Source organism: Lactuca virosa, chromosome 9, assembly GCF_052849685.1.
Source record: "Lactuca virosa cultivar CGN04683 chromosome 9, Lactuca_virosa_CGN04683_v6, whole genome shotgun sequence".
Taxonomy (NCBI): Eukaryota; Viridiplantae; Streptophyta; class Magnoliopsida; order Asterales; family Asteraceae; genus Lactuca; species Lactuca virosa.
Window position 1 is genome coordinate 300764798 of NC_136434.1, and position 72089 is coordinate 300836886.

Here is a 72089-nt window from a genome sequence, read left to right on the forward strand (position 1 = left end):
GATGTTGACAGTTCGGGAAGCTGTCAACCAGCAGCTGGAGTTTATTCTGCGGGACTTCAGCAGTGACAGGTGAGTTCTCCTCACTATATCAACAGGGTCTACGGCACAAAGGCTGGCCCTTTATGATTGTATCCTGGTTATAGGATGTTGCTATGCTATGTGATCTGTTAGATCCGTATGATTATCTGTATACATGTTAGTGACCTGGTTAGGTCGGTATCCTGGTTATAGGATGTTGCTATGCTATGTGATCTGTTAGATCCGTATGATTATCTGTATACATGTTAGTGACTTGGTTAGGTCGGTATCCTGGTTATAGGATGTTGCTATGCTATGTTATATGTTAGATCCGTATGATTATCTGTATACATCTTAGTGACCTGGTTAGGTCGGTATCCTGGTTATAGGATGTTGCTATGCTTTGTGATCTGTTAGATCCGTATGATTATCTGTACATATGTTGGTGACCTGGTTAGGTTAGTATCCTGGGCATAGGATGATGTTATGCTATTTGATTTTGTTAGATTGGTTGACTGTTATATATGCTAGCGTATGATATGTATGTGCACATGTTTGTTTGATTGGGTGTTTGGGTTGAGGCAGTCCTGCTTTGTGCTGAAGGCCAACATACCTAGGGCGGACCGGATAGACTACAGACCCAGGAGGGTATGATAGTCAGACCGAAGGCCCGTCGAGTGGTCCGGATAGGCTGAAGGCCCTACGAGGCGGTCCAGACGTGCCGAAGGCTCGGAGAGCGGTCCAGATAGACTGAAGGCCTGCGAGGCGGTCCAGTCAGGCTGAAGGCTCATTATGCATGTTGCTCTGTTCTGTATTGGTTATATGATATGGTTATGTTTGTATGGCGTTGGTATTTTGGGGAAACTCACTAAGCTTCGGGCTTACAGTTGTTGATTTTGTTTCAGGCACTTCTGATGATTGCGGGAGGCGAAGGCGTGATCGTGCACCTCCTCATATTTTCATGATTGATTATGGGGATACTCTGATGTATGAACCATTTTGAAAACAAACTGTAATAACTAAATGGTTTTAAAATGTATTAAAAAGTTTAAATTTGGCTTGAATTTTATGGGTGTTATAATATATATATATATATATATATATATATATATATATATATATATATATATATAGGGTTAGGTTCATGTGAGACAATAGTATTTTGTGAGACAAGGGGACCAAATCTTGACCACTCATCTTGAATAATCTAAGGCTGAAATAAAATCAGATTACACAATAAGGAAGCACAAGAAGACGGTGGCATTTTTGCAATTAAATGGAACTTCATGATTAGAATAAGGGTGCGGAGGGCAGTAAGGGGATTTTACTGTCTATTTCATTCAGGTCGTAAAAACTTTTTATATCCTCTTCAATCTTCTTCATTCTGATCTGCAAAACCCTAAGTAACCTCGATACGAACACCAAAATTCGTCTGATTCAATCTCGATCATCAACATCTTCTACTTCGTTCTGATTCGGAGTTTCAACATTGTTATTTTGATTCTAAAATCGGATCAAGTTCTCGAGCATCAACATTCCTGAATCAAATGAAATCGAAGCTTAGTTTTACAACAAATGGATCATTCCACAGAATCGGATTCATATTTTGCATCAAGAATTAATCAAGGTGACGTATAATACTCTAATTTCTTCTTGATTTTATATTTGTGGATGATTTTGAGTTAAAATATTCTAATTGTCGATTTTATAATATGTATGTGATTATGAGTTGATGTATTCATCTATGAGATTTCTTCTCATTCTGATTCTACTTTGCACCGATCTTCCAAAACCCCCAATAAAACCCTAAAAATCAATTTTGATTCACTGTCATTTTGATTTTAAACGTTTTTATTCATATTCTGATCTAGAATCATGTTTCTGCCAATCCTTCAACTGCTACTTCTTCTCATGATTCTTAGTTGAGGAAGGATTCTTCTCATCAGGTAATAAAAGATTCCATTGACTCATTTTTGGCTGTTAACAATTTCAATGTTAATAACTATACAATCCAAGCTATGTTATTATGCATAAATGAAGTTATTCACAAAATCTGTAGAGATATTCTTGGAATTCGAATTATAATTTGATTCAAGATCTTAGTTTGTTTGGTTTATCTTATTAGTTTCATACTTCTAGTGTCAGTTAGGTGTTTGGTAAATTTAGTGATCGCCCGCTAGGTGTTCGACATAATGCACTCTGTATTGATTTCATATTTTCTGCAAGAAAATTGTTATTGAAAATGATAGAATGTTATGCAAACATAACTTGCTTCCTAAATTGATTTTATATCTTATTTTGTTTGAGTAATTGGATTATCTAGTAAATATTTAGTGAAATGTTGTTTGATAATTTGATATTCTAAGTATTCTAGTTTGATAAGTAATATGGTACTTCTTAATTTGACTCAGATGTTACTTTGTTTGATAAGTTAGATGATCCAGTAAAAATATTAGTAAAATAGTCTTTGGTAACTTAATATTCTAGGTATTATGATTTGTAAAGTTAGGTGTTACTTCATAAATTTGATTTAAGATGTTATTTTATTGATTAACCAGATGTTACTGCTTACTTTGATAAGTCAAAACTAAAATACATTTTGAGAATTTGTTATTCTATCCTGACATAATTGAATTCATCTCTTTATGTTTTAGTTTGATAATATTAGATTCAGATTTAGATTCTACATAATGTAGATTCTAAATCATCTCTTGTAATAGGCTTTAGGAAGTTGTTAAACAATTTATTCTAATTTCGGAATTACTTTTCTGGAATTTATATTGTAGCTATGGTTAGTGTTTAATGCAGATTCACTATAGCTTGGGCTAGAAATGAACTTCTTTATTTTAGTTTCGGTTAAATACTTTTGAAATTATTTACTGTAGCTAGGATTAGTTTTTGATACACATTGAAAGCTAATGAAATTTATTTTGATGTGTTCTTAATGCGATTCTGATGTGTTCTTAATGCGACAGATGGAAATTTATTCTGGAACAGTAAGTGGAAATGTGAAATATTGACTTGGGTAAAGAAGGTTTCTGCAGAATAAGAAGCATACAAAATAGTTATGCTTTGACCAATCAGATTCCAATTCCATAAGAAAGTAACTGACGAATCAAAGGAATAGGGAAAGGTTGATAAGGATGGTCATTAAAAATGATGAGGGAATGGAACGATGCAAGAAACATACTGGAAGGACATGAATAATTTTTTGGAATATTTGAAAGTCTTTGATTATGAATGACATGGTAGTGTTTTGTTCGTTTGAATATTGGTTATCGTTTTTTAGTTTTGAACAATAGCTATGGTTGTTTCAATGGCCAGTGAATGTTTCACAGAATAATAGTCATGGTTAAAAAATAGTTATGCTTTGACCAATCTAAAATATCATACTTTTTATGATCAAATGTTCATTTTTTGTTATAGTTCATGTACAATATTATAATAGAGTAATGTTATAGGTTTTCTGCACATTTATAATATTCTATAGAATAATGTTAAATGTTGATTTTATAGATTTATATGTAATGACCTTTTTACAATAATATTTTAGAATTTATAGATATATGTAATGTTAATAAAACTTACTTACTGTGTATATGAGGAATATTCTAATAGAATAAGTTTATAGGTTGTATGTTCATATATAATAATTTTATTTGAATAATGTTCTATGTTTTAGAATATTAGAATATTACATATATTATATTTTTATGAACACTGAAATATTAGAATATTTCACTAGAGATAAGTGGTCTCATGGTCTTACGGTCTCAAAAAAATTGACATTTCGAACATTCTATTAGAATAGTGTTAAATTTTGTTGGTTTTTATAGATTTATATGTAATGACCTTTTTACAAAAAAAAATGATATTATAATTTATAGATATATGTAATGTTAATAAGACTTATTTACTATGTATATAGAATATTCTGATAGAATAATTTTATAGGTTGTATGTTCATGTATAATAATTCTTTTGGAATAATGTTCATGTATAATAATTCTTTTGGAGTTTGGAAAATGTGATCAAGCAAAACATCTTAACTTGGAGCAAAAAGGGAAGAAATGGAATGACGACTGTTGAATTGATAAAATATTTAGAAGTGTTTAATGGTTAATAAATATAGATTTTCCTTTTTTTGAATTGCAGCTATGTTTTCTATATTTTGAACAACATGAACAGTTGAATCTTTGGTAAACAGTAGTTATGGTCTGAAGGTTTAAATATTGGTGAATGTTTAATAAAATGATATTATGGTTCAAGAACAGTTATGCTATAAATAATAATACATGAAATTTGTAGTTAATGTCGTATAATGTTAGTAATATCTTTCACATACTAGATAAGCTTAAAATTAAAGTTTGTATGTACAATATTATAATAAAATAATATTCTATGTTTGTCATTATAAAAAGGAGATGTATGTTATTTTAATAGAATAATGTTATGTGTTATTTGCTATCAAAAATTATAGGCTAACTGCAAACATGTATAAAATTAGAATATTCTAAAAGAATAAAATATGTTGTATGTACATATAGAATATTTTTACGAAATAATGTTATAGTTTGATCGGTAACTTGTATAGAACTATAATATTACAATTAGAATATTCTAATTTGTAAAAGCTGATTTGTTTTAAGTTGATTACTATGAATATTATGTTAGGGTAATATTATATGTTTTATGTTATAATACACAGATGTATAATAGTCTAGTATTCTAATATTATATGTTGTTTGTTCTTATAAGTGTATAACTAGAATATTCTAATAGAATAATGTTCTATGTTTTCAATTAAATAAGTTGATATATTAAGTGAAAATAATGTGTATATGTAAAATATTCTAGTAGAATAATGTTATATGTTATCTATTTTCAAAACTTATATTTAGAATATTCTAACAAAATAATGTTGTAGGATATTATAAGTTACATGTAGAGTATTCTGATAGAATAATACCTAATTAAAATTTGGGTTTTCTAATACTTATTGATATGTTATTATTCTAGTTATTCTAAATGTTCCATATTTAATATTAGTTTGTTAAGATGTAATATTTCGAAATTGTGTGCAATATTCTGATATTAAAGTCTATTATTATAATATTTTGTAATGTGTAATATGTAATTATGCTATGTAAGGATTCTAATATTATAAATTTCTACTTGATAACTTGATATTATACACATATGATTTGACGAGTCATTTGTTGCTTTTTTATATTAGATGTTATTCTGTTAGAAACTACTTGCTTTAATTCTTTCACTAAAGTAATGTGTAATATTGTGATAGCACTTGACATACTGTAAGGTAATGTGAAATATTATGAAAATATGTGTCATGTTATCATTTTAGATATTCTGGTTTTATTGGAAACAACTTGCTTCTAACGTTTTTGTTATATAATATGTAATATATGATTTTAGATAGTCTGTTTTTTGTTGAAAACAACTTGGTTTGAATATCTTTTGTGAAATATTGTGAGAGTACTTGATTAACAGTTAAGTAATGTGAAATATTTTGAAATTATTTTTCATATTCTTAAAGTATGTGTCATATTTTTAAATTACGTTCATATTCTGATATTAGAATACGTAATATTCTAAAATTAAAAATTAAAGTTACAAGGATATTGTTAGTTTAATGATTAATGTGTTGTTTATTATGGTATAATTTTCATATTATAGTTGAATTCTAAATATATTACATTAATTTTGTTTATTCAAATGAATCGAATAAAATAACAGTATCAAAAGCCAACATAGTGGATGAAACTAAAACAAAGAATCCCAATGATTAGATAAACACTGATAATTTGAAAACCATAAAACTCGATCATTGGGTTGTCATGTTAGATAAAGGGATGAATATGAATAATCTCAAAAGGGTCTTACAAAGTTATAGTCAAATAACAATGCACCAAAAGCCATAAAAAATATTACATGTTTGTGACATATAAAATCTATTACATATTTATTAATTTTGACACGTGTAGTTGAAAACTTATAGCTTGAAATATTCAAGTTCCTTTCAAGTTGAGCTTCATCAGTTACAACTATCTGCAACCATAAATGAAATAATTGTTAGAATCAAGTATGGATACAATCAAAGATCTGAAAATGAAGTCTATGAGTGATTATACATCATAATAATGTATTATGTAATGTAATTAATCATACAAGACACAATGTAAACACTGACAAAAAATACTCTGAATTTAATAATCTTTCTTAGTACATCCCCTTACTGCACATTAATAAGAATAATAAACATTGCTAAAAGAGACATCCAACCTTTTGTGTTTGATGGAAAAAAAAATTTAAAAAAACTATAATAATGATCATATTCTAAAAACATCTGATGTATATCATGCACCTGAATTTACATATGGTAAATTTAAGAGCATATAGTCTTTTCTTTAGCACAATCCTTTTCTGCAACTTAACAAGAGCATATTCAAACCAAACTATGCTAAAAAGACATCTCCAGTATTTTTATGTTTGACAAAAAAAAACATGTTATAACAAAACTATGGTAAATATAATAAAAGTAGTTAACATTACATTGTTTTATACCAATTGTGACTCATATTTTAAGAAGTATACTCCAATTCTTAAAGAAGACATTAGTCGTGGGAAAGAGGAATGATACATCAAACTCTTTGTTCATTCAGGATTTTCATCAAACACATAGAATGCATGTATAGTTTAAGAGAATTTGCTAGAGAACAGTAACTGTTTTGTATATACATTATTAGATTGAAAATTTAAGATCTAGGAGTAAAAATCAAAGCTTGAAGGGGCTGAAAATCGATCTCGGTCTGATGACGATGATGATGAATAGTTGAAAGCGCTTACCAGGAAGCTAAATCGAAGCTTGAAAATGCTGAAAGCGATATGAATCTTATGATCAATTGCTAACATCGGTTTATGTAACTTGATGAAAGCGTATTTTGGTGAAAAATCAATTTCAATCTAGTTCTGAAGTTGAAAATCATCAAATGAATGGGATAAGATCTGATTCCGATGAAACCTCCAATTGCTGAAAACGATCTCAATCGAAGATATCAACTGATGATCAGTCGCTCGTGAAAGCTTGAAATCGATGTGAACTACTGATCAATTGTTGAAATCTCTTTCAATAAGCCTGTAAAATCACAAATCATCGCAGCGTGAGTGACAATTAACGTACAAAACTCAAGTTTTTTGCTTCTCATTCAATCAAAATATTGTTGCGGTTGAGAAAACCATATGAGGAAATCAACGGATGAAAGAGCGAATCTGATTTTGTTACGTTGATTAAGGAAAGATCATGTAAATCAGGGGATTTCATTATATGATTAAAAGCTGACTAATCTACCCTTGAGTGTTTAATTAAGCGCTTTAATCAGGGTTTTTTTTGAACCACAAGATCAAATTTGATCAATGACTAAGATTTGGTCCCTATGTCTCACAAAATATAGGTGGTCTCAAATGAACTTCTACCTATATATATATATATATATATATATATATATATATATATATATATATATATATATATATATATATATATATATATATATATTAAAAACTAAAAACAATAAAGAAAATATATAAAATAGAGCCGACCAATCACATGAGGAAAGAGAGGGCGGTGTACCCTCCCCTCACACTTTCCCTGCACTGCCTAAACTGCACCCCCGGTGTAGTGTAGTAGGGTGTGGTTCCGGCTCCCCTCACCCTTTCCCGCACCACACCTTGGAGCCTAAGAACTAATTTGAGTGGTACATGCTAGGGAGGGACTTAAGCATTAGAGTCATCGTTCTAACACTAATCAAAATATAATTTTGAAATCCAATCGTGATTTCATAATTGTTCGATCCAAAACTCAAACGTGAGTAAAATGGGGATGTGTTTTTCCTTGTGAGATTAAATTTATGGATTCAATGCTTCTCTTTACCACACATCTAATTTCACCTTTGAATTTCTCTAATGTATCACTTCACTAAAACCTCCTAATATGATTATCATGTCTCAACTTTCTATTTTCACATCTTCGCCGCAAAAGTTGCTAAAATTCAAGTGTTACCCATATGGTGAACTTTTTATTCAATTTTCTCAACATATCTTAATTCTTACGTAGGGAAATTTCCATATTGAATTGTCGTCCTCGTTTTCATATTAACACCTGGTTTTACATTTAAACAACATTTAAATCTCTTAGTTGTAATTTTCACACCTTGAATACTTTTCCCTCCAAAATTTCAATATATAGATACCATTTTACCATTGGATTATTCATTGTTGAATTGAAATTTAGCTCGTCTACCTTTGTAGCTAAAGACATTGATATGTTGATATTTAGCAACAGAATTCAGTTTGTTGATAAAAAGATTGTCAATATTTCGGTTTTCCTAGTAGTGATGGTTAGATATAACTACTGTTCACAAAAAATCAAAAATAAACTCCTTATTAAATAATAATATAGGGGACCTTACTTAATTTCTTTCCATTGGTAATATTGTTAACACAACATGAATAACGAAGAGAAAATGGCATTTACAACGGCTTAAACTCTATCCCTTGAATAACAAGGCCAACAAACTGTGTAACTTTAGATCCACGACATTCAAGACGCATTTTAATAACTTCTGTGTCTTTGGTTGAAACTTCACACAATGTAAGGTCCATCCAACCATCCTTCCTCATTTTCGGATAACCTTTTATTTTGCGGGAGTGTGATGGCAAGTCGTACTTTTCATCAGCTATGGATCGGATAATAGGGCTTGGAGGAGCATGGACTAAATAGAAAGATTGAACATAATTAATTGATCCCGTACTCCGAAATGTTATGTAATCCTCAAGCAAAGAATATTGTTCTGGTAGTCTGTATATGAGATGACAAGAATAACTTGTCTCAAGGGTCAACGATTCCGATTTGATTTGAAAATCAATGGTCAACTTGTGATTGTCAAGAGACTCAGCTACCACTTCGAATCTGTAGAATAGTAAAAAATATATGAATGTTTATAAATTCTAGAATAGCATGATGAAGCATACCACACATGGGATTGTATGTAGTATGCGTAAACATTTTCACATTCTCTTTGTAACTTTCTAATACAACAAAATGGTAATTTCGGTTGTTTGAGACAACCATGCATGCTTTATTATATGGTAAAACATAATGTATACTAACTATACCCGACTTTAAAATGAATAGCAAACTTCTTTCGTGAACATTTTGGAGTCCTGTAAATAAGAAATTGATATGGCATGCACATTATTCAATTTAATACCCCTTTTAATTAATAAGGATCATCATCAATTTGTACAACTTGCACCATTACCTGGTATGATCAAGTATTATTAAACTAAACAAAGTTGTTGAGAAAAAGAGTGAAAACCTTGATTCTGGTTGAGACTTCCATATCCAGTCGCGCTCTATCAGAATGGATCTAGCAGATATCATTAGACGTTTCTTCATATTTTTGCTAATAGAAATCCACTGATCAATGTAAACAATTATCAAAATTCTAGTTAGATAATAAAGGGACAAAACTTTTGTAAATTATATTAATCATTAAGATATACTTCATGAATGTGATGATATGTATCTTTAAAGATCAACTATTACAACATTTCAAGCATGAAAAACGAAAACTAGGTATCGGAGTGAAAGAAAGTGGAGAGACGGAAGCAAGGCTGAGCAGATGAAATTCAGTACTTGTCCTTTCCTTCGGTGGTTACCTTTTTCTCGATATCGTTGATTTGTAATAAGAATGGCTTTTTTAGTTACAAAGGGAACGTGGACAGTGGGTAATATTTTTGATGCAGATGGAACAAATGCTAATGCATGACTTGACAATGTCAGTACTAGTAGGAATGGAAATGTAATGACATCAGCAACAAATCCGCCGATGTGATCCGACAGCTCGGAATTGGACGAAATTCACATACGACATGTAAAATTAGCTGATTAAGAAAACTCATCCCTTTTCCATGACGTGCGGTGTTTTTTTGGCAATTCAGGATAGTTTAAGAACTCAAAATTGCATTTTTCTGTTTTTTTTTCTCGTAAACTTTATTTTTTCATATTAGATTTAGATAATTAATTAGGAACCTTATCCTAATTAATTCTGATTTCCTAGGGTTGAAGGAAGGAAGATTATCTTCTCCTCATAAGAATTTTGTTTCCTTTGTACAATTTTGCGATTATCAATTCAGAATCCGTTTGGAGTTATCTTTGTTCTTTGTGTGTCCTCGTTGCTTGTAATTGGTCATAATCCGATTGTATAGGAATCATTTGGTATTAGAGCAATTGTCGCGATGGTGGACGTGATCCATGGAATGACAGAGCTGATATGCATGATCCACATGACATAGAGATCGAATTCTTGCAACGACGAATACAAGAACTCGGGTTGTTGCATTAAGACTCGTCGGATGAAGAGACTGAATCAAAACCAAGCGTCCGGGGTAACAACTACAAGGAGGTTAATCATTTTAGCGGGCCAAGACGAGATCGCTGTGAGAGAGGATATCATGGTGATTCGTTGAGGAATACTGTGTGAAGGTTGAGATTCTTTAAGTTCACGAGCATGCTAAACTGACAAATTCAGTGAATGGTTAAGCACCATTGAGCAGGTGTTTAATCTACGAGACATATCGGAACACTTTAAGGTGAAAGTGGCAGCCATCAGAATGAGGAAACATGCCACTCTTTCTTTGGTCAGATCATGTGAAGAAACAATGGAAGCTATCGTGTTTGTCATTTGACCAAAACTTATGGAAGCAACGTCGGGTTGTAAACCCTCTTCCCGTCCCTACCGCTCTGTGGGAAGATGTGATATTCAAAAATGGATATTTTGTGCCCTCCTCCAAGTGTCAAGTGGCTCGTATATACTTTGTAGAGATTGTCAAGTTGCATGGCATTCCTAAGACACTTACTTCTAATCAAGATGTAAAGTCTATGAGCCACTTTTGGTGTACCTTGTAGACATCAAAGTTGCAGTTCAAGTTCTCACCATTTACAAACTGATGATCAAACCGAAGTTGTGAATCATAGTTTGAGAAATTTATAAGGAAACTTAATTTGCGACGGTCCTACACAGTGTGATCTCACTCTTCCACAGAGAGAATTTGCTTATAATCGATCAATTAAACGAACTACGAGCAAGATCCCATTTAAGATAATGTATCTCTAACTATTGTTGATCATTTTAGTGTTGAAGGTGGTGACGAGGAGTCGAGTCAAATTAAAAAGCTTCACTAGCACGTTTGCATGCAGATTGAGAAGCATAACAAACAATATGTTGATTGTGCTAATAAACATCACAAGTAGGTTGTTTATCGAGAAAGTGATGTGTGGATATATTTGAGGCAAGAGAAATTGTCGAACATACACTTTAGTAAGCTCCACCCTAGGACTGATGGTCCTTTTCGTATTTTTGAAGAAAATCAAAGCCAATGCTTACAAGATCAAGTTGTCAGGCCATTACAACGTGTCAGCTACGTTCAATGTTGCAAATTGTCACCTTTCATGGGGATTTTGATGATGAAGTAGACTCGAGGACGAGTCCTTTTCAAGAGGTGGTGGATGATGCATGTGGTACAAGTGATAATGCATGGCTTGATGATGCCAAACACTAGTAGGAATGGAAGAGTGATTACATCATCAACAAATATGCCGAAGTGATTTGACAGCTCGGAATTGGACGAAATTCACACACATATAATATGAGCCGATTAAAAAAAACTTATGTCTTTGGCATGATGTGTGGTGTTTTTCAACCATTTGTATCCGTTTAGAACCTCAAAATTGTGTTTTCCTATTCTTTTATGTTTGAAAACTTCTTTTTTTGAGATTTGATTTAGATAATTGATTTCAAAAACTTATTTTTTTTTAATTTCGAATCTTATCCTAATCAATTCTTATCTCCTATGGTTAAGGAAGGAAGCTTCTCTTCTCCTCCTTATAAGTATTTCGATTCTTTTATTTGTTAGACAATTTTTGGATTATTAATCAGGAATCTGTTTGAAGTTATCCTTTGGTTCTTGTTGCTTGTAAATAGCCATTCAGTCCAATCATCTAGGCATCAATTTTTTGTAATGTAATAAACATGTATGTGTTGTGCCTTGGTTTAAAAAAAGCGTGACTGTGGAGCAATGCGTAACTAGAAAACATCATCTACATAAATTTGTAAAAGCGGATGTCTTAATCAAAACTATAGCCAAGAAAACTAGCTTATCATTTTAAATTGGTCATTAGCTACGTGAATTTGTAAAAACAATCTAGCTTCTTATTGGACCGTAACATTTTTTATAATCCATTGATGGCTAAAGAAGTGGTGTTGTAGGCTAAAAAATCCAAGTGTAAATTTCTCATCTTAAAAACAAACCTTGAGAAAGCTTCAATACTCTTTTTTTCCGAAAGATAGAAAGCTTCAATAATCTTAATGAGGGATATCTTGAGAAAGCCTTTCTTCGGGAAGGTCCTTGATGCTTGTTAATGGTTCTCTAAAGCTGGAGCTTAAGGTGGAAAAAGGGGTGATGCTTGTTAATGGTTCTCTAAAGCAGTCTTAGGCAGCCTAAGGATTTACTTTTTCTTCGTTCTTCAAAACATCCATCAATGTTATTAAAGACTTGGCAAGTATTCAGTTAGAGATCTTTCGGGAAGGGTCGACTTGCAATTAAATGGCTTCGGTCTAATGACAAAAATGCTCGTCGATAAAGAAAAAAAACCTGGTATTGATAGTCTTCATGCTAAAAATCTCATGTTTTAAGGGAAATGGTGGTGGAGAATTTGTACGAAGAATGATGCAATATAGAAAGATGTTATTGCCGCTATTCATGGTTTATGATTTGGTATGAACTCAAACATGTCGTTAAAGGTAGAATGTGGGGTTATATCTTGAGTTTAACGAAAACTATAAAGGATTTTAATATATTGTTTTTTGATTTATTTTCTAGATTAGTGGGTAAAGGAGATAGCATTAGACTTTTGGACTAAAATATGGCATGTGTGTTGGATTCTCACTTCCCTAGACTTTTTGCTTTGCATGTGAATCATAGTTCTTCGGTAAGCTAGACGCCATGCAAAAATGATAGGGGTGTCATAAATAGAAATGGAGAATGCCTTGAGTGATCAAGAGATGGAAGATTTAACGTCGCTCTCTAATCTATGTAATACGTTTTTTACTTTCGAAAGTTAGGCTTTGAATACTTCTGGCGTTTTTTTCAATTTTATCTCTTAAATATTACAAATAACGGTTTCTTGTTAAAGCAAAGAGGGAGAGAGTTTAGATGGAATAAGCCAATTATGGGAAAAGTCAACAACTATTTATAGAGAGTGGCTAGAGCGTTCCCTACAAGGGTCGATCTTGAAAAAATGTGTGGTTTTATTTCTTTTATTGGTTGCCCATGAAATGTCCATGACGAGACCAAAGTCCATCACTTCATACGTTGCCCTATTATTAAAGATTTTTGGATTTCTTTATTCAGATGGTTTGGTTTGGTTAGGTGTGTTGTTTCCTCCGATGATTTATATTGAGGATTTGTTCTCCGTCTCTCGTCACATAGGTTTCACCAAACATCCAAAAAGCACTTAAAGAGGTTGTGATATTTTCTTTAAATGGTCGAATCGAATTCTAGGAACATGAGAGTTCATTCCAACGACATCTCTTTACTCCGCTCTTGGTAGATGAGGTTCAAGTGACGTTATTGTTGATTAATAGACTAAAGAATAGAAACTTAGGTGGATTAATTTGTGTTGTAACCCCTCTAGCTAATATGTAACTCTTTGTTTCTCTAGTTTCTCGTTAGTTTGTTTCTTAATTTAATTATGATCGTTAAAGAAACAATATTTCAAGCACTTATAGAATAGAAAGATACCTTTTCACCCTCGTGGATAAGAAAGCCTTTGCGAAGAAGAAAGTATAAATCCTTCTTAGTTGTCCACTGTAAATTATCTTTTGACAACTTGATTAAATCCATATAATCTAGTGTCATCTTTTGTTCCAACTCGGTGTCCAAACCAGATCTTCGCCTCATATGTTTGCCCTTTCGATCTCCATGTATACTTGTGTTAAATTCAATTAAATCACATTATAAGGAAAATAGTTCCTATTAATTACACATATAAAGCCTTATATTGATGTAAATTTCATTATCTTGATTTGTGTATTTACATTATCTGATGACCTTTATTTCACTCCAAAATGTATAGGTATTCAGGGTCAGTAGCGGATCTAGCCCCTTTAAGTGGGGTGCATGGACCCCACTTGGAGGTGGGCCCCACAATTTTTACTACTAAATAGTCTTCCAAAAATCCAAGTTTTACAAAAAAAACCCTCTTTGGCACCCACTTTTACATTAAATACCCTCATTGACATTTTTTTTTACTTCAAAAACCCAAAAATACATTACATTTTCAGAATTTTATAATTTTTTGTATTTTTTGGACCCCGGTTAGATTTGGTTCTGGATCCGCCACTGTTCAGGGTATAATTTTGAAAAAAAGCTAAAACTTGAAACTATAATAAACTTGGGTAATAACAGATAAAACCTAATGCATTTTGTCAACAACTTACATGCTCCACGGGTCGAAATTCAATGCCTTCTAAATGACGCCAACGACTTGTAATAGCAAATTGTAAGAACTCAATTTTGAATTCATGTTCCTCTCTGTAACTAGTAAACCGATATAATTCAGCCATTAGCCACCCATCTTTTCTCAATTGCACAGCGTGTGACTTTGAATAATGTGTCTCCTCTTCCAATTTGTATAAGAAGGGTACATATATCCCATGCTTGTTAATTTCATGTTTGAAGACAAGGTTTATGGTGTAAGCTACATGTGGTGACAAGAATCGAGTCCTCACTTCTACTTTGAAATCAGAGGAAAATGAAATGAAAATATTTGAGAACCTGCAGATATCGCAATCACATGTATTTAAATAATTAAAGAGGGAATGGAATGGAGCATTATGGTAGTGTTTCGTATGCAGTAGTTAAAGAAGGAATAGAATAGAGCACTATGGTAGAATGAAAAAAAATCTTGTTTGTAATGTTTGCTACAAAGGTGTGGAATAAAGCATTCCTTAAGCAATGTGATTGCTTCTCCTGACTGATTTTCATTCCATGAGGGAGGGCTGTTTTCCATGGAATGGAATGAGACGATGAGTTATTCAAACATGTTGTTTGTTATTAATAAAAAGAAACCTAAATAAAATAAAACTGACAGATACAGAAAAATAATGTTATTTTATATAAAAAAAACATTAATTTAATAGAGATAAATAATCAAATAAACTACAAATAAGCATATTTCATTTCGCTCAAAATACAAATTGATGTTTCGCAAAAAGTTAAAAGAGAATTATCTATGAATCAAAAAAATTTATAAAATAAAATAACTCGATACCATGAAATCTTTAACTACAATTATAACTAAAAATACTTTTTTTTTTAAATACTTAATTGAAGTTTTAAAAACTTTATAAAGATCAATATAAAATTGTAGATTATATGAATAAGCATAATTTATAACTATAGTATATATCATCCCATTTCGAAAAAAAAAAAAAAAAAAAAAAAAAAACACCCCTCCTCAATGGAATGAAAACCAAGCCGGGAGAAAGAATCTCATTCCATGAGAAATGCACCATTCATTCCTTAGTGGATTTTACATATGATGTGTTCATAGATGATTCATGATAAAACATGAAAAGTTAATTTTTAAAAAATGACAATATATTTTCATTTTTTGTCTAATATAACATCATACATTTATTTTTGTTTTTCCATTTATGCATTACTTTTGTACAATACCATTTATGTTAATTTATTTAAATACGGACCATTCAATCATTCATGCAAACTATTTTTTTAGAACTCGAAGGTAGATGCTATATTACAAAAAAAAAAAAAGTTAATTTTTAGAAGATAGTTAATTTCATAACTCAATGAAAGCTTCATTATGACATTATCACCACCAAATGTTAATTTACAAAAAATAGCAATGTACTTTCATTTTGGTATCTAATATTGCATCATACTTTTATTTTTATTTCCATTTATGCTTTACTTTTATGCAAAGAGAAATTATGCAAAGAGAAATTAAGACCTCTATGTGACTAATTATTTTCACATAGGGACCATTTATGTAGACATATTTAAATAAGGACCATTCACGCAAGTAGGTTAGTACTTTCTCTTTTTAACGTTAGAAATATGTATTTCACAGTAGAGATTAGTGCCAATAGTTGGATAAGTGACTGTTGTTTATAATTACTTTAAGGATTTCAACTTATGTTTGTTCTAACACAATACTATAATGACCATTGGGATAGGTAACTTTACTTTTATCATTTTTTATTTTCATCTGTCATCTATTAATCTTATCATTGAAGTCATGACTCTTTTCATTAACATACTGTAGATAAGTCATGAATGCTTTGAGAACCAATGGTTTTTATTGCTAAGATGTCCAATACATAACAAAAATAGGAAAAACTATGACTGTTGTTTTAATTGCGGCTAGGTAACATCTATTTGCATTTACATCATTTGTAAAGCAATTTGTGTTTCCACAATCTTTTGTTTTCCATTAGAGCACATAGGATAATGATTTAAATGCAGGTTACTATATTTAAGACATTTGTTTCCAATTATCAACCGCATCAAGACTACATGAATGCCTTATTGGGTTAGGATAGATAAGCTACAACTGTTAGTGATGATGGAAACAAATATATCAAGTACCTAGGACTTAGAAATGAATCAAAACATATAGCACAATAGAAGCTCCAACTACCAAAGTAAGATGGTATTTCACACATTTGAATGGAAGTATGTTGCTATAAAATATCACCACAAGTATTTGTAAAATTATGATTAATGGCCATGTTTTTGTTTTTATCTAGGTAATTTTAATTTGTTAACCGTGTGGAACACGGGTTATAACCTAGTAATATAATAAAACAGAAGAATGATATTAATACGAACATTAATTATTAATTATATAATAACAAACTAATAATGATAATAATAATAGTTATTATTAATTTAAAACAGAGTAAAAAAATAAGGGATTTAACATATGATGTGTTCATAGATGATGCATGAAACTCTTAAAGATCTTACTAAATCCAAATATCCAATCAGCATATACATACTCATTCACTAAGAGAAGTCACTAACCTTGAATAATCATCACTGCGACAAATAAACCTCCCTCCATGTATACATTCTGCTGCAGATATCATTTCATGAAATTGTTTGTTTTTATTTATTGTAACCCACTGCCAAATAAACATATTCAGTTTAGTATGAAAGTAAAATTTCGTTTAATGAAATCCAAACGTTAACTGCATAAAAGGTACACAACTTAAACAAATAGGCATCAACCTAACCAGCCTTTAGTTTTCTACTTTTAGTAATCAATTATATATATGTAGTAGTAAAATACCTGTAAATTTAGTGATGACTCGGATATATGACTTTCTTTGACAAAGGTTATTGAAAAAAAAAAAAAAAAAACCTTAAATGAATGATGGAGTATATCTTCTTTCATGGTCGAGCTAGTTTGAGAAAAGAAAACTTTGATTTGACACCCATTAGCATGCAATTTATTAAGAGAGAGAGAGAGAGAGAGAGAGAGAGAGAGACTTTACAACACATTAATATGTTTGTTTAAACTCGTATTTTATATTACAAGCATCCTAAATGTTATTTGTCATCATATGAAACTGTGACAAAGCTTCCAATAAACTATGTTTTGCTTGGAAAGAACACATCACATGATACAAACTAGGAAAAGGCCCGTGCGTTGCACCGGTCATTCTTTTAAAGAATAAAATAAAGTGTAGAAGAATATAATAGACGAAAATTACAAAGAATAAAGAAAATTGATTGAATTTGGCAACTTTTTAGAAAATATGTGACGAAAGTCTGAATGTTAAAAAGTTCGGTTTGATAATAGAAGAAAAAAAAATATCAAAATAGAATAATGTTGAAAAATAGGACTGTAAATGGACTAAAGAAACAGAGCACTTTTGAGAAAAAAAAAACATCTAAGAAAAGTCACAACTGAATCTTTTTAGAAAAAAAAAATGATAGAAGAATACGGTAGACAAAAACGATAAAGAATAAAGAAAAAGGGTTGTAAAGAAACAAAAGTGAAAGTTTAGTGGCAAAAATATAAAGAATTGAAAATAAAGTGGCAAAATTATAAAGAGGAAAAGTTTGTTGAAACTTTAGTGAGAAAACTATAAAGAAGTGAAGAAAAAGGGTTGTAAATAAGTAAAAGTGAAAGTTTAGTGGCAAAAATATAAAGAATTAAAAATAAAGTGGCAAAATTGTAAAGAGGAAAAGTTTGTTGAAACTTTAGTGGCAAAATTATAAAGAAGTAATAGTAAAGTGGTAAAATTATAAATGGGAGAAGTTTCTGTTGAAACTTCCCATGTCCTTTAATATATATATATATATATATATATATATATATATATATATATACATATATATAGTTAATTACCCTTTTGCCCTCATCAACAAGGATCCCTTTGGAAAGAAGTGATATGAGTTCCTTTTGGGATGTGTAGGATAGTGGAGGTACAGCACGCTCTGACATCTCGATTAGAGGGACGTTGCTATTGATATTCTGCAGAAATATTTTGTTTTAGGATTTGTATTCTCTGAAAAACAGAATATGAGATGCTTAATTACCTGTTGTTCATGTGCAATCTGAAGTTCTTCCACAATCTCTTCCATTGTTGGTCGTTCTTTACGCTCTCTACTTGTACATTGATTGGCGATGGTTGAAAAGGTTATCAAAGAATCCCATTCTATTTCTTCCTTTATATGTTGAAAGATAATACCATCTAATTTCTTTTCATCACAACATTTTTTCCACCAACTTACTAAACTTGTATGTTTATCATTACGATACTCGGTACATAAACTTCCGCACATTACTTCAAAGAGCACCACTCCAAAGGAATACACGTCAGACTCTTTTGATAGAAAGCCCATTTCCCAATACAACGGATCACAATATCCAACTGTGCCAACGGGATTGGAGACAACAACAGTGTGTGGTTGGTTTGATACGCCAATCTTTGACAACCTAAAATCAGAAACTTTAGGAGTCCACTTGTCATCCAAAAGGATGTTGGAGCTTTTAATATCACGATGGAGAACTCTTCCTTGAGGTTTCTTTGGATCATGAAGGTACCTTAGCGCACGTGCAGCCTGAAGGCATATATCAAGGCGTTGAGTCCATGTAAGACTAACATCACTTATATAGCGATCAAGGCTTCCACGAGAGGCATATTCGTACACAAGGACTCTCTCATCGCCCTGAATGCAAAAGTGCATGAGAGAAACTAGATTTGCATGTTTTAATTCGGAAAGCATTGTGATCTCCTTCCAAAACTCAGTGTTCCCTTGACCCAGTCTACGGTCTAAGCGCTTGAAAGCTACCATGGTTGGTGTTGAAAGTGAGAGTTCTCCTTTGTACACCGGACCGAACCCACCACGTCCGATTAGTCTGTCGTGACTAAAGTTTCCAGTGGCAGATATTATGTCTTCCATTCGAATTTTGAGGTGATCAAAATGTTCCATGACCGATGGAAAAAGTTGTATGCAATAGCTTGAACGTACCTTAAAAAAAAACTACACCTACTTAAATAAGAATCACATCAAGTTTTGACAAATGACCTTCCCTTTTGTGGTCTTGTCTTTTTTTACCCCAATTAAATAATGGATAATGTGTCATTTCTTTTTGTTTAGGTGCACCAAGAGATCAACAAATGACATACCAAGCTTAACCTAACATTTTTCAAACGCATGTTGTTGGTTTTACAGTTTTAGAGAGTAATATTACAGGCTACCTGAGATTGAAGTATGTGAGATCCGGTCAACTCTATTTTGGAGTGTTTTATTACCAAGTGATCACCAATAAGCTATCTTGATGTCAGGCTCGTCCTAAGGAATTTGATGCCCGGGACGAAAAGATATGCCCATTTTTATACCATAGATGATAGAACTACAACAAACAGATATAAGACAGTTACTTTCTATTAGCAAGCTCATTCATACAAACAAAAACTTATTAGCTCCTAGAATGTAACATTTATTTATAGATCCTTGTTAGAAATTAACAATGTCCTGTTGTCATTTCTTTTGTTTTCTATTTTGAGCTCCAAATATTTCAAACTGTAATGTTAATAAACAATACTTAAGCATAGAATGATGAAATCTGGAATATGCTTTTGTTTCTTTTTTGTTTGCTAATCATACCAATTAGAGCTGCAAAAATCGACCCAACCCGCCAACCCAACCCAAAATTAGCGGGTTGGGTTGAGATTTTCAACCCATTTAACTTAAATGGGTCAACCCGTCTAACCCATTTAATTAAATAGGTTGGGTTGGGTAAAATTATCAACCCATCAACCCATTTAACTTTAATATATATATTTAATTTGATATTATTTGAATATTATCATGTATTAATCAAAGTATTAATTTGTAAATTATAATGTTGCATTATTATTATCTATGTTTAATAAAATTCAATCCTAATTTCCATCATTTTTTTAGCGCCGATAATACTGGTTACTCTCCAAAATCACTGTGAAACTAAACATTTTTAATGTTATTTGAACAATTTATTTGTATTTATGAATTAGGATTGTGCTTTTGTCACTCATAACTATGACGTTTTATTTATGTTTTATAATTTAAGTGGTATACAGTAATATTTAATTATATAATTTATTTAATTGATTTTAAATGGGTTAACCCAAGTTTAACCCATTTATTTAATAGGTTGGGTCAAGAACTACATAAACAAGTCAACCCGGTGACAACCCATTTATCTAAAAGGTTGGGTTGGGTTGGAAATATCAACCCATTTAAATAAACAGGTTGGGTTGGGTTGAAATTTTCAATCCAATTATTAAATGGGTTGAACCAGAACCCAACCTAGGTCAACCCATTGCCACCTACCGATAACACTTAGCACCTTCTTCTTCAAGATGACGTCAATAATATGAAACATGTAAAATTTGGTAAGTGTTAAAAAGTAACATAAAGTAAAGCAAAAAAATCCCAACTCTTTTAAAAAATATGTCGAATAATCCTGAAGTCTTTAACAATTTTGCTATGAAATCACCCTCTCAAATAAGATCAACAAGAATTCACTGAATAGTGAATACAAAGATTAAAACAAAGAAAAGCAGTGTAATAACACTCTGGGAAATATTACTCAATACTCAATGATTTTGGTGCATACAAAATGAAACTTTGATGATTGCTAGAAATTTGAGAGTCTAGTTCTCTCCCAAGGTACAAGAGTAGATTTCAGAAAAAGATGATATCCCCCCCCCCCCCCCAATTTTTTCCCAGCATATAGGCTAACCTCTAATTATAAAACGTAAATTACCCAAAATGCCCTTCCACCACCAAAGATTCCCCAGCTATATTTAGCTCAATTTAATTAACTGTTTTTTCCATTTCTACCCCTAACAAACATACTAACCTGAAGTTGATGAGTAGCAATAGAACTAATCATCTAAACAAAGCAAAATAATTTGTCAGTAAACTAAAAGTCAAAAACAGAAAAACATTTTGTTTATGCGAACTATGAAATACAATGAAACAACAAACACAAAGGAACAAAATATATGAAATAAAAGCAACAAAGAGGAAAGAGAGAAGAAGAAACCTTGTGGTTGTGGTCGGAGACGACTGGAACCAGAGCAACGACGAGATATTATGAGAGGTATAAAACGAGATATTGTGAGAGGTATAAAGTATTTGAGAGAGCAGCAGGAGGCATCAGCGATGAGTCAGATCAGAGAAGAAGAGAATGAAAGTCAAAGTCATACGCATACAAGTCGGTCTGCTAGGATCTGAGGGAGATGGAGTGAGAGCGTTGACTGGTGAGGTCATGTTACCAAAAGATGAATTCGGTCTCCTCATCTTCTCAAAAACTGGAATCACGCGGCTTTGCGCCTTTGCCTTCAATTTCTTTTAGATTTTCATTTTCTCTTTTACCCAATTTTTTTACTTTATTTCATTTGATAAAGGTTTGGTCAAAAGTGACAAAAGTCGATACCTATTAGATTTTGTAGCCCTCCGATGACTTGGGCCGGCCCTTCACGGCTGATATTATATCAATACATTATACGTCTGTATAATATATAATATCCAATTCTTTTTAATATTTTATTGTCTATTTATATTTATTATTTCAGTTAGTGTCGCTTTAATGATGTTTTTATAATAATATATATAATATATAATACTGTTTTACTATATGTTTTGTAATACTATTTAAAATACAGTTGATAGAAAATCTAAAGAGTTTTTGAAAAAAATTATATAAATATGATATTTTGTTGTAATATATAATTACTATTTATGCTTATTATCATTGTTTTGGTATTATTATAGTTTTGTATCATTGTAACCAGTATTATTTGTAAAAAAAAAAATCTAACAAACATACTTTAAATTAAAATCAACCTTTTCTCCATCCAAAAAATCGTCAAAGAAGACTACTTCTTTATATTTATGTTTTATCTTGGAGTACAAGGACTCTAGAACTTAAATTGCGAATACAGTGCTTTCAACTTAACCTCAACTTTGACAGGTTGGAGAAACCAAATGGTTTGTTTTGGTTCGTTTACAAGACAACTACTCTTAAACACTATGAAAAAGAAAATCAATAAAATCATGAAGATTAGAGATGGCATATAAGTTGCAAATGTTATTAGGTGAGTTTTGAAGGATAGATACAGTCAACTAAACAGCAGCAGCAACGAGGGGAACTTGAGATGAAGACCAATGATGATTATCATACGATTTTCAGGGTTTCAAGAATCAAGATTATCTTAATCTTCTTCCACCAGATGTATCTCCATGTTACGAAACTCCCGCCATTGATAAGAGATTTGTTCATTGCATACCACATGTGTATGAGATAGATCCTTTACAGATGGTGGCAGCTGATCAGGAGGAAGTCCTGTACAACCTGTCATGTAAATCACTCGTAGACCACCTAGCTTTCCTATTTCATGCAACTTGCTCAACCTTAAACAATCTGAAATGTCAAGAATGCTTAGCTTCTGAAGTCCCGAGATCGATTCTGGCAACTTTTCCAGTTTCATACAAGAACCAAGACTCAGTGTTTCCAAATTCGTCAAGTTGCCAAATTCTTTTGGAAATCCACTCATCTGGATGCAGTTTGTGATGCTCAGCTTCTTGAGGCGCACACTTGAATCTCAACGTCTTTTTATCAACCAATTGCACACTTGTACACAATTGTGAGGAAAATGACTCTCCTGCAATTGGTTGATAAAAAGACGTTGAGATTCAAACTCTCACACTTCCTCATCTTCCATTTTAAAATAATTACAATTTATGAAAGAATAAAAACCTGTGGAAATGGACAATATGCGGGCTTGCATAGCTTCTTGGATTTTTACAAGTGATGCAGGCAAATCTTCTCCTCGTGCATCAATAAACAATCTACTCCTTTGTGCTAAAGGTAGTTTGTTATTCAAGTGAATAGCAAGTTCCTTCATCAAATCATGTTGTGTCACGAATTGCTGGTCACAAAAGGTAACCGTTGCTCCTAAATCATTCCCAAAACTAAATAAATCCAGGATACATTAGTCTACAACAATGAAATTCAAAAGATTTCGGATTAACAAGTGTAGGGTGACTCACATACCCTGTGGTCACAAGATTAAGATTGACAAGATCTCTGTGGTTAAGTTCAAAAATCTTGGCGAGGGTGTCCACCCCATCATCATCATGGTTGTACAAATGCACCCACATGTTCAATAGGGATCCTCTGATCTTCTGGGAATAGCCCCAAATCCAAGAAACATTCTTTGAATTCGCCATCCAAGGCCTCAAAGCTTCTTTCTAGACCTATAACTACATCCTTGTTTAAATCTAGAACCGGACCATCTTGAGATAACTGTCTTGGCATGGATTCCCATACTGACTCGTCCTTCCCATTTAAGGCTCTGCCAACGACAGAAAGGGTAAGTGGATGTTTCTTACAACATGTTACCATCTACATGGAAGGAATACATGCACTAACAAGTTAGTCCCAAAACCAAGTAGCAAAAGAAAAAAAACAAGAGAAGAAAACTTACCTGATTCACTAGCTTATCATCAATAATTCGACTGGGTCTCAATTCGCATTCATTAAATGCTGAGTGGCAAAAGAGAGTTTTAGCATCTTTCTCGTTTAAAGGGTCCAATTGGAATACATCATAGTTCGGAAAGGCAGTCCTAGATGTGACCAGAATCTTGCATCCTCTTTTTGTAGATGGAAAGTTTTCAATGAAAGAATCAGACCACACATCATCTAATACTAGAAGCATAGGACCTGATATGTTCTCATCCAAAAACCTCTCCAGTTTGTTTTTTGCATCTTCATTGCTTTCAAACACAACTTGCAGGCCGGAGGAATTTGGATTAAAGAGATCATTCACGATTACCATCAAATTGGGTGTTTCTGAAACTGTCACAAAGAAAATATTCTCCCCAAATTTTTCTGTTGAATGTAAGAGACGATATTTAAAAACCCTAAAAGATGATTCACGAATGTGATGGATCACCTTCAATTCCAGGATCGTGGCACAGCATTTTCACCAAAGTAGTCTTTCCACATCCGCCAGCAGCGAACGATAATCATAATCCATTGAGCTACCATCACCACCACCGTTGATACATGCAACAACCTCCGCCTTCAGCTTCTCCAACTGCTCATCAAATGCTACAATTCCACTCGGAAGTTCCGGAACACACCAACCATACTTTTCTCTTTCAATGTTTTCACATCTCGATTGGTCTGTTCTGAATGAAGACGACAGAGAGCCACTGGGATTACGGACCCCACCTGTTCTCAGTCAGGTATCTTTCATTAAATCCGAAGGTAAACTGTCCATTTTCAGCTTTACATCGTTGACATCTAAAAGCGCCGCCCTAATGTCCCGACTCTGGAATGCTTGAACTTCGAATTCAAAGAATCGTAGCAAGTTACCGTTGACATCTTTTAACTTCTGTCGGTAGGCTGATTTCTTGATGATATTCCATTTTATTTTGGAACATTTTTTAACAAGTTTTATCGCTCTTTTCTTTTCATCTCTTAACATCTTCCACTCTGCCTCTGGACGATCTAGTTTCTGATTCATAATAATTGTATCCTGAATGATCGGTGCAATTCTCTCTAAGGTGAGAACGAGTAGCTTCAGTTCTGGCTTGAAATTGGCCGTGGTTTGTGCTACAGATATTACCAGATTAGCTAGTGTGGAGATGGATTGGGAAATATTAGGATCTTTCAAAAAAGCCATTTCTTGTGGCTTAATCTGAAATCGGCATAAAAATGGACAGGAAGAGGAGATGGATGGATTTTATGATACGAAGATGTTGGAAACAAAACAGAGCTTGAGCTTGACAGGGGATCCGCGTCGACGCGCCTTCTAAGCTGCTAACACTCCTGGCCTAGCCTAGTACCTTGCCAGCTTTTTTACTGCCACCTCGTCTTTTTCCGTTTAGTATTTAGTCTTAACATTTAGTTTTACTGCCACCTCATCTTTTTCCGTTTAGCATTTAGTCTTAGCATTTAGTAGGGAGTGGTAACACTCCTAGCACTTTATTTTTTTTCTTTTTTATAATTTAATTAAATTATTTTATTTTAATACACAAATATTTTTTATGTACAAATATTAATCAAATTTTATTTTTTTAAACCACCAACAATTAATATAATATAAATCAATTATATGAAAATAAGTATAATATTTAGATGCAGGTCTTTTTGGTAATTTCAGAAAATTGGTTTGTGAGAGGAACTAAGATAGGGGTGTGATGTGTAAGTCTGGGATTATTGGAGGCCATTTCTGTCAAATTCAGATTTTTGTGTCTTGTCCTTCCCTACATTTCGTCGAACACATGGACTACATTACTCATCTCACCCTTTTTCTAACATTTGAAACTGTGAAAGCAAGAGCCAAGTGAATCACAAAAAAAAAAAAGGAAAGAACCAATCAGCTCTTCCCTTTATCTATCTCTCCTCTCGCTTGCTTCTTGGCGACTTCTTCTTAGCGAGGCATTTAGCGTAATCAAAGGGATGGAGTAACGAACTAGTAGCGAGGGCAGTGGCGAGGCTTAGCGCCTCCCACTCCCTTTAGTCTAAGTATGAACAGATAGTGACAATGTGATAAAAAGAAAAAAAAATCACCTAGAGGTAATAATGCCATCTTCTGCCTACCAAAGTGGCAAAGTTTTAGGGTATTTCCGTAAAACTACAAGTGATATTTCCCTTTGTGTCGAAAAAAAAAAGAACAAAATTACAAAAATGGTCCCTGTGGTTTGCCAAAAGTAACAAAGTCAGTCCTTATTAATTTTCTTTTGATGCAAATGGCCCCTGTGGTTTGCAAAACTTGCACAGATGGCCCTTTTTACTAACGCAGTTAGGGACTAGATTCGTAACTTTGGGTAAACCATAGGGACTATTTTTGTAATTCTGTCTTAAACTGTTTTCACATCTCGATTGTTCTGTTCTGAATAAAGACGACAGAGAACCACTGGGATTACGGACCCCGCCTGTTCTCAGTCGGGTATCTTTCGTTAAATCCGAAGGTAAACTGTCCATTTTCAGCTTTACATTGTTTACCTCTAAAAGCGTCTCCCTAATGTTCCGACTCTGCAAAGCTTGAACTTCGAATTCAAAGAATCGTAGCAAGTTACCGTTGACATCTTTTAACTTTTGTCGGTAGGCTGATTTCTTGATGATATTCCACTTTACTTTGGAACATTTCTTAACAAGTTTTATCGCTCTTTGCATTTCATCTCTTAACATCTTCCACTCTGCCTCTAGTCGATCTAGTTTCTGATTCATATTAATTGTATCCTGAATGATCGGTGCAATTCTCTCTAAGGTGAGAACGAGTAGCTTCAGTTCTGGCTTGAAATTGGTCGTGGTTTGTGCTACAGATATTGTAACGCCAGTAGATCCGGGCTAGTCAATTTAGAGATAATAGGGGTCGAAAACGACTTTTCAACAAAAGATTATTTAGAATAAATAATCTTAACCAAGTTTTGGAATACGTCTCAAGGTTTCCGTACATATAAAGAACGCCGAAATCCGAGTTATAACGAAGAAGTTATGACTCGTCGAAGTTTTGCGGCAGAACCGGCACGGCACCGGGAGACGTAAATAGTGAATTTACGATAGAGCGACTTTTAGCCTTAGCGATCTAAACGAAAGTCGTAGAAAACGTTAAACCGAGAACATACAAAAAAAAGTACGCCCAAATCTGACTTCGTATGAGGAAGTTATGAATTTTCTAAGATTTGACATAGCAGTGCACGATCCGAAACTCGAATTTTAGATCGAGCGGTTTTTGGCCTACGCGACCTAAAGGAGAATTGAAGATCTCATTAATAGGAACTCAACGGTAAAAAGACAGACGAAAACGGAGTCCGTATGTAGAAGTTATGAATTTTACGCGGACATTTAACAGTATAATCTACTCGTACTGTTAAATTTAAGATCGGTCGAGAATTAGCCGACGGAGTCAAAATGAAAGTTGTAGATCTTATTTTTACCTACGCGTGGATGTAAAGAACGTAAAAACGGAGGTCGTATGTGAAAGTTACAGATTTTAGAAGTCGGAAGTGTGCTGTGCGAAAATGGGTGATGTGGCACAATCTTGGCCATTGCTTTCTCCCCAAGTCTTGCCACTAGATGGTGACATGTGGCACCAAGTTCAGCCATTTTTCACCCTATAAATAGAACCTCTCACACCCTCATTTTCTTCACACCTTTCCCATTCTTTCTTCTCTTTACTCTCTCTCTCTAGAACCTCTCTCTAGCCCCAAAACCCCCCGAAAAGCCTAGGGAACCTCCCTAGCACGAGGCGGAAGCCCCGGAGTGCTCGACGGCTCCGAGAAGAAGAGCTTTTCGGCTCGGGAACGCTGCTCTAAGCAAAGCCCGGTTTTCTATAAAACCCGCTGTAAGTGAGCTACGCCTACGCTATTTTTAATATATCGTTTATTTAATTATAGTAACGTTATTAGGAACTTATAATAAGTACTTGGGCTATTATTATGGGTTATATAAGTATTGTTTAACGCTTATATAATAGTAATAATAGCTAGACTATTAATTAGTCTCGGCGAATAATAGACTAAACTCTAGTGGTAATAATACTAGGTTTCGTCGAAGGAAATTATTTTTAAGAAGCGAAACGTTGTCTGAGTTCGGATTCACCACCTTTTCAAGTGAGTGCATAGTTACTTTCATCTTACACATAGATATAAAGTATTTTAAATAAATTACGTGTTATGTGTGCATATTATCTGTATACTTGCTATCTATGCTGGATGAACGATTTTATACATGTTTTAAATGATTTAAACTGTATATATATATATATATATATATATATATATATATATATATATATATATATATATATATATATCTACGAGAATATGTTGGGTAAAACATGGGTAGATGTAATAGATAGAATATGAGTTGGATGATGAGTTGAGAGGTGTTATAGACCACGAGGTAAGTGTGAGAGGTGGACGATGTGAGAACCCTTTCCCAAATGATGGCCCCGTCATCTAGCAGAGTATGGATGACAACCACAGACTATTCTAGACAGTCCAGTGGAACACTGGCAGGCTCGCAACCTGTAGGTGTTGTGAACGATGTGTTCACCGGTGTACTCTAAAAACCCATTGACATGTATTGCAAGTGGACTCTCGAAAACGATACTGTCAATAAACGAGATAACCCTAGCAGCTGTGCTCGAAGGACAATACTGGTAGCTGCGCCTCACATAGAATGTCACAATTCTGGCAGCTGCGCCTAAGTGATAGAACTAGCAGCTGTGCTTGACAGATGTGTCATTGACAACGATGGACTTCGTGCCAATTCCTTAGAATGATCCTTAGGAATGAATGAACGAGGAATAATTGATTCTTAGGGTAGATCCTTAAGAGTAAAGAAGATAATGGGGATGGGTAATTGGGTTGATTGTTTGATGTTTAAACATAATAATTATATTATTGTGGGTTGAAAACCCTATGTACTCACCAGGTTTCCCAACCTGACCCACTCAGTTTATTTGTATCACAGGTATCGATATGACGTTACATTACACTGAGAGATTTAAAAGAGATGTAGATCACTAGTGTAAATGAATGTAAGTTCTGTTTATGCTTATGTTTCTGTATTAACGATGACATCCCAAATGTTTTAAAATGAATAAAAATACATTTCTTCGGAAATTATTTGATAACGTATTTATCATGTGTTTCTGGGAACAAATTCCACAAGATTTTTATTAAAAGAAGTACTCTGATTTTTATAAAGCATAAACAAAATCGGTCTTTTTGGCCGTGAAAATGGGGATGTCACAGATATTACCAGATTAGCTAGTGTGGAGATGGATTGGGAAATATTAGGATCTTTCAAAAAAGCCATTTCTTGTGGCTTAATCTGAAATCGACATAAAAATGGACAGGAAGAGGAGATGGATGGATTTATGATACGAAGATGTTGGAAACAAAACAGAGCTTGAGCTTGACAGGGATCCGAGTCAACGCGACTTCTAAGTATGAGAACAGATGGTGACATAGTGTGATAAAAAGAAAAAAAGAAAAAAAAGGAAAAAAAATCACCTAGAGGTAATAATGCCATCCTCTGCCTACCAAAGTGGCAAAGTTTTAGGGTATTTCCGTAAAACTACAAGTGATATTTGCCTTTGTGTCGAAAATAAAATCTAGAGAAACGGAATGAAAGGATGGCCTTGCATCATTTTCGAGTTTAAGCCTCATAAGCTCATGCGTGCCTAGATCTGAAGTCACAACTTCATGATATACTCAAATCCGAGTGATTAATTTGAACGATTGATATTAACTTTGGTAATTGATAATGATCAGAGTGAATGACCAGAGTAATTGATTTTAATCAAAGTGGTTGATATTGAGTAGAGTAATTAACATGAGTAGATAATAATATAAGTGACTAACTCGATTGATCAGAGTAAAGTGATTAATTAATCAATAATTTGAGTAATTCGAGAAATTTATTAAAAAAATTGACCTGAGTAAATTGAGTGGTTGATTTGAGTAATCTGAGTAGTTGTGGATATTTGAGTAAATTAATCACATTGTGGGTATCGTAGAGATTAATGAGATTGAAATTAATTTGAGTGATTTGTGAACGAATGGTCATATTCGAAATATAACTTATAATAAGGTTGACTTGCGAAGTGTCTAGTTTATATTTAATGATGATAATTGCTATGAGTATTTACACTTGTGACTTCAGGATGAGTCATAAGTCAAGTGTCGAATGATTATTAAGGAAGACTAAGAGAAATGTTGGTTTGAGTTATGATAATGAGTTTAGATAAATATAAGATACGAGACGAGTAATAGAGAAACATTTTGAATATTAGTATTGAACAATTATTATTGATATGAGTTATTAATCACCGATCTGAGTAATAGGGGAGATTGATTTTAATATTTGGGAATAATAATAATAATAATAATAATAATAATAATAAGTATCGATTTGTAATTGTCGGGGCCTTTTTCCCTACCAATTATAGTCGATTGCCAGTGCAAAGTTATATGTAAGAAATATAAATTAAAGACACATGAAGTGTCTAGATATAAGAGAAACTATGTAAGTTGTTTAAACTTACAAAGGATATGCGACATAAGAGTTATATAATAATTTTGATGAGAATTTGTAAAGGAGTAAAAGGATGAGATGAATAAAATATGATCCTTGAATGAGTATGAGATAAAATGAGAAAACTTGAGATCATATGAGAACAAGAGTGAGATTATATGAGATAAGAGTAAAGCGAGAGAATAAAATGAGATATATATTGTGAGAAGAGTTAGCTTACCCTAGATTAGTAGCACGAGATTTCAAGAGATTCTGAGGATGAAATCTTTTGAAGGGGGAAGTACAGTAACACCCGATTTTTCATAACAGGTGTTACTTCATGAGATATAGATATTATGAGTTGAGTAAATAAGATAAAGCATTGAGCTACTTTATTTTTAGAAATGATATTCAACAAAATATAACTAAATAATGTTATAGAGCTCGTTGAGAGGATTCCGTGGATATAAAGTTCATCAAAAACGGAGTTCGTATGAGAAAGTTATGATCGTTTGAAGATTTGATGTAAGTACGCTGCTATATTGAGAAAGTCAACGAAAGTCAAGTTAACGGTCAAACCTATGACTCTCACGTTGTGAGGAATGTTGTCTCACGACGTGAGCAACATGAATCGACCAAAACACGTGGCGAAAGAGCAGGACACGTGGCAGAAACCGGTCTAAACACTTCTCACGGCGTGAGAAGTAAATGTTCACGACGTGAGCAAGCTGAGACTATAAAAACGAGTCCTTTGTGTTATTTTGGAGGATTTTGGTTCGCGGGAGGGGAGATGTTGCTCGGGAGCCGTTCCCGGGAGTCTATATCGGAGATGTTATACCGTCATATGGGGGATACGGGCCGAGATACGAGATCTGTTGTGGTATATTTTACCCCGTTAATTAGTATTTGTGATATATGATTATTATTAGATATATTAGACCCGTGTAAGGGTTACGGGTATTTGTGATATGGAGCTATTATGAACTCGTTGGTGAGACTAGTGAGAAAATCTCATGATTAGATATTGAGTTTGGTTGATAAGGGTTATAAACCCTATTACCCGAAAAATACCCGATATGAGAGATTTAGCCACGGGCTTATGAGTTTAGCCTATTATAATACTATTATGATATTTGGTTATTATTGTTATAAGAGGTCATAGGGTATAATTATTAGTGAGTCTGGACAGGTTTTGAGGAACTTGTTATTTGATAAATAGGTGTTACCATGTGACGAGCTGATAGATAGTGAAAAAGCAAAGCTGAGACTGGAATAAGTCTATCGACTATCCAGGTGAGTAACACTACTCTAACATCCAATGTTGTGATAATTGTGATGATTATTATATAATTGATTATTAATTAGAATATTAATTGTTGATTGAGAGAAATGAGAAAAATGATGAGAAATAGATTATAGATGAGAGATTGGATTATATTAATAGATCAATATACGATCGATAGATATATTATGATCGGAAGATATAACATATTTGATTTATTGGTCATTGAGTATGAGATTTAATATGAGTGAGATACTGATTATTGATTGGACATGTATTTGAAAAGATTACTACTGAATAAATGAATCCTTTGATGAAATGATTACATGTGTGACAATTATGTGGAATATACATGATTTATATGAATTATGATTTATTTGATTATGTTTTAGTAGTCAGTGGCGGAGCTTCAATATTTCATTTGGGGGGGGGGGGGAAATACAATTTGTATAAACATTGGTGAATAGGGGGGGCATAGTCAAAATTTTATATTTTTGGGCTAAATATGTATATAGTTAAAGCATAGGGACTATTTGTGCCAAAAAAATCAAGGGGGGGGGGGCACAACCCCCTAGCCCTATGAAAGATCCGCCCCTATTAGTAGTTGTTATTCACTAAGCCGTGAGACTTACGTTTTTGTGATAATCTGTTTTGCAGGTAGATTTATTGTAACGCCCGACTCGATACTGTGTGTGCTGCCAGCATGATCCTTGTGATAACTTCTTGTATGCCAGAGTGCCACTGTACACCAAAATTATTTGTAAAACTTTTAAATGATTTTTGATAAATTTGGGTGTACCTTGGTAGAAAAATATGGGCGTTACAAAAACCTCACACAACTTATAGTTCTATCTGGATAGTATGAACATATCAGAAAAAAATCTGATTGGTGCCAGGCTTTATCCTATTCGTTGCCTGATTTGGAGGCTTTGAGCTTGTCTACTTGTCAACTTTCAGGCCCTTTAGATGACTCCTTGGGAAGCTACAATCACTTTCTGTAATTCGTTTTGCTCAGAACAATCTTAGCACTCCAATTCCAGATTTCTTTGGGAATTTCAGAAATCTAACAGTTCTGCATCTTGGTGCTTGTAATTTGCGTGGAACATTTCCCTAAAAGGTATTGGAATTGCAGAATTTACAGAGTCTAGATCTATCAAGCAATATGAATCTTCATGGTTCTTTATTATATTTTCTTGTGAACGGATCCCTTCAAAGTTTAGTGAGAGAGAGTGTGTGGTTGGGTTCTTGATGGTCCTCGGTAACTGGAGAGAGAGAGAGAGAGAGAGAGAGAGAGAGAGAGAGAGAGAGAGAGAGAGAGAGAGAGAGAGAGAGAGAGAGAGAGAGAATTTTTTTTTTAATGACGAAAATGTCTTTTCACTTAACAGACAAATCTTGAGTTGACGAAGTTAGCAGATTTTGTGAAACCATTTGACCATTTATAAAGTTTTGTCTAATAATAATTTGCGGGCTTTTGTGTAAATATCTTTAAAATAGCGCGAAAACCCATACTACGGATATCCATATACTCTAGCAGCTTCTACAACACTGTTCGCAGTACCGTTCTACGCGACTCGATTACTCGGAAGCTTTTTCTCCATCAATGGCTGTAGTGAAGGGATTGTACGGATCGATAGATGAGTTCTTGAAGCACTGTTCACAGTCAGGTGACTCTGCCTACAGTGCATTCAGATCACTTCTAGAGCGCCTCGAGGATCCGAAGACCCGAAACGAAGCCAGGATCTTCTTTGCACATCTCAAGAAAAAGCTCGAAAGCGATGGAGCATCCGATCAGTGTCTGGATACTTACCATTTCCAAATACAAGACGTATATCTCGGACAAAATGAAGGTCCTCTCTGTCTACTACATATGTACCCAATCGAAGTTGTGGATGTTTGTCACCGTCTATGTTTTTTCCCTTTCCCCTTTTTTGACTAAAATCTGCAATTGAGGCTTGCAAAGAGCAGCGATGGTTATTTGCGTAGCTTTACTCGCTTTTTTTTTCTTCCTTTTTTGCCATATTTGTTGAAATTTGTGTTTATACATCATTTTTCTCAGAAGAATGTATGTCTGGGCGAAATGTTGCTTTGCCTTCTTACTTTTTTCTGCCTGATTTAGGTTATCAAAAGAGAAACAAGCTGACTATGATGGTGATCCCCAGCATCTTTATGCCAGAGGACTGGTCCTTTACTTTCTACGAAGGGCTGAATAGATATCCTGACACTATCTTCAAAGACAAAATAGTTGCTGAACTTGGTTGTGGAAATGGATGGATATCCATAGCAATTGCCGAGAGATGGTTACCATCGAAGGTAATGAGCCCATCCATACTAATGAAATGCTGATTGAAATATGGTAATGAAAATTTCTAAAAAAATGTCCTACAGGTTTATGGCCTTGATATAAATCCAAGAGCAGTGAAGATTTCGTGGATAAACTTGTATTTAAATGCTTTCGATGAGAATGGAGAGCCGATTTATGACCACGAGAAGAAAACTTTGCTTGACAGAGTGGAGTTTTATGAATCTGATCTGCTATCTTACTGCAGAGATAATCACATAGAGCTTGAGCGAATTGTTGGATGTATACCACAGGTCTGGTTATGAAATCAGCTACTCTTGTTTTTCATCTTGCGCATACAGTTAGGGATCAATACAAGATTATGTTTTCAATTCTCTTCATTGTCTTGTAGATTCTCAATCCAAATCCCGATGCAATGTCCAAGCTTATCACAGAAAACGCAAGTGAAGAGTTTCTATATTCATTAAGTAACTACTGTGCACTACAGGGTTTTGTTGAGGATCAATTTGGGTTAGGTCTAATTGCTAGGGCAGTTGAAGAAGGAATTGAAGTGATGAAACCAATGGGAATCATGATTTTCAATATTGGAGGTCGACCAGGGCAGGCTGTTTGTAAAAGGTTATTTCAAAGGCGTGGTCTCATTGTGGCACAGCTATGGCAGACTAAAATTCTTCAGGCTTCTGACACTGACATTTCGGCTTTAGTTGAAATTGAGAAGAATAATCCACATCGTTTTGAGTTTTTCATGGGACTTGTTGGGGATCAACCAATTTGTGCTAGAACTGCATGGGCTTTTGGGAAGGCTGGTGGACGTATTTCTCATGCTTTGTCAGTTTACAGCTGTCAGCTTCGACAACCGAATCAGGTCCTCTTTAATTTATAGAAGCTAAATGCAAGAAATAAAAGCACAAAGAACACTACTCCTTAAAATTGATTGAATACTAAACCAACTAAACTGACAGGTTAAAAAAATATTCGAGTTTCTGAAAAATGGGTTTCAAGATATCAGCAATTCCTTGGATTTATCATTTGAAGACGATTCTGTTGCTGATGAGAAGATACCTTTCCTAGCATATCTTGCTAGTGTTTTGAAAGACGATTCACACTTCCCATATGAGCCTCCATCTGGAAGTAAAAGGTTCCGGAATCTTATTGCAGGCTTCATGAAAACATACCACCATGTACCAATCACCGCTGATGTAAGAAGTCTTCCTTCCCTTTTTAAAAAGAGTAAAATAAAATGCTATTTTCCTTTTTTACATCTTTTTGTGAGAAATAACTTGCATTCCTGACTTGTTTATTGTTAACCTTGTTGCAAGAATGTTGTTGTGTTTCCTTCACGAGCTACAGCAATTGAGAATGCTCTGCAATTGTTTACCCCACGTCTTGCCATTGTTGATGATCATCTTAGCAGACACCTACCCAGGCAATGGTTAACCTCACTTCAGATGGAGGTATAAATATAGTAATAACTTTTAAACATTTACTTCAATATATAATAACAATTTGGGATTAAAAATTTCATCCTGATTTAAATTTCAGCATAACGAGAATGATAATTCGTCTGCAAGTGCAATTACAGTTATAGAAGCACCACGCCAATCAGATTTAATGATAGAGCTGATAAAGAAGTTAAGGCCACAAGTTGTGGTTACTGGGATGGCTGACTTTGAGGCTGTTACTAGTTCTGCTTTTGAGCATATTTTAATGACTACAATGGAAATTGGAGCTCGTCTTTTTATAGATATATCTGATCAGTTTGAGCTTTCCAGTCTCCCCAGTTCTAATGGGGTCCTCAAATATCTTGCTAGAACTCCATTGCCTTCTCATGCAGCTATTATCTGTGGATTATTGAAAAATCAGGTAATTTGCAGTCTCTGTTTTTGGCTTATTCTGTTGTAATGTACATGTACTGAAATTCTTTTTCCAGGTTTATAAAGATCTTGAAGTAGCTTTTGTGATATCAGAAGAGCCAACCATTTGTAAGGCATTGTCTAAGAGTGTGGAACTACTACAGGGAAATACTGCACTAATTAGCCAATACTATTATGGTTGTCTTTTCAATGAACTTCTTTCATTCCAGCTTCCTGATCGACATCCACCTGCAGAGGTTACTTCTTTCACTTAATTATGTCTTGTATGTAAAGCTAAAAGCTCTTTTAGACATTTCTACATATATCTAGATTTGACTCCTATTATGATTTTTTATTTTTTTAGAGAGAATCCAATGATGCAGAATCCAGTGAAATGATCGGCTTTTCAACCTCAGCAATCTCGGTTCTTACCAACTCGGAATTCTCAATAACAGACACCGAAAAGTCTCCCTTGATCCACATGGACGTGGACCAAATCTTTCTCCCCACTCCAACTCCCGTAAAATCCGCCATTTTCGAAAGCTTCGCAAGACAAAACGTAACAGAATCCGAATGCGACACAACACCCAGCCTCAAAAATTTCATCAAAACCACATACGGTTTTTCCACCAATCACAATTCAGAATTCATATACGCAGACTGCCCACAAGCCATTTTCACCAAATTAGTCCTTACATGCATTCAAGAAAACGCCACTCTCTGTTTGCCAACGGGATCAAACGGGAATTACATTTCTGTTGCCAAATTCCTAAACGCAAAAATCATGCCAGTTGTCACCAAACTCGAAAACCATTTCAAAATGACCCAAGATCTACTCAGTGGTGTATTGGAAAACGTGAGTAAACCATGGGTTTATATTGCGGGGCCCACGGTAAACCCGACCGGTTTGATCTACAGCAATGATGAAATCGGAAATTTGCTGACTGTTTGTGCGAAATACGGGGCCCGGGTTATAATTGATACTTCGTTTTCTGGGGTGGAGTTTGAACAGAATTATGGGTTGAAAGAGTGGGATTTGGATGGGAGTTTGGTGAAATTGATTTCGGGAAAACCGAGTTTTAATGTGTGTTTGCTTGGAGGGTTGTTTTTTAAGATGGTTAGTGGAGGGATTACGTTTGGGTTTTTGGTTGTAGATCGGAGGTTTTGGGGTGATGGGATTTATAAATTTTCAGGGTTGAGTAAACCGCATAGTACTGTTAGATATACTGCAAAAAAATTGCTGGATCTTAGAGAGCAGAAAGCGGGTGATCTTTTGGATGCTACTCAAGGACAGTGGAAGTTGCTGTCTGGAAGATTTAAACAGCTGAAAGAGGTAACATTTTACTTTGAAAGTTATACTTCAAATTTGTTAGCTCTCACTCTTTCTTCTTTGTTATGTATGATGGTTAGACACTGGAGGGGTGTGGTTGGGAGGTAGTTGAAGCTTGTGGTGGGGTTTCCATAGTTGCAAAGCCATCTGCTTACATAGGAAAAAAATTGGAGCTGAATCAACACAATTCTTCTTGCTCTTGGAAAGCCGTTTTGAATGACTCGAATATCAGAGAAGCAATGGTTAGAGCCACTGGTCTTTGCATCAATGGTCCTTCATGGACTGGAATCCCGGGCTATTTTCGGTTCACGTTAGCACTACAAGACTCCGATTTTACTCGGGCTTTAGAATGCATCAACAAGTTCAATGAACTTGTCAAGTAAGTGAAGAAATCGTTTCAAAGTGTTTTTTTACTACTTTCATGTTATATATTCTACTTTGCTAACAAATCACTTGTAATATTTTGTTGTTTTTTTTTTTACAAGTTTTATCACCATTGGAGCCCTTATTCCTTTCTTTGTTTTAGTTTTTAACTTTTATAGATCAATGGCGGCGGCAGCCATTATGTGGGAACACAAACGTGACTGGGGGTGGGGTTTTACAAGTCAAGTTGGAAAAATAATTTGTGTATTTTGGACGGAAACTGGAAATTCATTTTATAATATTATCCACTTGTCATGGATTACGATTAATTTTCTCTAAATATAATCTTTTTATAATTTAAATGTATATATATTGACTATGTGGTGCTAAAGATGGATCTCGTTCACATATTAGGCACCATACCTATCCAAAGAAAAATATATCCGCAAAACAGATAAGATTTGGATTCCAGTCAAGGTCGGCAATTCGGCATATGATAACTTCTACGGAATAAACTTGGAAACAAAATATTACAAAAATCGACCATTGAAAAAAATTAAAGTAAACTTACTTTGTAGGGTCTCAACCTATTATTGTTGTATGTATTTGGTCAAATTTGTATACGTTTTGCTATTAAAGTCACCGAGTAGTTCAAAAGCTACCATTTTGATCGTCATTGTTTATATTTTGTATGATTTATTGTTAAACTATGTCTTAGTCATCATCTTCGGCCAACATCAGCTACTCCCAACACCAATATCCACCCCCAACAACACCATCTATCTCTAGCAATAAACATCTTCTATCAACATCATTCGCCACCATAACCACTCATCTCCACCACTCATCACTACCACTAAGAAAATAATCTAAAATTCTTAAACATAGGTGTTTATCGGTGCCCCGATTCGAGAAGGATGGGGAGAGGAGCAGGGAAAGCTGTGAACAAGACGAGAGATGTCGACAATAGTAAAGGGAGGAGTGGGAGTGGTGTTTTTACCGGAGAAGAGGATAAGAAAATTGTGCGTTTTGTAGTATTTTTGAGAAATAAACATGTCAAATGATGTTATCTTCTTCATTGGACTTGTTTTAGCTGGGGAAGATAAGTGTAAAATTGATGATGATTGGAAAAGATGAAAATGATTTAATTTGTAAGAAAGTTAGTTTAATGGTAAATTGAGTAACAAAAATGTGAGTTCAGTGATGTTTCTTGAACATGTAGACTTACTAGACTTGCAATAACTGGTCAAAATAATATTTTTGAACAACAAACGTGAGTTTAATAGTAAATCGTTTATAAAATAAAATAAAACAAGAAAGTGACTAAATTGGAACGAAGCCGATTTTAATGCAAATGTCGTTGCATCAATGGACCTTTTATGGACCGGAATCCTGGGCTATTTCGGTTCTCGTTAGCACTCCAAGACACAAATTCTAACTGGGATTTTGATTGCATCAACAAGGGATTTAGATTGCATCAACAAGTTAAGTGAACTTGTCAAGTAAGTCAAATCGTTTGAATATTTTTACAAGTTTCATGTTATATATGTTACATTTTCTATTACGGTACAAAACACTCCCAATTTTGATAATATTACTAGATAGGTCTAATTTCGATTCCCTCAACAAGAAGCCCTCCTTTTAAATGGACACCTTCAATCTCTTTTAATCTCATTATAACATCTTTTTCGTGTATTCCATCGTTGTAAAATTCTCCCAATTCTATCTCCAACCATCCGTCATTTCGTTCATGATAAACCCTAGATATATTTTCTCCAATTTTTGAGCTCGATCCTTGTTTCGGAGACAAGATTATCGTCCCTTGCGAAAGGAATTTGCCAACTTCCAATGAAACCTCGGATGGTAAAATGTCTAATCCATATGCACGATGAGATGCCATATTGACAATGAGGTAGGCTCGATATTGGGTATTTGGTGATAAGAGTTTGGTGTTTATTTTTCCTTCAATTTCAAGCCAACTTGTCATTCTAAGCTCCACGGCTTCCGCAAATCTATTAATTTTTTTAATATTTAATCCATAAATATAAATTGTCATCGTACTATTAAATATATGTAATCACAGAAAACTATATTCAAAGTTGGTGTCTTATGACTACATATTATCACTAAATAGCCACCAATTTCTCATAAAAGGGTTCTAGTGACTTTTTTTTACAATAAAGCAATTTCTCAGAAAGGTGTTGGAGATCGATATGATTTATTTTGTATTAAATGTCTAGAAACGATCATTTTTTGTGATTTTAGTGATTATCATGTATATTGTACATCACCTCGATTGTAGAATGGGTTTCCAACACCAAAAGAGAGGATTGTCTGACCAAGCGATGTTGAGTTCCCTTGCACTTAACATGTAACATCTTTTACCTGTCGCTTTGTCTACTGAGAATGTCTACAATCCAAAACCAGGAGTGTTAGATCAACGATCAATGGATAAAGAGAAATATTTGTGGCAAATAAAAATTTTAAATTGTTAAGCAATGCAATAAAAGATAAGCAAGAATACACGACACCATAATCTATCTGATTCAGCTAAAGAGATTTGAATTACGTCCAAGAACAGGAACCAGAGATATCTTATATTATTCAACTGTTAACCAAAAATCTTCCTAATCATTGGGCCGAACCCATATACAAGTAAATCTGAAAGAACTAAACGTCTCCCACTTATCCCGTTGATTTCACAATTCGGGTTTGTCCACTTTATTTTGGGTCGGATCATAAATCCGTTCGGACCTCCAAATTCCAAGTCACACTCTAATATTAATCATTAAATCAATTGCATCCGACCAACAAAAAATATATAGAGAGAACATTTGATAAAACGATTATACGTTAATTACCTTGATGCCACCATCAATCAAAAGGGGACTTGAAAGCTTGAAGAACAGATCCCTCTTGGATTTATACTTCACAGGAGACACACATCTCGATATGATTTCCTGGTAATCAGATGGCAAAAATTCATCCCACAAAACATCCGATTCTGTAGCGTCCCTAACAACCGAAGAGACAACTGCAAACCGACATGCATCCCGAGGGGACCCACGAGAGAGGATGTGTACTATGCAATCATGGGGCATATCCTTCATGTTCTTTCTAAGTGAACAACAACATATATGATATATGAATACATATTTATGTATATCTGCATATGCGTATTTGATATGAGTGCATCCTTACCTTGACAAATGGGTTTTCCTTTATTGTTGTTTTTATAAGATCAATGGTTACGATCCCGCCGGGACAATAAACGTGGGAGTAGTTAAGTTTGGTAAACTAGTTTTATATGATCGATTTAATGAAGAAACCCACGTTTAAAGCAAATGTTATACTAATGGATCTCATTCACATGGGCACCATAGCTCTCCAAAGAAGAATATAAAAGCGAAACATATAAGATTTTGACTGTAGTCAAGGCGGGTGACATCAATTCTGACGTCTCAATTAGGTATTCAATTAAGAAAATCGATACCTAACTACCTATAATAATTCTAAGACAAAACTTCAAAAATGGTCCCTGTGGTTTTCGAAAATTTTAAGTTTAGTCTCTAAGTTTTAAAAACCTCACAGATATTCCATGTGGTTTCAAAACTTTTAACAAATGATCATTTTCGCTAACTCCATTAGCATTTAACCGTTAAGTGAAGGATATTTCTGTCATTTCACAACCACAGCGACCATTTATGAAGTTTTGCCTTATTTAAAAAAAAAGAAAAAAACTATAATTATTTAATATTAAAGGGCCCCATCCTCTCTCTCTTATTCTCTCTCTCTCTCTCTCTCTCTCTCTCTCTCTCTCTCTCTCCCGTTTTTCTTCACCACCGGCCAAGAAGAGGCTGTCGACCATCGGAGTTGCCTCACCTTTCCCAGCCTCCTCCACCCTCCTCCTTCGAATCTGTGATGCCGACAAGAGTAGAAAAAAGGCAAAACACGTAGACCACAGTCTTCCTCCACCGTCGTCCGCCTCCATCTCGACGGTGTAGTAGCCCATCTCACCCCAGCTCTTCCCTTCGTGATTACGACCAACCCCGACCTCCCATACCACCCTTCGAGCTCACCACCGTCGCGTAGCACCCCCCCTTGGTCATTGTTGTCTTCCCTCCTTTCCCACAGTCCCATTGTTTGGTTAAATACCCAGGAAGAAATGAATTCGTTGGAAAAACGGGATTGCTGATCTCGGCAACAGATCTTCCACACCAAACCTTTTCTGCTTCCTGCGTGCTTTTTTCCCTTCTCGAATTGATGAAGACGATGACCCCAGCCCCTATTAGTTGTAACCTGTGAATACAACCTTGTACACCAACGTTTAATTCAGAATTGCACTTCTAGTAATACTGGAACAGAGAAAGAACAACACAGAAACAATGAACAGGGAAGAATGAAATGAGAACAGGGGAAGGAATGGTTTGGGAAAATTGGGGACTCTGAAGCCTGAATCAAGACTTGAAAGTTGAGGCTAATTGCAAAAATGAAAGTAGATATAATTGATAATAGCTTAGTGTTTTTCAAACTTGAAAAAAAAAATAGATTAGAAATTGAAACAAAGTTTCTCATGATGGTCTTCTTTGTTTTACAACCATTAATACATCTGGGTTTATTTGTTTTTTTTTTTTGATCCATTCTTCTTAACACAATCAATAATCTATTAATCATCATTCAAGTGTGAAGATTTTAATTTTGATTTAGCTCGAAAGAAATAGACAGAATACCAAGGATTGCTTGTAAAGTAAAAAAATACTTGGCTTTAATTTTTCGCCTTGCAATCTTCTTCTCTCAAACAAAAGGATTCAAAATTCTGGGAAGTCTAAAGAAGGGTAAATAAGAAAAGCTATTAACAGGTAGACATGAGTCAAGAAAAAATAACCTGTGTTCACCACTTGAATTGTTGCAGGTGAAGAATGGGAAGAAGATGATAGGGTAGGTGGGTTTTTTGATCTTATTCGAGAGAGAGAGAGAAAGAGAGAGAGAGAGAGAGAGAGAGAGAGAGAGTGTGTGTGTGTGTGTGTGTGTGTGTCACACCCCAAAACCGGAACGACGGAAACGTTCTGGGGCGGAGGACGTCATGCGTAGTATCACAACAATTGTATCATAGCAAGCGTAGTAAACACAACCAGACATTGAATACATATATGAAAGAGGTTTACATTGTTTAATACATAGTTTTTGTTCATATCAAAAGTAAAATAGAAATACGCGACTCTAACGCTTCGACTTCTCCGAACTCCTGGAAGTACCTGTCTACTAATTCCCTGAGAATACAAGCAGTTTTGAAAGAATATCAGCATAAAGCTGGTGAGTTCATAAGCATTTAGTTTTGGTGGAAAAGTGTTTCCTGAATCCTTTTGAAAAGTGTTCCTCAAGAAAATCCTATATTTTCTTATGAAAAGCGTGTTTGAAAACCCATTCCTTCCATGACTTCCAGATTCATACAAGATAAGTACAATCCAAGGAGTCGTGGAAGGAATATGAATATCGATTGATTACATGTTGAACAATCCTGTTTTGAATAGCCGGGTTATCCCGGGAAAATCCTATATTTTCCCTAAAGGTTGATGATTGAGTTTTCGTTCTAAACCGAGGCGTGGAAGTATCTACCATACTCGAAAATCAGTTTTCTTTTAAAAACCCTGGTTACACCCAGAGAGGTATATTAGCCTTATTACATAAATAAAACTAAATAAAGAAAACCGTGGTGAACTAAGTCCTGAAGGTATTATTAATACCCTCCAGTAATCTATCGATTATTACTTTGAGGTTAGTTCATTGGATTCATTATTACAAAAGTAAATCTCTGTTATCTAGGTTGTGAGTTTCATGACCATAACTGACTGGATATGGCCCGCAACGGCCGATATCCTTAATGACTTTGTCACCCGCAGACCTGCCGGTCCAATGGTAGCTAGCAGTGAGGTGCGGGATTGTCAGTCCCGTATAGATCTATACACAACAGCCACACTTTCCCTACAAGAGACTCTGGTCACAAGTGCTAGTCCTACACTCTATTTCTTGTGGTGAGTGTTACCAAGGACGTGTCTCAAACTTAGACTAACAAACTTACAAGTAATAATACTGAAAATCCTTTTATGATAAACATGAATCCTTTATAAAATGATGCATTTTAGTATATGATTCAAAAGTTTATTGCCTTAGTTCTGAAAACTGTTTCTACGTGTTGATTTCTTAATCGGTTGGCAAAAATTGTTTTCCTTGTTAAAAGCATACTGAAAATATAATTATCTTAAACAAAATAACATATTTTGAGCACAAGTTTCCCTATGCTTTTGCTTGTATTCTCCCCCTGAAAACGTTAAAAACACGGAAAAATGTAGCGGTATGAACTCACCTCGGGCAAGTGGTTTGTATGAAGGATCGATACGGAAATGCAGGACGTTCAAGTGAAGCCTTAAACACGATTTGATCCTAATTAACATGCAATGATACATAAGGGAGTCAAATGAAGGTATTTCACCACAAAATGTGATGGATAACCACTCTAGGGACTTGGAACTACTTGCACTAAGTGTTAGGACCTTAAAGGGTTGCATGAGGGGAGTGTCTGGCCACCTTTAAGGTGTGTGCGGCTAGAGTGTGCGGCCAAGTGTGTGTGCGGCCGTACACTCATGATGGAAGGTGTTCTTGGGGTGTTTCAAGGTCCATACTTGCAATCCATGAAGTATCCTAGGTCTATACTCAATTGTAGTGCAAGTTAGGGGTCCTAGAAGTGTGTTTGTGGCCCTAGGATGGGTGTGTGGTCGCACACTAGGGTGTGTGCGGCCGTACACTGGTGTGTGCGGTCGTACACCCCACACGATGATGTCCAAAATGCCATTTTCAAGGTGCAAGAAGGCCAGGGGCATGTCTATCTCGAATATGGGAGTCACACTGTCACTTTGGAGGGTGTTTTTTTAAGAGTGTACGGCCACCCTTATGAAGGTGTGCGGCCGTACTCCTTCATATGATGAATAACATGGTGAAACTTTGATGAATCAAGGCTTAGATGAAGTGATCCTTCTAGTACAACAAGCTAAGGGATAGATTACTCACGTTTTTGCAGCCTTGGAGGGTTCGTGGTTGAAGAAGCTTGAGAGAAATGGTGTTGTGTGCTGCCAAGGTGTTAAAGGAATGAAAGGAAAGGGGCCTACCCTTTATATAGGGTGGGTGTGCTGTCTAGGAGGGAGTGTGCTGCCAGGAGGTGTGTGTGCGGCCGCACATCCATGTGTACGGTCGTACTCCCTCTAAAGGTGTGTATGGCCTTGTTTTGACAGTATACGACTTGTTGACTCATTCCTAACCTCAACCTTGGTTGTACTCAAGCTTAGAATCACTTAAACGAACCCTCAAACAGTGCAAGAAGTCAATAAAACCAGTTTCACTTAGGTTGGATTGATTAAGTGTGCGAGATAAAAGTTCCGGGTTGTCACATCATCCCCCCGTTAGAGAGAATTTTGTCCCGAAATTCAAGAATAAGAATATAACTCGTGGTCTTGGAAAAGATGGAGTTACTTAAGGTTCATGGGACTCTTGTCTAACTCGAGGTTGTCGAGGGGAAATCGCAAGTGCCTCGTCGGACAGACACTTCCTTTGGGTTCGATAGGTGGAAGACAGGATGGGCGTTGCTGAGTTTTCGGGGTAACTGGAGTTTGTATTCTTACGGACCAATCCTAGCAAGGGTCTCGGACGGTCCAACGTATCTTGATTTTAGCTTTCAAAGCTTTCCGAAGCGTATTAGGCCTTCCAAGGGTGAGACCTGCAAAAGGGCACGTCCACCAATCTGGAACTTCAAGGGTTTTTGTCTCCCATCGGCGTAGCCCTTTCGTACGATCTTTTCTGCCGTCTCTTGGATGATTCCAGGACTCGTGAGAGTGCTGTCGGGGACTTGACTCTTATCTAGTTGCGTGTCGCCCGCCTCAGCCCAACGCATATGGGGTCTGTACTTATGGCTGTAGAGGGCTTTGAACGGCCCAGCCTTGCTACTGGAAAGGTCGCCGTTGTTGCAAGAAAGTTCAATTAAGAGTAGATGTGTGTCCCACGACGCATCTTCAATTGTCCGGATGGTTCCCTTACTTTGTCCTTCTCTTTGTGGATGATACTCTTCGTATGAATACTTTCGGGTTTCAAAGAGACATAAATATTTCGAAGTTCGCATCTAGTTTGTCGTCGCGAGCGACGGGAGTTTCACGATCGAACGATTTAAGACAAAAGGGTTTGGTATAGCATAGACTCAGTCGAACTAGACAGGATGGTGTCGTAGAATCGCGCGTTAAGTCAGTCCCGGAGGATCGTTTTGTTAGCACATTGGTATCCCTAGATGAACGTCTCTGGTGTTTTCTGCGTTTGATTTGGACTTGGGGGTACTACTAATGCGAGGGTCCAGATGTTTTGAAACTATGGACTCTCGATGGAATGGTTCTCACTAGATTTTCCTATGATTTCTTGGCGTATACAAGTCATGTATAATCACAACTGACTCTAATATATACACTAGGCTACCATAATTTACTCATTAGGGCATCAACTTTTAAAAGTAAGTCGTGATTAAATTTGGACGGGAAAGAAATCACGATTATGAATATTTATTGAGGTTTTCGGAAACGTACCAAAACACAATAGGTTTCTTTGATGCTTCCTCATTCCCTGAGGTTAGACTCCTCCTGTCTCCTCATTGTTCTTCTCTGTTGGGCAGTCTCTTTTGAGATGTCCCATTTCGCCACATACGCAGCACACTCGGACTATGCTAGCATCAGTAGTGTAAGTGATGTGTTGGGTCGGGGTCTTTGCGAAGAGGGCTTCCTTGCCATACCTATCCCTTGGACAATTTCTTTCGAAATGTCCGGGTTCGCCACAATTGTAGCAAACCTGACCCATCTTCACACCGAAAATCGAGGTGTTTGGCTGTGCAGGTGCCCTGCAGTAACGGGTGGTATGTCCTTGTCTGTTGCAGTTCTTACATTGAAGTGTTCGGCATTTTCCTATGTGGTGGAAGTTGCATTTCTCGCAGCTTGGAAGTTTTCCAGCATATTGCCGCACTGGCGTTGGCACTGGTTTGGCGGATGTGGTGGTTGTAGGAGTTATCACGGGTTGTCGTCTCTTAGCTCGTTTTTTAGGCGACTTGCGCTTCACCCCTATCCAGAATTTTCGTTTGGCGTTCTTGGGTCTGGGAGTTGGAGTGTCCTCCTGGATAAGTCCTTGTTGGCTTTCTGGTGTGCTGCTACAATTCGAGGTGTGGAAACTGTTCCCCTTCCCATTTGGGTTGTTAGCATTAAGAACAGCTAGAGCGGCTGCTACCGCTGCTGTGACAGTAGCTTGGACCGTAGCTGAGTCCATCTGGAGGATTGATGCCTTATTGGTGGATTGGTTCTGTTTCTTCGGAGGCATGATCTGCTACATGTCAAGAAAAGAAGCTTGTGAGCAACAATGGTTGCCTCTGGGTGTACCCTAAATGTTTATCGGGCTTCTCGGGCACTTCGTGACGTATTCCGGGGGTTATAATTGATACCGAGGCTTCGGGGGATGATAAAATGAAAGAAATATGGGTTAAGGGGCTAAAAGTGACAATTTTCCAAAGTATACCCGGGAGGTCTCGCACCCTCCTATTTATAGGGGCGAGCCTCCTAATCCAACGGCTGAGAAGGCTCCAGGTGTGCTGATCCGAGGGCTCGCAGGGGAGGGCTCGCACGTGGGCTGCGCATGCGAAGGCTTGCTGTCCTCTTGTGATTGGACCGAGGTCTAGGTCCGAAGTAGGGGGTCCGTGGCATCCTTGCGAGGGTTCGGACATGTGATAGAGGGCACGCGTCGCCTTCTCAGTGGACCGCTTCGAATCAGCTCAGAAGCTCGGATGACTCAACACTTTTTCAGACACGTGGCACATTCTAAGCGAGGGTGAGGTAGCCGAAGTCCACCTTGCAAAATTTCTCGGTTTTAGCAATTTTTCTCGATTTTCGTGCCAAAACTTCTAAAATCCATAACTTTCGCATACGAGCTCCGTTTTTGACGTTCTTTATATGAACGCGTAGGTAAAATTACGCTCTACAACTTCCATTTAGACTTCGTCGGCTAATTTTGACTTTAATTTTTATATTATTATTTTTAACAGACCGGGACAGGAAATCCGTTAAAAATTCATAACTTCTTCATCCGACGTCCGTTTTCGTCAGACTTTTTACCGTTGTGCTACTATTTACGAGAGCTTCGATTCTCGTTTAGGTTGTGTCGGCTAAAAATCACACGATCTAAAATTCGAGTTTTTAGCTGTCTACTGCTAAGCTGAAACTTCGAAAAATCATAACTTCCTCATACGAAGTCAGATTTGGTCGTTCTTTTTGCCGAACTTCTCGGTTTAACGAATACTATGAGTTTCGTTTAGATCACTAAGGCCAAAAAGTAGTTTATCAAAAACTCACTTTTTACGACATTCGGCACCGTGCCGGTTTGTCGCGAAATTTCGACATGTCATAACTTCTTCGTTATAACTCGGATTTCGGCATTCCTTATATATCCGTAATCCTTGTCACGACCACTACAACTTTCTTAATAAATATCAGCTTTATCTAATATTTATTTTCCACGCTCATTTTTAATCTTAATTAATTAAATCCTAATAATTAAGCATAAAACACATAAAACACATAATTTTCACATAATTCCTTTTCATTTCTCCAAAATGAGTCACAAAGGTTAACCTAGACTATCATGTCAATATTAATGCCTAGCCTAGAAACACGGGCATTACAACAACATACCAACAGAAGAACAATTTGACAACATAAAGAACTAGTGAATCGGTACTTGCAAGACAAGAATGTCTACAGAGAAAGGAGCTACTAGAACATAAATAGGAAAGCTATTCTTTAAACCAAGAGGAAGGACAAGTAGAATACTTCCTAATGGCGACGGCCACTCCTCGGGCGGAACCTTAAGTTATCCAGCTGGCGCTCCATGTCAAGTAGGCGGCTCTCGTATACTGATTGGCGTGCTCGGAGTTCTACGACTTCAGCTCGAGTTGCAGCTAGCTCTCGCTGCTGGGCTTCATAGTCTCTCAAAATCCTCCCATGAGCAACCTCGAGACTGCGAATATGGTTTGTGTTGGCATCCAAGTCTGCCTCGAGTTCCACAGTTAGGTGAGTGGCCGCCACGTTCATTTCGACATTGCGGGCCACTCGGCGGACTATGATTGGAAGCGCTCTATCTGCGGAGCCTCCTCCGTCCACATTGTAGAAGCGGCGATGCCCATTATACAGGCGGGTTTGTCCTTGTTCGTGACTCCACCTATCCAGGCTTCCGACCCACATAGGCGTTGGGTCTTCGAGTACAAGCTAAGGGTTGGGATTTGGTATTGGGGCCACTGGGGGTAAGTTCTCGACTTCTGGTTCCGAGTCAGTCCCTTCAGGAAATGGTTCGGCAATGCCATCGTCAAAAGGGATTTCATGGTTTAGTGTCTAAGTCCATAACTATTTTGGTATGTACTTGACCTGATTATGAGCATGGTCCTTTTGGGTTGCCTTCACCATAGCAATATGTGGGATGAATTAAGGAGAGAAAGGTTTAATTATGATTTATTAATATATTATAAGAATAATATATTAAAGGAGAAATCATATTGTTTAATTAATATTAGTCAAGAATTAATAAAGAATTAATTTTGTGGCTAAAAGAGATTAATTAAACTTAGGGGACTGGAATTGTAATTATAGGATCATTGCAATTGGGCTATGGATCACCTTGGAATAATAGGTTGGACGAATTCTATGGGGAAGCCCATTAGAAATCGTCCAAGGCATGTTCCAGAAGGGGTCCATGGGCTGCTTAGGGCTTAAGCAGTCAAATTAGGGTTTCCTTGTTGGATAACCCTAATAGCCTAAGTATTTAAGGAACCCCTAAGCCCCAAAAACGTGGTGAATGATTCCTTTAGGGTTTCTGGACGATTTTGGGCAGCCACTTCTGTTCTCCTCTTCATCCAATTGCTTAGTGGTGTTTGTGACTCCATTAGAGGTGCAACACTTGAGGCACTAAGCTTTCTGAAGCCAAGGAATTGATTGTTATTGCTACATAACAATCAAGGTAAGATCCAAATCCTAGTTTACATGTTTATTTGATTAATTGTATGCTAGATCTAGGGTTTATAAGTCTTGGAGGTTTATTGCATGTTCAAAGTAGAAAAACTAGATCCAAGCAATTAGGGTTGCATGAACACCATATGAATGTTGTTATGCACAAAACCCATCGGTGGTATCAAAGCCTAGGTCATTTTTCTATTGAATAGATGCATAATTGGACTGCCAAAGAACTGAAAATCGAAAATTTTTGCTCACTGCCTGATGAACTCGTCGAGTTTTCTCTAAGAACTCGACGAGTTCCAAAGAGGACTCGACGAGTTGGCTGTTCTGTTGACGGGATTTTCGAATTTCTGGCCAGATTTTGATGGGGATAATTACCATAACTCGTTTTTACTGCCTAAAATCGATTTTTTATGTTTGGAATGTTTATCCTTGTCAAAATTAATGGATTTGGTTAAATATGGATAATATAGGATTATTATTAGATATATATTTGACCTAGTAAGGTTGAAAAGTTTCAATTTACACCCTTTAGGTTTTATAGTTTAAATTTGAACTTAATAGTTTTGTTCTTTTTTTTTTTAAAATTTAAATAGTTAAACCTTAATGTTTTGAAAGGTTTCAAAACTTGTCCTCAAGTTTTGGAATTTAAATTTTGATTAAAAGTTTAATTTTAAAATATTTAAATTCTAAACCCTAAGTTTGAAAAAGTTTCAAAACTTGCCCTCAAGTTTTGGATTTTAAAATTTAATTAAAAGTCTTAATTTGAAGTTTTTAAATCTAAAACTTAAGTACTTTGAAAAGTTCATATTACACCCTTATGTTTTTATTAATTAATTAAAGTGTATAATTAAAAGAGATTTAATAAATCCATAAAGTTTTGGTTTACATTTAAATAAATTAAAAGTATAATTTGCTAAATTAAACCACCTAGTATTTTAAAAGTGTAAAATACACCCTATACTATATATAACATTAAAAGTCTAATATTATATATGTATAAGTAAACAGTCAGTCTTACCGCTAGTATGCCTCATTCACGAAGCTGGTCTATAAGGGGTGTTTAAGGAAGTTGCCTATAAAATGGTGATTGAATGGGTATCCACTCTTACCCACCGCACTCTTGACTAGTGGAGGGTCGTTAGCCGAACGGGTAGGATAGGACGAAACCTTCCATTATAAGTATAATGAAGTACAAAGTAACTACATGCTTTTACAAATTCCCAAATCATAGTTACTTTAGGAAAAATGTGGAATTATATGCTAATCCATGTAATTACACTTTGTACCCTTGTCGAAACGTTAGTGGAGCATGTGTGGTTAACCGGCACACTAATTTGGGTTTGGCATTGGTGGCGAAGGGTGGCTCGATGTTTATCATAAATCAATGGAGCGTGTGTGGCTAACCGGCACATTGATTAGGTGATAGTAGCAATTGGGTGCACCACGTGATTCGTATGGTTATTCACACCTTGTTTGTGATCCTCGGCATCCCAGTCGCAAACTTGAAGGGCATAATCGAGATTAAACACGCCATTGAAAAGTTCAATGAATCTCAAAAGATCTAGGAGTTTGAATTCATTTAAAACTTAAATTTCCTTTTTCGTTTTTCATGGTGGAAATTGGTAAATCGTCATTTACCTACCTTCAAATATTCTGCAACTAGATTACGGCATCCCTCTTCTAGGTTGTAGAGTATTGTGTTGGATCATAGCCTTGATGTTTCGTTTGGGTGTTACATCAAGGATTCTAATCAACCTGACTTGAATTTCTCCCGTTTTGTAGATGTCTAAATCTTACAATGGTCTTCCCAAGTCCCTTGGAACAAGCTTTCCAAATGAAGATGACGTTCCACGATACGATCAAGGAAATGAGAGTCATGCTTTACTTCCTCCACCTCCTCTAATTATTCTCCCTAACCCACAAGTTCAAAGGCTTGAAAAGTTCAAGCTCACTCAAGCCCTTTTGGCAAGTAAGCACGAAGATAGAAAACCTGTGTGTGCACACATCTTAGAGATGAAGTCACACATTGATAGGTTAAAGATGATGGGTGTCGATATCTCAGAAATGTTAGCTGTTGACTGGGTTCTTCAGTCACTTCCTGAATCATATAGTGAGTTCGTTAGAGAGTACTACATGATGGACCATGACGTGACCCTCATTGATTTGACCTATTTGCTTATAGCTGCTGAATCAGAAATGATTTGGCGTGCTAATCAAGCAAATTTGTCTGGCAAATCAAACTCCCAAACTTTAATGGACATTGAAAATGGTGGCAATGGAAATCCAGAAAAAGGTAAATTCTGAGATAGTTCCTTGTGCCATTCCAAAAGAGTTCATCTGCTTCTACTGCCAAGAGAAGGGGCATTGGAGACGAAGCTGCCCTGTTTACCTGAGAGATCTAAGAGATGGGAGAGTCAAGACGTATGGCTCTACTTCAGGTAAAATTAAATAACTAACTCTATAAGTTCCTATTCTTTGATTTTCAATACATGATGTGATAAGATTACATTTTGATGTTTTGTCGGATCGAAGAAAAGAGAGGAAGCTTAAGGGAAGAAGTAAGCTGAATCTGATCATGAAGAAATGGATTTCGATCGCATTGCTTGAAGATCGGATTTTGAGCTACTACTTTAGAGTTAGAATAGATTGCTTAGAAATTGAAATAACATAGTTTTCATTTGAATTTCATTGTAAGGACAAGTTTTTCCACAATAAAATGAATTTTGATTTCGTTCTATTTATTTATCCTTGCAATGGCATATGTGAAAATGGATGTTTATGTATTTCTAATTTTAGCAATGTTGAATTGGATGTGATTCTTGATTATGTTATTTGTGGAAATGTCGAGAATTTGCCAAATAAGGGAAGATTCTCATCGCCCAAGTTTCAATTGGACAGGAACTTGGAATCATACAACTTGGTTGCGTGATGAATGAGAAACTTCATATTTGGAAATTAGACTAATTCTTTGACAAAGTGTCAAGAGAAGGACTAGGAGATCGAGTACACTAGGTTGTGCATTGATCAATTCCACCACAAGAGTGATAAAGATATTCGTCATGATTTACTAAAGTTTAGTAAATATGGTTATACTTATAAGATTAAGTATAATTCTGAGTTGATCGAAAGAGTTTCAATCAATAGTAGAACGAATAATAAGAATCAAGTGGGCAGAAAGATAAAAGTTTCTCTATTCTAAGAAGAAGGGAGAGTACCTTTTATTGTGTTTTATGATAAGTCTTAATGATTAAGAACTATTTCTCAATTGGTCCTCTAAGTGAGTCTTAGTGCATTTGCATGTCTAAGAAGAGGAATCGAGAATTATGGAAATGGTTAAATCAAGAAGTCAATCATACTTCGTTCCAATATCAAGTCTTAGAGTCAAGATTGTGACTTGAGTGACAAGTCTTAAGTAGGTTTATAACACTCATCAAATGTGGAGTTTGGAAAAGGCTTTCTTATTCTTGCACATTTGAAATTGGTAAGTTGTGATGTCTTGGATAAGACAAAGACCAATTATGTGAAGTGTTTTGTCTTGATAAGAACTACAATAACTCTTGAATATTTGTTTTGTTTAGGAAAGGATCCTGACAAGAGAATCATATATGTCAAGAGGTCAGTGGGAGTCTTAATTGTCTTGAAAAGTTTCAAGAACAAATCAAGAGTAAACCTAGTTAATCATCACTAGCGCACGACTTGAGGCTTTTAACCTATCGTGTTGACTTTATTTTGTTTCTGTGCCATTCCATTTAAGCTAAATATGTATATGAGTTCTATGAGTTCTCATTTGAATGCATAAAGACAAAGCACCTTGATCAATGGAAAGTACATTGATATGTAAGGGTGAGTTGCTAAACCACTTGGAAGACATGGTGGGCACTCGTGTTACCATGAGGCAAGAAATCAAGATTGAACGAGTTCAGTCCATATGGTTTTGGATTTGTCGCAAACTTTCGTTTTTGACAAATTCACATGGATAGGAACACATACATCATAAAATCTAAGTGTCATAAGGTTTCCCTCCTTCATGAAAATGATTGTGAGGAAATGCTTTCACTAAGAGAGATTTTAAGAAGATAGCAATTGTGAAAATTATATTCTCAAATTCGATTATGATTACGGCATCCCTTTTCATCGTTCGAATTGTGAGATTTGGCAATTGGTCTGAACATTTGGGACTTAGTAACATATATTCAGAATTGTTTAGACACACATGTGAGCTATCTAAGGCAAAAGTGTATGAGCTTAAAAAGCTTAGATAAAGACTTATCAAAGCATTAGGTATTAGAAATATGAACTTGAGGAATTCAATAAGCATTGTTTTCTGGAAGTTCAATTGTTTTCTGAATACATGTCAAAGCTAGTGGGAGCATAAGTGTTATGCTGGTAAGAAAATAATCATCATGTTAGTGGGAGCATGATTATTATGGTAAGTATTGCAAGTTAGCAATATTAATTATAGAAAACAAGTATTAACTTTGCAAAGTTGTAGGGGTTGAAAAGTTGTTTTGCTATAATTAAGGGAGAGAATATTATACTTCGTTTCAAAATTCTAAAGCTTAGATCGAGAAATGTTAATAAATTTAGTCAAGGATACATAGTGCATTCTCAAAATTCGATTATGATTACGGCATCCCTATTCATAGTTCGAATTGTGGGAACATAGCACATAAAATATTATGGCAGAAGGCTGATAAAGTATCACATCTTTATGTGAGACATTATACATCGTGTCCAATACGCTTCGGATATAGGATCGATTGCATATGCTATAATATTTGACCATTCTAAAATTTTCCAAATGCCTAGGGAATTAAGAGGGAAAAAGGACTAGAATCGGTTTTGACTAAAATAATTAAACAACTATCAAAGGATGATCTGAGGTTCACTGAGGATTTGTCGCTTGTGAGTAGTTGGAAGTATAGTACTGGATGGACTATATTGACATTATTATAAATAGATAAGATTCTATTAAGAATGAGTTGTCATATGGCAAATATGGAAATGTTTCCATTAATGGGAGTTGGATATTAAGAAATATGTCTAGATTAGAAACTTTTATGCGAGAAGGATGTTCAAAGGAATGTACTTTGAATGTGAGACTTCACGTCTATGGAATTGTCTTGTAACAATTTCCGATAGAATACCTTGTAATTTCATTAGCCAGGTCTTGGTGACTTTTGTGCTATGACATTACGAAAGAATCATTGCATAAAATGTTAGAATCTGACATATTCTAAAAGTGGCAAGAATTTGATATTCTTATACTAATAATAAGGATTGGGGATTGTGAAATGAGTTTCATTGGAAAAGTTTTTCAATTGATCTATTTAACAAAGTATGGACCATAGGAAACCAAAGTGTGCATGCTTGGAGCATGGGACAATTGTGGATATAATTCTAGTAATAAGTTGATTTTCTGAAACAGTAAGCAATGAATAATGAGTAATCAATATGGTGCTTAAATAAAAGTGTTTTTATTTACGCTCAAAAGTTTTGGGGCCATATAGGATTAATATTATTATTGTATTTCACTTTGCATGTTTTGACTTCCAGAATAACTGGGTTATTCGAACCTCCACAGTCGGTCATACGTTGGAAGTAGGTATGAAGGAAGACTGTCATGAATCTGTCTGTAGATTGTCTAAGTGTTTAGACATAGCACAAGTTTGCTGCAGAGTTCATGAGTGCTTTAATAAGATTAGAGTATTGGATCAAACCCACGCTCACTTGAATCACTTCATGGTTTTGTCATGAGTAATTGTGAGACGATAACATTGTATATTCTTGAAACCGAGACGTATGAGTTGTTATTTGTTGGTCGGTTGCACATTGATAATAAGAAAACACACCAGTAACTTGGTGTTATAAAACTTATTGTTGTGTGTGATTCGATTAGTAAATGCAAGCGAGCATTTGCGTCGAAGTTTATCCATTCCTTTTACCCAAAGTGGGATAAAACCGATATCTGTGGGCCTCTCGATGATTTAGTGATGACACCTAAGCTCTTGGCCAAGCCGGGACTAAGTTGATGTGTTCAATTATAGTCTGTTGACAGTCGTCATAAATCGGAAGTCGGAAAACAATATAGAGAGAATGATTAAAATTCATGTCTTGTGTCTATACGATATCTTGAGAATTGAGGAATATATGATCCCTTATCTAAAGGACACGCGTATCTGATAAGATCAGAGTTGACAGCGGCTGATGAAAGCTACGATTGCTGATTAGGTTATGAAGTTATGCAAAATAGTTATTAGACTTATCCAAGTGGGAGACTGTTGGATTAGTGTCTAAGTCCATAACTATTTTGGTATGTACTTGACCTGATTATGAGCATGGTCCTTTTGGGTTGCCTTCACCATAGCAATATGTGGGATGAATTAAGGAGAGAAAGGTTTAATTATGATTTATTAATATATTATAAGAATAATATATTAAAGGAGAAATCATATTGTTTAATTAATATTAGTCAAGAATTAATAAAGAATTAATTTTGTGGCTAAAAGAGATTAATTAAACTTAGGGGACTGGAATTGTAATTATAGGATAATTGCAATTGGGCTATGGATCACCTTGGAATAATAGGTTGGACGAATTCTATGGGGAAGCCTATTAGAAATCGTCCAAGGCATGTTCCAGAAGGGGTTCATGGGCTGCTTAGGGCTTAAGCAGTCAAATTAGGGTTTCCTTATTGGATAACCCTAATAGCCTAAGTATTTAAGGAACCCCTAAGCCCCAAAAACGTGGTGAATGGTTCCTTTAGGGTTTCTGGACGATTTTAGGCAGCCACTTCTCTTCTCCTCTTCATCCAATTGCTTAGTGGTGTTTGTGACTCCATTAGAGGTGCAACACTTGAGGCACTAAGCTTTCTGAAGCCAAGGAATTGATTGTTATTGCTACATAACAATCAAGGTAAGATCCAAACCCTAGTTTACATGTTTATTTGATTAATTGTATGCTAGATCTAGGGTTTATAAGTCTTGGAGGTTTATTGCATGTTCAAAGTAGAAAAACTAGATCCAAGCAATTAGGGTTGCATGAACACCATAGGAATGTTGTTATGCACAAAACCCATCAAAAATGTGATGGATAACCACTCTAGGGACTTGGAACTACTTGCACTAAGTTTTAGGACCTTAAAGGGTTGCATGAGGGGAGTGTATGGCCACCTTTAAGGTGTGTGCGGCCAGAGTGTGCGGCCAAGTGTGTGTGCGGCCGTACACTCATGATGGAAGGTGTTCTTGGGGTGTTTCAAGGTCCATACTTGCAATCCATGAAGTATCCTAGGTATATACTCAATTGTAGTGCACGTTAGGTGTCCTAGAAGTGTGTTTGTGGCCCTAGGATGGGTGTGTGGTCGCACACCAGGGTGTGTGCGGCTGTACACTGGTGTGTGCGGTCGTACACCCCACAAGATGATGTCCAAAATGCCATTTTCAAGGTGCAAGAAGGCTAGGGGCATGTCTATCTCGAATATGGGAGTCACACTGTCACTTTGGAGGGTGTTTTTTTAAGAGTGTACGACCACCCTTATGAAGGTGTGCGGTCGTACTCCTTCATATGATGAAGAACATGGTGAAACTTTGATGAATCAAGGCTTAGATGAAGTGGTCCTTCTAGTACAACAAGCTAAGGGATAGATTACTCACGTTTTTGCAGCCTTGGAGGGTTTGTGGTTGAAGAAGCTTGAGAGAAATGGTGTTGTGTGCTGCCAAGGTGTTAAAGGAATGAAAGGAAAGGGGCCTACCCTTTATATAGGGTGGGTATGTTGTCTAGGAGGGAGTGTGCTGCCAGGAGGTGTGTGTGCGGCCGCACACCCATGTGTACGGCCGTACACTCCCTCTAAAGGTGTGTATGGCCTTGTTTTGACAGTCTACGACTTGTTGACTCATTCCTAACCTCAACCTTGGTTGTACTCAAGCTTAGAATCACTTAAACGAACCCTCAAACAGTGCAAGAAGTCAATAAAACCAGTTTCACTTAGGTTGGATTGATTAAGTGTGCGAGATAAAAGTTCCGGGTTGTCACAAAGAGAGAGAGAGAGAGAGAGAGAGAGACCCTTTAATATTATATAATTATTTATTTTTATTTTTTTTAAAATAAAGCAAAACTTCATAAATGGTCCCCGGGTATTGAAATGATGAAAATACCCCTCACTTAACGGTAGAAATCTAACGGAGTTAGGCGGAAGGACTAAACATTAAAAGTTTTGTAACCACAGGGACGATCCGTGAGGTTTTTGTAAATTAGGGACCAAACTTCAAATTTTTTGAAACCACAAGGACATTTTTGAAGTTTTATCTAATACTAACAAGTTGCGGCCATACCTACTAACACAATTTGAGAAAGGAGAATTAATGAAAAGCATGGGATGTTTTTGGGAATTAGGTTCGGTGGAGAATAATAAAAATGTTGGGAATGTAAGAATAAATATTGGCTACCCATTTTAGAATGCTATGTTTATAGAATTTTTTTTTCTAATATATCAAAATTTATAATGTTTTATTCTCTATTAATCCATATTCATATTAATATATGTCAATTTATTTTTATTTTTTAAAATTAGCACTCATCATACGCTTTATTTACATGTAAATAAACCGTGTATATTCATGGTTTATTATATCCACAGTATATTCACATGTTAATAAAGAATGAGTTTGATATAAATTTGATAAACATTTTATTCACATATAAATAAAACATATGATGAGAGATGAAATAAAAAAGAAAAAAAAGTTATATAAAAACTATTATGTTGAAATTAGTGTTGTCGGCAAACTAAACATGAGATTATTTGTTAAATGGTTGGTATAAGAGTTGAATTAATTTGTTATTGTGAGATAAATAAATTATTTTTGTTTATTAATTTAAACTATATTTGGTAAAGAATTGTTGGCAAAGGTTGTAAAGTGTATAAGTTATGAAACTTCAATCGAATTCTCGCGGGTTTGTCGCTCTGATCTGGACCCGAAGTTCAGCTAGGAGTATTTAATGTTGAGATGAGACTCATTTGCTGACATGAAATTAGGGTTTCTCTCATATTTCTCTCTTTAGTTCTCCTCTTGAGCGTTACCTACATGTTATCTTTTCTAGATTAGAGTTCTTAGCTCTTACACTCAGATTTGAGAGTAGATTAGATTTAGAGTTGTAGTAAGTTTGAATGTAAAAAGTTAGAGAGTTTTATGTAGTGAGGTTTCCTCGTATGTTCATTAAAACCAGTCGGTTCTTGATTTAATAATAGAGTTGTTGATGTTGTGATAAGTTTTTGTTCATTTATGGTATCAAACCCACACGATTTTGCATAAGGTACGATGAAGGCATCACTTGTGCTTTGTTGTTGGTTTACGGTTCTATTGCTTTGATCTGATAAATCTGAGGTGTGTAGGCAAGTTACGCAGGATGTAAAAAGCTTTAAACTTGCTCATTGGTTCCATAGATTTTGTTAATTGTCATATTTGTCACTTTTTGCTCGCTTGAGCTTGTGTTTTGGGAGCTGAGGCAACTCTATCACCTTTTGATCTATATGGAACACTCTTGGGACTTATTGGACTTGGAAAGTTGTTCTTTGGTGCTTATTCATTAAGCCATGCAATTTGTGTTAGCATTTTTGGTCAATTTAGTGCATAAAGTTTAGATTTTGAAAGTTTGTGACCTTGTTATGGATAAAGTTGGAAACTTTATACATCTAAACATCATATTGGTTTAGATCTAAAGGTTGGAGACTTGGACTTAATGGATTAGCTTGAGAAAGATGCATTTTTGGTCCCTTTGAGACTTAAAGACTAGATCTTGGTTGTTTGGACCATCCTAATGGATAAAGTTGGAAACTTTATCCATTATGGAGCTATTAGGAACCATATATGAGCTTTGAGTGAAAGGTCTTAATGTATTAAGTGCTTAAAATAAAGTTTGGCAAGGGACGCCATACACGGGGTGTAATCTGGGCTACGCCCAACGTAGCCTGATTCTTGCCATTTTCTGGATAAAATTCTATGCCCTGCATAGAGTAAGACGTGCGCTGCGCGTAAGTCAACGAAAGGTTGACCGTTGACCCTTGACTTTTTGACCAGTTTGACTTTTGTAATAGCTAGTACCGGTTGAAAAAGACCAAATGGGGTGAAATAGACCCAGTACCGGTTGAAAGAGACCAAAGTGAGTGAAATGGACCCAATTATGTATTGATTATTATGTATGTAGGGTATGGGGTATTTTGGGGAGCTCACTAAGCTTTGTGCTTAGGGTTTTCAGTTTATGTATCAGGTACTTCTAGCTCGAAAGGGAAGGGCTCAACATGATCGTACCGCATCCGTCCATGTGTTTCTGCATTATGTGATTTTGGGATTTTGTACTCTGGTGACATTTTCACTATGATACATTTTTGGTTGATTTGACATGATTATTAGATGTTTGAGAATGATTTAAAAACAAATTTTCTATCTAAAATTTTTGGGATGTTACAGGATGCATTATATGTATGATGGAATATGTGGTATATTGGGGAACTCACTAAGCTTTATGCTTAAAGTTGTGTATTTAACATTTTTCAGGTTGTTCGTGAGAAGAGCTCGTCGGGACCGTACACACGCATCGAATATGTTCGTTTTCGCAGTTTTGTAAATTTAACTCTAATATTGTATGGTTTAAATTAAAAGGATGTTTCTAAATGACTATTGAAATAATGGTTTTAATCAGATAATCTATTTAATATATCAAAAATCTCTTTGTAATTTTTCGAACGTTACAAAAGTCATCGAAGTTAAAGCTATCCGACGAGAAGTGTATCCGAAAAAGTTGGCCACCTGAGATTAGATAACAATTGTCTTTAATGTTAAGAGAGGGAAAACGATCAACATGAGATCTTTTGTTAGTTTTATGACACCTGTTGATCAGCCTTTTGAGTTGTACACTTTGTTTTGTTCATCCTTAACATGTTTCTGTATTGCCTATAATAAGGCATGTCAAACTTCATTTATCATGTACCTTTTATAAACTTATAGAATATACAACATCAATTAGAGTTCTCCTTCAAAAATCCTTATTGTTCTTCATTTATTTCTTTCGGTCATTTATTCCTATCATTTAGTACTTGCATTAAATACTTGTTGATTATCTTCATGTATTGAGCCTGGAATCCTTCAAACTTTTGACTAAAACCTTATCATTATTAGTTTATCTTACTTTATCAATTAGTATCCAAGCCTAAGTGGTTTTTCTTTGAATCTATTTGACCATATTATCATTGTTTGAGATTTCATTAGTTTTCTCTTGCATTTCTGGTTCTACAGGACAAAATTTCTTCTTATACACCGTTGTAACAATGACTAATACTAATCAACAACTGTATTCGATGCATATAGCCAACAATGTGGGTTGCCCTACTCGAGTCCCATTAATGGTGTTTGAGGAATATGATCCCCTGAAGATCAGAATGTGACACTTTTTAAACTCAAAAGAAAAACGTAAAGAAATATGGAGATCTGTAACTAAAGGACCCCATCTCCTAGTTAAAACTGTGGTTAGAGATGTAATTGATCAACTACTTGTTTAGGCAGAGACTCGAGAATCTCCTCTTATAAATCTTGACATCGAGAAGACGCATACATATAATATTTTCTCTTTGTAATAGCTAGTTAATTTTTTTTTACTAAAGTTAACCTATCACAAGCCAGTTTTGTAAAAGATGCAAACCAAAAAACAAATGCATGATACATGTTCAAACCTAGTACAATTCAAGTATGACGTTTTCAATTTTTGTGCATAATTATGTTACTAGATAGGTCTAATTTCAATTCCTTCAACAATAAGCCCCCCTTTCAAGTGCACACCATTGACCTCTCTTAAATTCATTTTAACCTCTTTCTCATAATTTCCATCATTGTAAAACTCACCCAATTCAATCTCCAACCATCCATCCTTTCGCTCAAGACAAAACCTTGAAATATATTCTCCAAAGTTTGATCTCAACCCTTCTTTAACCTCGTTTGGGCGACATGTGCGCTCAAAGCATGGCTTGATACATTTGTTATGAGAGAAGTTTATCTTCCCCTGTGAATGGCTTTCACCAACTTCAACTGAAACCTCACATGGTAAAACATCTAACCCGAAGGCACGATAATGAGCCACTTCTGTAATGAGATATGCTCTATAATGGGTATCAGGTGACAAATTCCGTGTGTTGATCTTCCCTTCAATTTCAAGCCAACTCGTCATTCTAAGCTCAACAACTTCGGAGAATCTGATAGATATTCACAATCTATTTTAGAATATGTATATATTTATGTGTGTATGCATGAATCTATGTATGTATGTATGTATGTATGTATGTAAGTTCATTACCTCGATTTAGTACAAGGTTTCCAACACCAAAAGAGAGAATTGGATGACCAAGCGATATAAAGATCTCTTGCACTTAAAGTGTAACACTTCTTTCCCGTTGCTTTCTCTATCGAGAATGTCTACAATTCAAACTCAAGATTGTGAGACTAGCCAAGACACATACATACATACATACATACATACATACCTACATGCATACATGCATACACGTATGCACACGCGCACACACACACACACACACATATATATATATATATATATATATATATATATATATATATATATATATATATCAAAAGAGAGAGGGGGAGTGTGTGTGTGTGTCTTATGTATGTGTCAGCATCATATGAAATATAAAAAACAATTTTGGAGCGTTTGATTGAAAAATCAATGAGAGAGTCCATGTCAAATATCAAGAAAATATTTTCTAGAAAGGGTGAGAACTAAGAAGGTCATAATTTGCATGTGTTTTGGCGAACAAACAAAATGAATCATTAGATGATACAAAATAACTTGTTTAACAAAATAAATTCCCAAAAAAAATGCATCTATGATTTAAGTTTTTTACTTAATCAAATTTTGATTTATTTTCCAGACAACTTTAATGAGTAATCGTAAAAATGAATCTTTGGTATTATTTCGAGTTCTTTTACAAATCACATTATTTTTGCATCATCTAACGATTTATTTCTGGATTTACCGAAAAACATGTTAATGATGGACTTCTTACCCTTTCTACCGAACATTTCCTTCTTATGAGATCACACACACACACTCCCTCTCTCTCTCTCTCTATATATATATATATATATATATATATATATATATATATATATATATATATATAGAGAGAGAGAGAGAGAGAGAGAGACTATATGTATATGTGTATTAAAGATATTTCTGAATGAAATTCAACATTCAGTGACACATACAAATAAATTTATCCATTGGTAATTTACCGATATAATATTTTGTGACATTTTCAACGGGATATTTAAGTGACAAATTCCGACAAAATATTGAGAAATCAAATATCCTTCTATCTTTTGTTTCTAATCTTTCTAACAAGTAGATTAAGACAAATGTCAAAATCAAGAAAATAGATTAAGAGAAAGAATTAATGGATTACACATTTCATTATTTTATAAGAATAAAAAGATTTTAATTTTTGATATTTTAAGGACGAACTTCCAAAAAATATTTTTAGTAATAAATATCCGACAAGTCATTTTTGTGAAAGATTACATACGTTTTTCATGACAACTTTAGTGATAAAAATTGTAAATTAATCATTAAAATATTGCATATGTCCACAAAATATGGCTTGTAAAAAATGCCCGAGCAATCCAATATAATAAATGAGTGATTACCTTGAGGCCACCGTCAATGAGAATAGGAGCCGAAAGCTTAAAGAAGAGTTCCTTTTTGGATTCGAAAGTCAATGGACACACACTTCTCGATATGATTTGGTGATAATCAGGTGGCAAGAACTTATCCCACAACACCTGTGACTTTGCAGCATCTCTAATAGCGGAAGCCACCATTGTAAACCGACACACATCCTGAGGTGTCACACGGGAGAGGATGTGTGCTATGCAGTCTTCCGGTAAAACTTCCATGTGTGCAGATTAATGGGATAGACAGATGACTCGTCAGGTGTTATTTTAATGTGTGCAATGACGACATAATTTGGACACATGAGGACACTTATGGGTGTGGAATTTGGTGGGATCGATGCCTCTACATGTACAGTTTTTTAATCATTGACCAGTAGCTTGTAGCCACGTATTTTGTATATATGATATGCTTTGGATGTTTTTGTACTTTTGTGCCTCAAAAGTACATAAACTTGACTGCCTTTTTAGGCGGTGGGAGTGGCGACCTAACATCCCGCCGAGTTTCAGTATGCCGAGTTTGGCTCGACAATTCGGTGGAGTTTTACTGATTAGAGAGAATCATTAAATAAACAATTTTCTTTTTCTTTTGTTTCTACAATTTATTCAAAAAAAATTCAAAAAATATCATTTTTTCAAAAAAATACCCAATTTCACAAATATAACCATTATTTTTAAAAATTTTAAATTTTAAACCCTTAATCTTCAATTATAAATATCATCATCCTTATTCATTCTTCACCCCATTCAAATCTTCTTAATTCGAATCTCCTAACTTTCTTAATTTCCATCTTCTTCAAAACTTCATGGCTAATGGTTCACATGGTTCGTGTTTGGTCCCAGAAGAAGAAATGTTACTGACTCATTCATGGGTTCATGGGTTGACGTAACAGAAGTCTCAATCCATATTAACCTCCTTACTACAACTTTTTGGAGAAGAGTCACCGAAAAATACAACTGCGAAGCCCTTGTACCACGAGGTCAAGAAGAAATCTACTCCAAATGGAGGCACACAAATGCACTTGCAATTCAGTTTAACAATGTGTATCGTAGGGTGATGCATGAAACTGAAAATTGTGAAAATGAAAATACTTTGCTAGAGAATGCTCTTGACGTTTACCGTGTTGAAACTAACAAACATTTTCGACTTGTTGAGTCTTGACAAATTGTGAGACAGTCCCCAAAATTTGCTCAAATTTAAACTCGTCTTTTAATTTAAGTTTTTATCTCAAGTGTGTTATGTTTTTTAAGTGTAAGTGTGCGATTTTCTTTGAATTTAATGAAATTAAGTTTTTATTAACATAATTTATTTATATTGATTTCTTTATATAAAATAAATATTTAAAAAAAAGTAACATGACAAGCGTAGTAACCCGTGCCATGTAAGTGACAAGTTTTTGTTGTAGTATGACAAATCTGACATGACGCTTACGTGGACCATGACAAATGTGGCACCACTCCCTCCAGCCTTATGCTTTATATGGATCAATGGTTAACCATTTCATCCGCAAATGACAAATCTTGCATGAGTACGCCCTGTGTACCTAGCATGTACGCCCATCGTACTCGAGGGAACCCACGATCACATTAAATGACCTACGCCCGGTGTACCTATCACGTACGCCCAACGTAGGGACCAATTTTGATAAAATAATCTTTATATTATGAACCTTTATAAAAAATACCTCGAACACGAGCGTTACACCGAACTATTATTTTGCATTTCATATTTGTTGTGGTTTGGTTTATAAAATAATAAACGCTATCCGAAAAAACTAAATAATAATTTATAAGTTATTTATATTTTATATTTGTATCTTTAATCATTTATAAGTTTACTATTTCTGTTATATTAGAAAGTTTCATAAAATATAATACATTAATATCTATTTTCTTATCAAACGTTTTTGTCTATGAAATATGCTTCTATAAGATATTTTTTTCTTAGTAGTTGTTTATAAATTTTAGTGGATGACTAAACAATTTTTTTGTAACATCCCAAAACTACCGAGTATAATTTTCATTTTAAATAAGTCAAAACCATCATTCAATATCCCAAAAGATGATCAAAGTAAAAGTATTCTCAAAACATCAAAGTAAAATCATAAACAATCATTGCAGAATAAATCTTCAGGGAATGTAGTGCGATTAAGCCGGACCATTCCTTTTGAAACCAAAAGTACGTGAAAACATTTAAACACGAAACCGTAAGCACAAAGCTTAGTGAGTTCCCCAAAATACCACATGTCATACTAATCAATGGGCCCAACACTGGGGTATATTCCAATCCAACATATAATCATGGGCCAGCCCTGGGGTTTATTCCAACCCAAACATACAATAATGGGCCCAGTCCTGGGTCTATTTCAACCAAAACATACACTAATGGTCCCAACCTCGGGGTCTATTTTAACCCAAACATACAATAACGGGCCCATCCCTAGGGTCTATTTCAACCCAAACGTATAATAATGGTCCCAACCCTCGGGGTCTATTTCAACCCATACATACAATAATGGGCCCAACCCTGGGGTATATTTCAACCCAATCATATATGCAAGAGTCACAAAGACAACTAGCATTCTACATAACACAATCTAGTGGGTTGGCATTGGTGCCTTTGGCCGACAAGTACAATGAGAAGATTCACCTGAACTATTCACAGATGCCCACACAGCTACCTCATTAATAGAACATCCAACTGAAGCTCCCTAAAGCCAAACTGAAACCAATCCTTAGTCAAATGATCAATTCTACCCAAGTTTAACCAAAACTCAAACTGGTCAAAAAGTCAACACTCAAAGTTTAGGTAAAAACTTCCAACAATAGCCCTCCACGACGTTGCCTTCCTTGGCCACGTCGTTGGCATAAAATTCCAAAACAGTTGTTGATTCCTCGGTCGCCACGCCTTGGCCGCCAAAGGCCATGCCGTGGCGACTAGTCTGAACAGCTCAAACGAGCTTAATCCGTTTTCTTCTGATTTGAAGAGCTCCAAAGCTCAGATCTGATTCTTTCGAAGGTCTTAATGGATAAAATTTCTAACTTTATCCATTAGGAAAGTCCAAACCACCAAGATCTAGACTTTATGTCTCAAAGAGACCCAAAAATGCACCTTTATCAACATAATCCACTAAGTCCAAGTCTCCCGCTTCCAGATCTGAATATACAAGATGTCTATAGGAATAAATTTTCCAACTTTATTCATAATAATGCCCTAATCATTCAAGATCCAAACTTTAATACACCAAAATGGCCTAAATGACCAAGATAACTTGCATGGCTAAAAGGGAAGGAAAAAGATCATAACGTTCCTATTCCAATAGGTCCAAGAAACATTCCAAACTGACCAGGTGTAACAATTGGTAAAAATTGGTCTGAGTTCGGCGGTCAAATCACCACGAACCACTATGTATTAATGACCAATTGTGTGTAATTTTATCTTTATTATGTATATTAAATATATTATATTTATAATTTCTTTTAGGACATCACAAACTGCTTAAACAGTCTCTCGAGTTGTCGAGTCCGATCCTATTCATCGCGAAACTTTAAACATTAATTCACGGAGCTCGGTATTCCGGAATTGAAATCTATCTGCGTTTTTGGAATCATTACGTTCCAAACTATCAACGAACACGTATGAAATACCGTTAGTAAATTGAGTTGATTTAGTTAATGAATTAAAAGAACGGAAAAATAAATAACATAATTATAATGATGTTTAAATTTAAATAATTATACATTAAATTTCCAAATCATTATATTATTCATAAACATATGATCTATGTATAAAATGTGTATAATTAAAAATATCCAAGTATTATGCGATGTGTATTTTAATCATATACCCACATGTTTATCCGTGTGTATCTTCTATCTCTCAAGAAAATTTTTGAGTTCATGCACATGTTGAATATCTCATAAAAATCTTGCTAAATCTACTCCAAATCTTTAAAATACAATACATATCTAATAAAATCTGATTTTAGTACAAAGAGATCAAAAAATATCAACAACATATCACTCTACTCTCGATCTCTCATTCTCTAGATCTTCCTTTTGAAGCCAAAACAGAGAACCAAGGAGGCTGTTACCCTCCTTTCATCCAGTTTCCTTCCACCTGCAAATGTCGAGGTTAGCAAGTCCAAACACCCTTTACCTGTTGCTGATCACTGTTGTCTTCCCCGATCACCAAAAACAGCTCACCGGCGAGGGGTTGTCACCGGATGAAGCAAGCTAGTGAGTACCGGTTGTCACCTCCCCCTCCGGTTGATGAAACACCCAATCCAGACACCCATTCCCTTCGTTACCATCAGTTTCCCAGTAAAACCCAAACACCCCAATGACTTCTATCAATCGATCAAACAAAAAGAAAAAGAAGAAGGAACCTGGTAAGCTGCCGGCCATGGCAGCCCTCCTCCTCCTTCTCTGTCTTCCACTGTCGTCTAGCACCACCTAAACACCCCAACTAATGGTTTCCGATCGGCAGCAAGCTAATCACCAAACACCACTCCACCATCGACGGTTGTTGCTTTTGTTCCGTTGACTTCTGCGGTCGGCGATGAGAAAGGAGCACGAGGACTCGCCGGAGACTGATCGCTGCTATGATTCGTCGTCGGAGAAACCCACACCCTTCCTCCCTCGTTCTTCCTGTCGATCAAACAACTCAAAACAAACCCCTACAGTTGCTTCTTCCTTCTTCGTGTGTGGCTGTCGAACGGACCAGAGATGAAGAAACGATGAGGAAGTCGCCGGAGCAACTCCCTCGCCACCACTGTTGTTGACAACAGCCACCACCGAACCACTCTTTTGCTTTCATTACCTTTTTCTTCTTCGATCGGACACAAAGGAGATGAAGACGACCTAATCGAAATTGGAGATCACCGGAGATCGACCCCAATACCCTCCTCGCCGATTACGTTCTCCACAGCTCTGATTTGTTGGCTTTCCCGTTCCTTTTGCTTGGTCGGATGAACGAATGGAGAAGAAGAGGCGTCGACTCCCTTTTACCCAAACTGTGTATCAGATTGGCAGAAACAGTCCCTCCATTATAGCCTTGAAACTTAAATCAGTCCCTTAATTGGAAACCTTACAAAACAAGTCTTGTGTGACTTAAGATTTATTAAAATAGTCCCTTTTTTTAATTAACTTATCACAAATCAGTCATTGTGATAATTAAATTGCAAAATAATTTTCTTATGAAAATAAAAAGCATTTCAAAACATGTCCCTTTGACTTAAAATATTATAAAAATTGTCTCGGACCATGTTTTAACTCAAAAGACGTCAAGATACGGTTATTCACGAAAAGCTTCACTAAAAAGGTCAAGATACGGTTATTCACGAAAAGCTTCACTAAAAAGGACCAGGATCGGACTCACGCTTCAAGGGTGAGTTTCTATGGCCCCTCTTTTACAGTTTTAATATTTGGGGGAGAATATATGTGTGTCTATTAAAGTTTGATATCATACTTTTTATTGGTCAAACGTTTATGAAATAGCAATCTAAAAATATGATAAATCACTAACAAATCTATTAAGTTAAAGTAGATTGTTATAAGTTGATATAATTATACTTTATGTGAAATATGAATATAATTATTCAGAAAAATCACAAGATTATAAGTAGATTGCTATAATTACACAAGTGGATATTATGAGTCACAAAAATGATGACTTTATATGTATAAGATAAAGTATCTCATAGAAGCATGAAACGATATAATAATGACCAAAAATATTATCCGTGTATAAAATGAAAGTATATTTCCATAATTGATGGAAGATTAGATTCATGAGATTATATAATTATTAGTTGAAATTATAAGATTTAACTTTTACTATATATAAGGTTATGTAAAAATGAATTGAGAAGTTATTAATATATTTTTTATATTAATTATAACAATATAACTTCATTATATTAGTTATTTATTCTTATCGCAATAAATAACATGATCGACTTCAGGACTTAAGAGTCGTTGTTTACGAAATAAATACTCGTCGAGTATTGTATTTAAAGACTTTATCTTTATCCCAAATTAAATGTATTAAAAATATTCTCGCATAATTTATATAAAATATGGGGAATGTAGATTTACGGTCGATCCAAACTTGGATAAATTAAAAAATTAGCTATTATGCTAACACGACATCGAAACCGTATCTAGTATGATAAATTCTTGAAGTTATAAGAATTTCAGTTATCGTTTTCCTAAACGATGAATAATGTTACATATCCAGTGAATTTAGAATGGATGATATAGGTTTATCATACCTATTCCATATATTCTATATAGGTTTATCACACCTATTCCAGATAGGTTTATCATACCTATTACATACAGGTTTATCATACCTACTCCAAATAGGTTTATCATACCTATTCCATACAGGTTTATCATACCTACTCCATATAGGTTTATCATACCTATTCCAGATAGGTTTATCATACCTATTTCATATATTCCATATAGGTTCATCATACCTATTCCATGTAGGTTCATCATACCTACTCCGTATATTCCATATAGGTTTATCATACCTATTCTATAGGTTTATCATACCTATTCCGAATACCAGATCCAATACGTTTGAGTTTCCATTATAAACTATTCCGGGTTTCGCGAAAGCTAATGTAACATCCCAAAATTTAGAAGTATGATTGAAGAACTTAAGTGTAAATTGAAGAAGGTACTCGACGAGTAGGTACGCTTACTCGTCGAGTCGGAGCGGGTTCTGGTCGCGAGCTAAGTGACCAACTCGCCGAGTCGGCAGCTGGACTTGACGAGTTGGTGCTGAAAAGAGAAAACCCTAATCTTAAAAGTTGCACCCTATTTAAAGGGCCATATGTCCTCCCTTCAGCCTCCTTATTGCCCTTGAGAGTCAGTAAACCCTAAAAACCGTGTGAGCTTCCATTGTTAAAGAGATTTGAGCTTTGGAGGAGGAATATTGAGAAGGGAGCTTGAAGATCAAGAGGCTAGCATCAAGGGATTGGTGTAGATCCAGAATCTACTTCAGCTTGGGCACATTTTGGAGGTAACAAGCTGTTACCTTGACTCTATTGCATTTATATCTATTCAAGAATGAGATTTGGGGCCCTTTTTGCATGTTAAGGATCTATTTCGGGTTAGGGGTCTAGATCTGAGGTTGCTACTTCAGATCTAGACTTGTCTTGGTCCTGAAACTCACAAAGTATCAGCCTTTGGCTTGTTGGTGAAGCATCCTTGTCTTAAACCTTAGCCCTAGATTGATTTGGGCCTATAGCTCTTTGTTTCCACGTAAAGTTTGCAACTTTACGTGAGAGTCATGCCCTAGAAGAGTGGATCTACAGTTTGGAGCCCCTGCATGACTCGAAAAGCCTCTGTATGAATAAAGGACTGAAGGGACTCGGTGAGTCTGTTCTTGGACTCGGCGAGTCTGTTAAAGATAGGCATGAACTCGACAAGTTGCAGGAACAACTCGGCGAGTCTGTTGAAGATTGTCGTGGAATCGGCGAGTCTGTTCTTGGACTCGGCGAGTCAGAACGCAAAACCCCAACCTCTTCTGGTTAAGACACAGATCAGTGAGTTGAGTGGTGATTCAGTGAGTTGGACATGATAGGACTCAGAGATGGTGGAACTCGACAAGTCATGGGGTGACTCGGCGAGTCGAGTCGTGATATAAGAGTTTCTGAGTTTAGGAACTCGACGAGTCAGCGGGTTGACTCGGCGAGTAGGGTCAATCAGGAAGGTTGACTTTGGCCAGGACTTTGACTTTGACCAGTTTGACCTTCAAGGGTATTATGGTAATTTGGATATTTATGTCAATGGATCATTGATGGCTATAGGTGTTGGAGTTTGGGGCAGTGCTTCGGGATTGTGTTTTCGTGGTTCGGTTCGGCAGTTGCAAGGTGAGTTATCCTCACTATACTTGTGACATCCCCAATTTTACGGCCATAAAAGACCGATTTGTTTATGCTTTGTTTTTAAAATCAGTGTAATCTTTTACAGAAAACAGTTGCGGAATTTGTTCCCAAAACAAAACATGATAAGAATTTATCAAATCATTTCTTTAAAGAAATGTATTTTCATTATATAACAAAATCTCGGGATATCATGTTTAATACAGACCAAAAGCATAAACAGAAAAACATAGACCTTACACAGTTAATTATAACTACGGGCCTATAATCCTTATCTCTCGTTACGTCAGCCAACTTATGCTCTTGTGCCACAACCTGTAATACAAAGAAAACTGAGTGGGTTAGACTTGGGAGCCTGGTGAGCATATAGGGTTTTCAACCCACAATATTATATCTTATATATATATATATATATATATATATATATATATATATATATATATATTCAATCATCAAACGATCATTCCAATTACTCATCCCCATTATCTTCCTTACTCTTAAGGGTTTACCCTAAG

General features: G+C 35.4%; 4 protein-coding genes, 1 long non-coding RNA gene and 1 pseudogene across 12 annotated transcripts in view; 2 read left to right on the forward strand and 4 right to left on the reverse strand.

The window, feature by feature from the left end:
- Nucleotides 1-8478: 8478 nt before the first annotated feature.
- LOC145136640 (uncharacterized) lies at nt 8479-22065 on the reverse strand. 4 transcript variants are annotated; one of them, XM_079070753.1, is made up of 9 exons: nt 21737-22065; nt 19902-20056; nt 18736-19671; nt 18545-18670; nt 17212-17312; nt 14601-14937; nt 13903-14070; nt 9417-9517; nt 8479-9007 (listed from the first exon to the last, which is right to left on the reverse strand). In XM_079070753.1, the coding sequence occupies exons 3-9, from the start codon at nt 19630-19632 to the stop codon at nt 8569-8571; spliced, it is 2169 nt and encodes a 722-aa protein (XP_078926879.1). In that variant the 5' UTR covers nt 19633-19671; nt 19902-20056; nt 21737-22065; the 3' UTR covers nt 8479-8568. The 4 variants fall into 4 exon arrangements, with proteins under 4 accessions (XP_078926879.1, XP_078926878.1, XP_078926880.1 ...); XM_079070752.1 differs by having other exon boundaries at nt 18736-19683; XM_079070754.1 differs by having other exon boundaries at nt 18736-19689.
- Nucleotides 22066-22975: 910 nt separating this feature from the next.
- Nucleotides 22976-25725, reverse strand: LOC145138002 (putative disease resistance protein At5g66900; annotated as a pseudogene). The gene is made up of 5 exons (XR_013721295.1): nt 24651-25725; nt 24183-24586; nt 23750-24100; nt 23453-23667; nt 22976-23357 (listed from the first exon to the last, which is right to left on the reverse strand). The product of XR_013721295.1 is annotated as a putative disease resistance protein At5g66900 (transcript).
- Nucleotides 25726-33523: 7798 nt separating this feature from the next.
- Nucleotides 33524-38222, forward strand: LOC145138048 (methionine S-methyltransferase-like). 2 transcript variants are annotated; one of them, XM_079072191.1, is made up of 11 exons: nt 33524-33862; nt 34132-34325; nt 34401-34607; nt 34706-35179; nt 35277-35513; nt 35634-35768; nt 35857-36177; nt 36245-36424; nt 36532-37500; nt 37578-37876; nt 38024-38222. In XM_079072191.1, exons 1-11 carry the CDS (start codon nt 33616-33618, stop codon nt 38028-38030), a joined length of 3270 nt encoding a protein of 1089 aa, XP_078928317.1. In that variant the 5' UTR covers nt 33524-33615; the 3' UTR covers nt 38031-38222. The 2 variants fall into 2 exon arrangements, with proteins under 2 accessions (XP_078928317.1, XP_078928318.1); XM_079072192.1 differs by lacking the exon at nt 33524-33862 and adding an exon at nt 33893-33985.
- Nucleotides 38223-38524: 302 nt separating this feature from the next.
- LOC145138049 (F-box protein PP2-B15-like) lies at nt 38525-41233 on the reverse strand. 3 transcript variants are annotated; one of them, XM_079072195.1, is made up of 4 exons: nt 41062-41233; nt 40722-40973; nt 40152-40270; nt 38525-39872 (listed from the first exon to the last, which is right to left on the reverse strand). In XM_079072195.1, exons 2-4 carry the CDS (start codon nt 40968-40970, stop codon nt 39458-39460), a joined length of 783 nt encoding a protein of 260 aa, XP_078928321.1. In that variant the 5' UTR covers nt 40971-40973; nt 41062-41233; the 3' UTR covers nt 38525-39457. The 3 variants fall into 3 exon arrangements, with proteins under 3 accessions (XP_078928321.1, XP_078928319.1, XP_078928320.1); XM_079072193.1 differs by having other exon boundaries at nt 40722-40977; XM_079072194.1 differs by lacking the exon at nt 41062-41233 and having other exon boundaries at nt 40722-41055.
- A 20394-nt stretch (nt 41234-61627) lies between these two features.
- Nucleotides 61628-63947, reverse strand: LOC145138551 (F-box protein PP2-B15-like). Its single transcript, XM_079072623.1, has 3 exons — nt 63650-63947; nt 62280-62398; nt 61628-62178 (listed from the first exon to the last, which is right to left on the reverse strand). The coding sequence occupies exons 1-3, from the start codon at nt 63896-63898 to the stop codon at nt 61713-61715; spliced, it is 834 nt and encodes a 277-aa protein (XP_078928749.1). The 5' UTR covers nt 63899-63947; the 3' UTR covers nt 61628-61712.
- Nucleotides 63948-67609: 3662 nt separating this feature from the next.
- Nucleotides 67610-72089, forward strand: part of LOC145135503 (uncharacterized) — a 12604-nt gene continuing 8124 nt past the window's right edge. The window contains exon 1 of the long non-coding RNA XR_013719855.1: nt 67610-69062. This is a non-coding gene — a long non-coding RNA (uncharacterized LOC145135503). The remainder of the gene's footprint in view (nt 69063-72089) is intronic.

Excerpts from the sequence above, each read along its gene's own strand:
- LOC145138049 (XM_079072195.1), bottom strand. The coding sequence starts at position 40,970 with ATGAAGGATATGCCCCATGATTGCATAGTACACATCCTCTCTCGTGGG. Across the intron at positions 40,271-40,721 it reads TGATTGATGGTGGCATCAAG|ACATTCTCAGTAGACAAAGC; the intron begins GTAATTAACGTA and ends TTTGGATTGTAG. Across the intron at positions 39,873-40,151 it reads AAACCCATTCTACAATCGAG|ATTTGCGGAAGCCGTGGAGC; the intron begins GTGATGTACAAT and ends AAAAATTAATAG.
- LOC145138048 (XM_079072191.1), top strand. The coding sequence starts at position 33,616 with ATGGCTGTAGTGAAGGGATTGTACGGATCGATAGATGAGTTCTTGAAG. Across the intron at positions 35,514-35,633 it reads ATGTACCAATCACCGCTGAT|AATGTTGTTGTGTTTCCTTC; the intron begins GTAAGAAGTCTT and ends CCTTGTTGCAAG. Across the intron at positions 36,178-36,244 it reads GTGGATTATTGAAAAATCAG|GTTTATAAAGATCTTGAAGT; the intron begins GTAATTTGCAGT and ends TTCTTTTTCCAG.
- LOC145138551 (XM_079072623.1), bottom strand. The coding sequence starts at position 63,898 with ATGGAAGTTTTACCGGAAGACTGCATAGCACACATCCTCTCCCGTGTG. Across the intron at positions 62,399-63,649 it reads TCATTGACGGTGGCCTCAAG|ACATTCTCGATAGAGAAAGC; the intron begins GTAATCACTCAT and ends TTTGAATTGTAG. Across the intron at positions 62,179-62,279 it reads AAACCTTGTACTAAATCGAG|ATTCTCCGAAGTTGTTGAGC; the intron begins GTAATGAACTTA and ends AATATCTATCAG.
- LOC145136640 (XM_079070755.1), bottom strand. The coding sequence starts at position 19,632 with ATGGAACATTTTGATCACCTCAAAATTCGAATGGAAGACATAATATCT. Across the intron at positions 18,671-18,735 it reads AGATTGCACATGAACAACAG|AATATCAATAGCAACGTCCC; the intron begins GTAATTAAGCAT and ends ATATTTCTGCAG. Across the intron at positions 14,938-17,211 it reads CGCAGTGATGATTATTCAAG|GTTCTCAAATATTTTCATTT; the intron begins GTTAGTGACTTC and ends CGATATCTGCAG.